The 72089-nt window shown below is 37.0% G+C and overlaps 1 protein-coding gene and 1 long non-coding RNA gene across 3 annotated transcripts; both read right to left on the reverse strand.

Annotated features, from left to right (window-relative positions):
* Positions 1–20360: 20360 nt before the first annotated feature.
* Positions 20361–27488, reverse strand: LOC107830796 (LRR receptor-like serine/threonine-protein kinase ERECTA). 2 transcript variants are annotated; one of them, XM_016658448.2, is made up of 27 exons: positions 26641–27488; positions 26296–26434; positions 26130–26201; positions 25957–26028; positions 25806–25877; positions 25646–25717; positions 25490–25561; positions 25336–25407; positions 25173–25244; positions 25017–25085; positions 24856–24927; positions 24698–24769; positions 24460–24531; positions 24283–24354; positions 24132–24203; positions 23974–24045; positions 23744–23815; positions 23564–23635; positions 23413–23484; positions 23258–23329; positions 22914–22982; positions 22763–22834; positions 22589–22662; positions 22122–22250; positions 21688–22035; positions 21222–21595; positions 20361–20988 (listed from the first exon to the last, which is right to left on the reverse strand). In XM_016658448.2, the coding sequence occupies exons 1-27, from the start codon at positions 26747–26749 to the stop codon at positions 20620–20622; spliced, it is 2976 nt and encodes a 991-aa protein (XP_016513934.2). In that variant the 5' UTR covers positions 26750–27488; the 3' UTR covers positions 20361–20619. The 2 variants fall into 2 exon arrangements, with proteins under 2 accessions (XP_016513934.2, XP_075102833.1); XM_075246732.1 differs by having other exon boundaries at positions 21222–21588; positions 21684–22035.
* A 7561-nt stretch (positions 27489–35049) lies between these two features.
* On the reverse strand, positions 35050–38809 carry LOC107830797 (uncharacterized). Its single transcript, XR_001658224.2, has 3 exons — positions 38590–38809; positions 37799–37861; positions 35050–35583 (listed from the first exon to the last, which is right to left on the reverse strand). It is a non-coding gene; the product is annotated as an uncharacterized LOC107830797 (long non-coding RNA).
* Positions 38810–72089: the final 33280 nt, after the last annotated feature.

Consider the following 72089-nt stretch of genomic DNA (forward strand, 5'->3'; position numbering starts at 1 on the left):
AATGACAATGGAAATGAATCAAGTAGTATGTCACATTTAATTACACCAAGTAATGGCAAATAAATATCTCGTGGAAGCAAAACAGAATTTCTTTTCAACTTTAAGAAAAATCACAATAAAAAAATCAGAGGCAACTACGACCATAAATCAATATCAACAAAGACACTACCGAGGTACCGCCTCGTAGTCCCAAATCATAAATAAATTCATAATATCTCATTTCCTTATCTCACCGCGTGAGCCTTCACAATTTATTTTAAAGAAAATATTTTTTCGAAATAGCATCCTGCGTTTTAGCCATCCTTATCACACTGCATGACTTCTAGTAGTTCCCCCTACTAGCCACACGTATCAAGCCACCCTTATCTCACCGCATGCGTTTCAATACCCGGACCTTATACCACCGCATGCGTATAAATATCATAATATATCACAATTTGCACCTCAGGTGCTCAAATAATTTAACTTGCCAAAATAATTCAACAACAATATTTTTCCATAATAAAGAACTCACGGCTCATGTCAAAATAATTCAACAATAATATTTTCCCAAAATAAAGAGCTCACGGCTCTTATCAAAATAATTCAACAATAATATTTTTCCACAATAAAGAGCTCACGGCTCATGTCAAAATAATTCAACAATAATATTTCAAAATCTTTAATACGTTGCTTCAATATCAAGTTTAAAAATGTCAAATACTTCATATTAATAATATTTAATTTAAAGAAAATCAACCTTCAAATAATGCACAGAATAAAAGAAACCAAGTTCCAACTAAACAGATAAACAATTAGCACGAAAAGGTCAAGCAAATTTAAAATATAAACATTAAATCAATAACAAAGAATATAACAAAATAAAATAATTTAATTAATGCGCAACAGTGATCTACACAATTTAAAATATAATTTTTCATATTTAGCCCGTGTACACACTCATCACCTCATATACACAACTTTTCACACATTACAATTATCAATCCTAGGGGAAATTTTTCCCACACAAGGTTAGACAAGTCACTTACCTCGACTTGCTCCAATTTAACCAAGTAGTATGCTTTTTCCTCGATTTTTTGATTCCGGTCGACTCGTATCTAGTCATAATTAATTCGATACAGTCAACAAAAATTATAGAATTAATTCTGTAAGAAAATACTACATTTTTCAATAAAAATCCGAAATTAACTCAAAAATGGCACGTGGGGCCCACGTCTCGGAATCCGATGAAAATTACGAAATATGAACACTCATTCAACCACGAGTCTATCCATACCAAAATGACTAAATTTCAATAAGAGTTCGGCCCTCAAATCCTCAAATCTATCCAAAAGGGTTTTCAAAACAATTTTCAACTTAAATCACCAATTAAATTTTAAAAACGGTGATAGATTCGGGTAATCTAACAAAGATAGAATTAAGAACACTTACCCCAATGTTTTCTCTGAAAATCTCTCAAAAATAGCCTCAATCCGAGCTCCAATTCGTTAAAAATGGAAAATGGAACAAAGTCCCATTTTCAGAACATAAACATTCTGCCTAGGCTTTTACTCACCGCGATAGCGAACATCCACACGCGATCGCGAAGCATAAATTACCACTGCCCAAATTAACTCTATGCGATCGCAGAGCACAGAATTCCCAGCTCTACGCGATCGCAGTCCTTTTCACGCGTTCGCGTGTCACAAGGTCTCAAAGCTACATGATTGCATCCCGCTTCACGCGATCGCGAATCACAAAACTTAGCAGCCCTTAATTAACCTTACGCGATCGCAAACAATGCCAAGCGATCACGATGCACAGCTTGCCAAACCTACGCGATCGCGGTTAACCTTACGCGATCGCTAAGAACAAAGTTAACACTGCCTCAACTAAGCCTACGCGATCGCGTCCCAATCTTTGTGATCGCGAAGAAGGTTTAAAATACCAGAAATCAGCAGCTACCAGCAGTGCCAAAATGAAGGAAAATACTCCGAATACCATCCGAAACACGCCCGAGCCCCTCGGGACCTCAATCAAATATACCAATAAGTCCTAAAACATCATACAGACTTAGTCGAGTCTTCAAATCACATCCAACAACACTAAAAACACGAATCACACATAGATTCAAGCCTAATGAACTTTGAAACATTCAATTTCTACAAACAACACCGGAACCTATCAAATCAAGTCCAATTGACCTCAAATTTTGTACGCAAGTCATAAATGACATAACGGAGCTATGAAAATTTTCAAAAATTTATTCTGACCCCGATATCAAAAAGTCAACTCTCCGGTCAAACTTTCAAACTTTAAATGCCTATTTTAGCCATTTCAAGCCTAATTTCACTACGGACTTCCAAATAAAATTTCGAACACGCTCCTAAGTACAAAATCATCATACGAAGCTGTTGGAATAATCAAAATTCTATTTCGGGGTCGTTTGCATATAATTCGACTTTCGATCACTATTTGAACTTAAACGTTTAAGAGGGGATACGTAGGCAGCCCTGTGGGTTCGGTCACAATTCAATAAAATTCTCATTTTCCCCACAATCAGAAACTGGGGTAGAATTTTGAGTAGGACCCTCAAAATACCGGGGCAAGGTCAGCCAACAGCACCGTATGCGGAACAGCCAGAGATTCGTCTAGGTAACTGGGGCAGAATTTTGAGGAGGACCCTCAAAATACTATGGCAAGAAGGTCGCAATGTCTCTAACAATGTCGCAGTTATTGGTTCATCTAATCAATTTTTAAATTGATGTTTTTAATAACTATGCATGCATATTTTTTGAAAACTTTATTTTTAGCCAGATGCTACCCATGGTAACTCGAACAGGATTCCAATGCAGAGCGGAGCAGACAAAGGCACAAACCAACCTCCCCCGCAAAACTCACGATTTTTCTTTGAATGCAGGAACAAGAGATAGTTGTCAGTACGTGCGCACTTTAGACTCACTGTATTCACAAAAACAAGGCTACCGAACTTATCCACAGCTAAGAAATACTCCGCTATCACTTATTATTTATTCGCTGCATGAGACTAAGCATTGTCTCAAATCTTGCATGAGGCTAAGCCCTGCCTCCTGAATTGCATAAAGCTAAGCACTTCCTTCCATTTGCATGAGACTAAGCATTGTCTCAAATCTTGCATGAGGCTAAGCCCTGCCTCCTCAACTGCCTAAGGCTTATTATTTATTCGCTGCATGAGACTAAGCATTGTCTCAAATCTTGCATGAGGCTAAGCCCTGCCTCCTCAACTGCATAAGGCTAAGCATTGCCTTCTATTTGCATGAGACTAAGCACTGTCTCCATCCTGCATGTGGCTAAGCCATGCCTCCTCAACTGCATAAGGCTAAGCATTGCCTTCCATTTGCACGAGACTAAGCATTGTCTCCATCTTGCATGAGGCTAAGCCCTGCCTCCTCAATTGCATAAGGCTAAGCTCTGCCTTCCCATTGTATGAGACTAAGCATTGTCTCAAATATTTGCATGAGTCTAAGCCCTGCATCCTTAATTGCATAAGGCTAAGCACTGCCTTCCCATTGCATAAGACTAAGCATTTTCTCAAATATTTGCATGAGGCTAAACCCTGCCTCCTTAATTGCATAAGGCTAAGCTCTGCCTTCCCATTGCATGAGACTAAACATTGTCTCAAATCTTTGCATAAGGCTAAGCCCTGCCTCCTTAATTGCATAAGGCTAAGCTCTACCTTCCCATTGCACGAGACTAAGCATTGTCTCAAATATTTGCATGAGGCTAAGCCTTGCATCCTCAATTGCATAAGGCTAAGCACTGCCTTCCCATTGTATGAGACTAAGAATTGTCTCAAATCTTTGCATGAGGCTAAGCCCTGCCTCCTTAATTGCATAAGGCTAAGCATTGCCTTCTCATTGCATGAGACTAAGCATTGTCTCAAATCTTGCATGAGGCTAAGCCCTGCCTCTCAACTACATAAGGCTAAGCTCTGCCTTCCCCTAGCTCTGCCTTCCCCCGTATGAGACTAAGCATTGTCTCCCCTTGCATAACCACAAATGTTGCTATTCCAAAACCTTGCATTATTCTCTTCTCTCGGGGCTCAACTCTGTCTTGTTTCATCTCAAGCATCATGTCTTTGCATCTCATGGGCTGATACATAGCCAAATTTTCCGAGGGCGTCATAGTCCGAAGGCATCATCTTCATAGCCGGAAGACACCATGCCATGACCTGAGGATCTCTTAATATTGCACATCATTATTCAAAGTCATCATGGTTCAGAGGCACCATCTTCATAGCCTGAGAACATCATTTCATCACCTGCGAATCCCCTATCTCACAACTCATGGCCCGGGACGTCATGGTCTAAGGACATCATCCTCACCGTCCAAAGACGATCTCTATGGTCCAGAAGGAATTTGCATCATGTTTAAATTTATGCGATAATTTATATGCAAGCATCGTATTTTGAATTTGCAGGTGATCCAGGAAGTAACTGTTCTCTTAACGGGAGAAATCTTTGCTCCAGTTTCCATTCAACGTTCATATCCTTCAATTATTTCAAACGCAACCGACCACCGTCCGTTACTTATTCTCACTTGATGCCCACTCAAATATCCTTAACCATTCTCAACCTGTCATATCCAGAATATTCAGTCCGTTCTTATAACAATTCCATCGGTTTATTCCACCATCGGATCTGGAACTACACATGATGTGATTCCTGTAAAACCAGGGATATGTAGGCAGCTCAGAGACCAGGGTCCGGCCTATATTTTTTCAAATCACCCCATTCGGTCAAAATCGGTCATTATTTCTTTACCTGACAACTCTTTCATCCTTCCCAGGTAAAGAGAGGCAGTTGTTGATACCCAAGTAAAGAGGGACAATTGTTGATACCCAATTTTTTTCTCATATTTTTCAAATATATATACACTTTCAAAATAGTTCATATGCATCATCATTCGATTTACAAGCATACACAAGTATTTTTCATAATCTTCCATGATTTTTAAAGACTTTAAATCAATTTATTTCTGTATTTTATTATATAAATATCCAATAATTACCCTCCTAACTATTTTTATAACGATTTAATAATCTAAACTTATCATTTATACCAATATGAGGTTTTAAATATTTTCAGTGCATTTCGTATAATTACATTTGCATTTTTCAGGGCTAAATTGCACATTTTGCAATAATAGCCCATATGTACATATAATTACATTATTTATATAAAAAAATAACTTTTTATATTTTTATAATGTTAAATAATTGTTTTTAATCATTTGCATGCCCAAATGATATTTTTGTTATTTATCTATTATTTTTATAAATTATTTATTTGTCAAAATTGGGTATTTAAAATCTGGCCCTAATTTCATAACTAATTTCGGACCTAACTACCCAAATATATCCCAATTACCCCAAGCCCAAACTCATTAGCCCAGTACCCATATCCATTTAATTAACCCGACCCAACCCCTGCTCAAATCCTAGCCGTTGATCAAAAATGATCAACGGCTCACAAACGCCTCCCCTTTTTCCTTATATCACCCGTCCTAAAACCCTAACCCCATTCTTCCAAACCCGCCGCCTCTCTACACCCTTCCCTATGAAGAACCCTAGCCTGCCGCCTCTCCAAAATCCTCCCCTAATCCCGTTCCTAATGGGATTTTCTTCCCAATTATTTACCATTTCGACATATTTTCTTTATTGGTTGATTCTTTATGGTATTACTTAGTACTTGCCTAAACATGGCAAGTACCCTAATCTGTTTCTGTCCTAATCGATCTTCATCTCTTGAATCTGGACGATATTAAGTCCAAACACGTTATTTTACACCGTGTGAGTCCGATTTGTTCGTATCTTGCTGATTCATACTTAACCCTAAGGTTAGGGTTTACAGATTCTCTTTGATTCAAACCGAAATTAGTTCAAGATTTAATATTAAGTACTATGTCGTCTATGTTCACCTTATTATGTATGAATCTTTATATTTCTGTCGATTATTTTTACTTGCCCTAAATTAGGGTTTCAGATCCTTTTTATTTGAACCAAATCTGGTTCGATTCTGTGTTTTGTAAATAATATTCATGTCTATGTTAATTTTATACAATACGTGATTCTTTGCCTTTATTTTCTGCCGATTTTGAGGAGTTTATCTAAAAACTAGGGTTTCAAAATTTTTCTTCTTTACTGATTGTTTGAATTAATTATATTTCCATATTTATGTGTTTAGTTCCTACACTATTTAAACCCCTCCCCACCCCCCTTTGGTTAAGTTGGAAAAATCATTAAAAAGTTATAAAACTAAAGCTGTATACTCCTTACTCTTGAATAATCTTATTCTGTACTCTGGTTCCCGACCGGCTGAAAGCCAAGGCCAGAAATTCTGAGTTCTTGCTCTTTGGGTGATATTCACAATACTGTGGGATTCCTTTCTTTCTTGTTTCATTTTAACTGGTGAGTTACCAAGCCTTTGCCCTTTCATTCTGATTTATCTGTCATTTCATTTAATGTGTTACTTCAATTAGACTCTGCTAACCTAAATGTCAATACGTCCGTAGTTTGAGATATGTTTAGACCTACTTTGAGTTGATTAATTTGATTCTGCCTAACCTATATGTCACTGATAGCCACCTCTTGAAGTTTAAGTTTGTTATTATCCCGCTCTTTGAACATGCTCTCATATCTCCTTCTATGGATTAGTTAACTAGGTATGGATGTATTCATTAATAGGATAACAAGTCTGTTTCTGAATTCACTATAATGTGGCCTGTTTGATCCTGTTTTCATCATATCTTGACATCTCTAGTAATTGCCCTAATTAGTTTTCAGCATGTTATGGTCTATTGCCAATTGATATGATTTCTTCTTATGAGACTAGTTTCTGCACTTAGCCTAATCTGAATTCTCTTTTACCACTATAAATCTGTCTTATAACTTGCCTTGTTAGCATGTGATTAAATTCATTTCCTGAAACTTGATTAAGTCCGCCTTAAGTTTAAGCATGTCTGTTATTTGTTTTTATATGCTCAATTTATTCTGTCCTTCAGTGGAATCCCTTAACTTCATTCTATTCCTCTACTATCTGGTCCTTCTGAATTCTTATCCTTAGCCGGCTGAAAGCCAAGGCTACTTAGATTCTGTCCTTTGACCTCCCTAGTGTGAGCACTGCTCAGGGTTCATTTGAGACCCTTGTGAACTCTGACATACTAAGACCTGGTCCCTAGTCTTTCCTCTAAATTATTTCTGATCAACCTCCCTAGTGTGAGCACTTCTCTGGGTTCTTGAAGCCCTTAGGAACTCTAACACACTAGGGTCTTGGGTTCTGTATACTCAGCCTTGACATATGCTCACTGGGTGAATCACCCAACAATTAGCTATTTTGTATCTATGAATATGAAATTTTGGAGCTGTTGTGAATTGTGAGAATGAAGGCATGGCCTGTCCAGGTGTATTTGGGCCTGCTGTAGGATCCCTATAGCTATATCTATTCTGTAATTTACTATATTCATTCTAGGTCTGTAATAATTATTGTAATAATATTTTGGGGTATTAGTAAAATTGGGAATGGGATTTTTATCTTACTTGCAACAAGTTGGGTAGATATCATGCCTATAGGTTCGATAATATGTTATTATATGTCGTGTGTTAGAAATCATGTCTATAGGTACTTTGTTATGATCAATCATCATATGCTAGCAACCCTACCTATAGGTTCAATATTTGGTTTAATTGTGTTCTATTTCTGCTTGTTAGAGACCATGCTTATAGGAAATGGTGTGATTCAATGTATGTGCAAAAATTCTGTTTACATGCTGCCTTATTCTAGAAACCATGTCTATAGGATCTAAAACTGGACCAAATTGTAGAAAGCATGCCTATAGGTTTAAATCAGTTTATTTATCATTTTGCCCGCTGGTTCAGGAGTTTTGTCAAACACTGTGCTACTATCCTCATTAGAAAACATGCCTATAGGATCAAAACAAGTGATTCTAGATATGCCTCCATGATTGCCACTATTTACTATTGCACAAAACATCTAGACATCATGCTAGTAGGTTTAATCTCATTATGCTAAAAATCAGTAGGCAAATTTATGTAGGTCTTGGTAATCGTATTAAGAAACTAGCTTTTGCGTATAACTGTCTGCTCATTCGTTCAGTATCACATAGAGATCCTGCCTATAGGATTCTGTGATTTTGCAATTAATAAAACCTGTTAGTGCTAATCAGTTTGGCGTGCATTTAATGTCTAAATGCGGAGGGTAACTTGAGCCCATAATTGTTTCTATTTGAAAGTCCTAACTGTTTTTGTATGTCGCCTAGTTTTCTCCTTTTGAGCAACCTAAGTTAAGGTCTAGAACTACCCTGAAATAGAGGTCCAAATGCCTCCTGGACCATAGGCATGTGACGGGTAGTGCATGCATAGGGTACGACTTAGAATCAAATAGAGCGCTTTAGGTAAACAACTTAAAGATAGTAATTGGGCAGCAAGAGATGATAGTCTGTACCTGCTGAATAATATGAGTAACACCTCGTCTTGAGGGAGTTGCGAAGTATTATTTATGTTGCACGGGGTGATCCTTTAGGCTAAAAAACTTAGGACCCACCTCATTCCTGTTAAAATAGTTCTTTCTTTGTCCAAATTGTTTCTTTTCTCTTAGACTAATTCACATGATTTAAGTTTGGCCGGGACCTACCTTTGTGGACCTCGAGGAGTGCCTAACACCTTCTCATCGAGGTAATTTGAGCCCTTACCCGATCTTTGGTGACGTAAACTAGTAAACCTGAGTCATTTGCAAATAGGTGCCCTAATGCACCTTAATCTGTTAGGAGACGACTCTCTCTTTTAATAACCCTTCCTTTTAAAAGAGTTGTCACGACGTCGAAATCCGATTTTGTGAGAAAGAGGGGCGCGACACTCCTTACGCCGGTAGGAAATATCCATTCCAAGCCATGATAGAAACCACCGAGAACTCTTCGAAACCCATTTGCCCATAACCAGACCATCAGAACTGAGTCTTTCTAACTCAACCAAGCCACGCAGGTTGCCAAACCCAAAAGTATTAACACCAAAACACCTGTAGAGCCTCACCACATCATAAGTACCCAAAGAACCGATCGTATCTATTACCGTACTGATCCAACCTACTGTCAAGCTGTCCCATTTCTCCGAGTCCCTTCCGAATTGCTCTCAAGCTGACACTTCTCCTTGTTAGAATACCACAATCCTCACTCAAATCTCACCACAAGATATCTTAGTATTAAATCAAACCGCCCTATGGCCCATAAGCCGCTGAATTCCCTCTTAAGCATCCCAAAGCACCACAACCGAGATGCCCACTCTGAAGAGACCTTATGTGAATCTAAAGTCGTTTCCTTCACCTTCCTAATATTGAAATGTAGAGTCTGTAATGATATAAAAATACCACGAGTCTCGACATCATCTAATGTATATCTCAGATTCTAGCCATATACAAATCCAGAAAACTCTCAATTGCTATATATAAATCTTGAACCCACTAGAACCTTCTCGAGAGTCATCTACACTGCTCACATCTCAATTATACCGCCCAAACAGGCCAAACAACCTGTGCCCTATTAGCACGATGACACCCAAAGAAGTAACCCCACGTTAACGCAACCAAGCAAATTCTTACTCCATGCACACTACATCCTTCATGAATAACCACTCAATCATTCCATGATTCCCATATACCCATAGAGTGTAATACAACCCGTATCCGGAAATTTTCTTACTCGAGTCATCCTCGATCTCAACCTCTACAAGTCATAACTGATTCACAAGTATACCTCAAATCGAAACCAATACAACACATAACCGTGCAACCAACTCGTCGATAGCAGACTCCCTCACTTGGCTCAAAACTATGGAATAAAATATCTGATAACTTACAATAACTATACCCCATACTGCCATAATACCGTAATGAGATTCAACTAAATCCTTCATAAGCTCATGTAACACAAACCGTCTAATACCTCAAATCATCTGCAAATATCGAATTCATCCTCGTGACGGTTATGTCAACTATTACAACCGATCCAAACTCGAATCGCACAATATAACCCATTGGTAGAAAAAAAGGCTCCACACAACATCATAAAATCACACATTCGTAGGTTATAACCCACCTGCTTAGACTCAAACTGACATCTCTTTATACTATTTAACAACCACAACTACTACGCGATCACTTAATCTTCCTGAGTCTGAACTCACCAATAAGGCATGAGAACCTAATTCGTTCCACAGTTAAACAACATGAAAGATCCTTCAACACACTCATAACTCGAGATTATACGTCTCATCAAGACAGAAATCAAGCACCCAATAGTCCTTTTTACATCTCAAGCAAACCATTCTCGTTACATTCAATCCATCTGAACGCATCCCGCAGTCACATCAAACTCATCATATAGCCATCAAACCACTCATCGAGCCACAAGTTCCACTAATAAGGACACTACCGAACTTATAAGTCCAACAACACGTGCTCACACAACTGAAATCACCATGCTCAAACTATAGTCAAAACCCGACCTCAAGTCCTCCAGACTGGACCATCATCAGCATACAGAAATCACATCTCGTACCTCATCAATGGAATCACAAGCTAGAGATGCACGTCTGATATCGAGCGCTCACATGCGCATACAAATGTGTGGAGGGAATTCAAAGAGTTATGTTTCAAGCTGAATCAATGCCGCACGATAAGGAAAGAAATATGGAAAGTTTATCCTAAATGCCTTATAGTCTCTCGAAGATAGGTATGGACGTCATCATACCGATCCGAAAGACTCTACTAGACACTTGCTCATAACTTGTAGAACCTATGAACCTAGAGCTCTGATACCAACTTGTCACGACCTAAAATACACCAAGTCGTGATGGCACCTGACCCAACCCATCAAGTAATCCCATTAACAAATATCCAATTTAAATGAGATTTATTAAGAACAGAAATGAAAATACAACTGATTTTATACAAGAATTTTCCAATGACTGGTAGTACAAATCATGAGCATCTAAGATTAGAATTTACAAAGCTGGTATGAAATAAATACATCATATGTTCGAAATGTACATAAACAGATTTTTATAAATCTAAGGCTACCATGAACAAGAGGCAGCTATAACCGGAACGCAGGTATATCTTCAAATCCATATCCCATCGACCACAGCAACATCAGCATCCAACATCTGCACGCAAGGTGCAGAAGTGTAGTATGAGTACAACCGACTTCATGTACTCAATAAGTAACAAACCTAACCTTAGGTTGAAAATAGTGACGAACTGGAACACAGGTTGGGGTCCAACACCAATAGCCAACAACAGTTCATAACAACATAATGGAAGTAATAAAAGAAGTAGCTCAAAGATAAAATGCTCAGCTCATTTAAAATTTTAAAAAAATAGGTATGCTTTTCAAACATATCAGTGAAAACCCAAATCCTTTACCGAAATCACCAAATAATAAGTTTGAAAACTGTATTTTTTCCCAAAAACTTTTCAACAACATATAAGATGTTTCATTATCAAATGGCATGAGGAAAAATACATATCTATGCCTACATGTCAATATGCAGGTGAAATCATGAATGACACTAAAACCGGAGTGGGAGAAAGAAATGCATCTCTATGCGTGTATCTCAAGTATGCATGCCAAATGCAATGTATCTCAGTGATGAGCTCAAGTACTCACACTCTCAGAGTACTCAATCTCAATGTCTCACACGTTCCACTCATCATGCTCAATCACTCGACACGCTCAGTCACTCAGTACTATATATGGCCAATTCAGCCCAGGGAAGATCCGTTCCCATATATATATATACTGACAGTCAGTCACTCGGTACTGTATAAGGTCAATCTAACTCGGGAAAGATCTATCCCAAAATATAAATAATTCGGGCAAGATCCATGCCCAGGGAAGATCCATCCCTCAATATAATCAACTGCGCTCCTTGGGGGTGTGTACAAACTCCGAAGGGGCTCATTCAACCCAAGCGCCATAAGCCAGTTCCATGCATAAATCAATATAACAAGCTGCGACATGCAGCCCGATCCCATAATATTACTCACAATCAGGCCTTCGACCTCACTCAGTCATCAATCTCTCCAGTCTCTCGGGCTCACAATACCATGGAACTAGCACCAAAAAATGATGATATGATGTGTCAATATATAGCAACAGAAACTGGGATATGACATGAAATAAATGAACATAACTGAGTATAAAATTGCAATGTAAGCAAATAACTCAACAACATAAATGACCTCAGTAGGTCCCAACAGAATAAACATGTAGCCTAGACATGGTTTCTAACATGGATCACCGCTCAATAGCTCTAGTACGTAGAGATTTCATGGTTACAGATAAGATCAGCTGACTACACAGTACCACAGAAATAACGTAGTCACAATTCACACGATGCATGCCCATACGACCGTTACCTAGCATGTGCGTCACCTCAACACCAAATACATAATACGTAATTCGGGGTTTCATACCCTCATCACCAAGTTTGAAAGTGTTACTTACTTCGAACAAGCTAAATCCAATACCGAGCAAGCCAAGCGATGCTCCAAGAATTCCATCTCGCGTGTACCGACCTCCGAACAGCTCGAAACTAGCCAAAAATAACTCAAATACGTCAAATGCAGCCTAAGAAAATAATTCCAATTGATAAAGATCGAATCTTTACTCAAAAGCCCAAAATCAACTAATAAATCCAAATCGGGCCCGCGCCTCGGAACTCGACGAAACTTATAAAATCCGACAACCCATTTAATTACGAGTCCAACCATACTAGTTTCACTCAAATCCGACTCCGAATCGATGTTCAAAACTCAAAAACTCACTCTATGAAACTTTATGCTAAAACCCCCAATTTTCACTTTAAAACTCATAATCCAATTGTTAAAAACGAAGATAGAATTACGAAATATAATTAAAATCGAGTATAAAATACTTACCCCAATCCTTGTAATGAAATTTGCCTCCAAAATCGCCTCAATCCGAGTCCCGCATCTCAAAATATGATAAAAGAACCCAAAACCCCGATATATAGCTTCTACCCAGCATTTCCGCATATGCGGTCACATGAGGAAAAAAATTATTTTCCTACTGTTTTTCAACCTTTTTCATCCTATTCCCCATCCACACCCTCGAGGCGTCCACATCCCACCACCCCCACCATCCTTACCCTCGCCACTGCCACCCGAGTCCTAGACCCCGACCTACCATCCTTCCCCGCCTTTACTAATTTCATCTTCCATAGTGTTTGCCTAAATCATATATATTTTCATAAATATTTTTTATTACCTAACCAAGCACCAAAAAATAATTTTAAAAACCACTTATATTCCACGAAAATAATTTTCAGGAAAACATTTTCCTTCATACCAAATACACCCTAAGTTATATTACAGTCTTAAGTGGATAAGCATTTCCCCCCACCTGATATCTAGAACTTGTGCGAAATCCCGGACTAATCGCATAAGGTTAATTAAATGAATTCACCATCAGTGGCGGAGCCAGAATTTTTTTTAAGGGGAGTCAAAATACAAAGACACACCAAAAAGTCAAGTTATCTATGTGTGTGTGTGTGTGTGTATATATATATATATATATATATATATATATATATATATATATATATATATATATATATATATACATATTTTTAAAAATATTATCGAGCTATACAATATATATACCCCTTGGATGCATGTGGCTCCGCTGGTGGTCACCATACCAAAAATAAATATTCATTTCTTAAAGTTTTAGGCTCGAAAACAGGCCCATCGACGTAGTCAACATATGTGCCTATTTTATTTTCTTTCGAGTATAAACGAATTAGACTAACTTGCACTTACATAATCGATTTTTGTCAAGACTTATAGAATTTATTTACTCAACCAAAATACCATTATACTTTTTACCTTTTTATACTTAAAAAAACTATTCTCGCTTCCTTTAAATTGCATTTCACCTTTTTCAACGGGACAAAATTAATCTCAGATTATGATGATTATATGATATCCTATTGGTAGTTAGTACTGTTTTTTATTTGACAAAAAGTATACAAATTACAAAAGTTGTATATTTCATTGGAGAGATTAAAATTGCAAAATAGTAAATTATACATAGAAAATGAAACTGAGTAAAAAACTATTTAAAGCATCCCAAAATGAAAAGAGTATCATACGAATTGAAACACATGATATATTTATTACTACAAGTAAAATGTATCCAAATTAATTATTTTTTATTTATTGCATATGTATATAAGTAATATGACTCACTTGATTTGCCGTTAGAAAAGTAACATAAATAACTGACAAACAATAACATTAAAGTTTAGGTAAAGTGTACTTGATCCTAAATAATACTTATTTAACTTGCATGTGTTGATAATACGAAGCTTTAAACACAAGGTGCCATGAGGCAAGGTAGGGGTAGGCATAATACCGGTCGAACCGAAAAAATTGATCGAACCGTAAATTTCGATTGTTCGATTTTCAGTTTAATCGGTTATTCGATCGGTGTGCGGTTTACGAATTTTTAAATTTCGATGTTCAGTGCGGTTTACGGTTTTGGTTCCTTGATTGTTGGGTTAACCGAAAAATCGAACTATTCTATATGTTTGAATTTTTGGTTTTTGGCTTTTTGCTTCCTTTGTAGTCAGACGCCATTTCTGGAAAATATATTATTGATCTTTTACACAGAATTTTGAGAGGATGTAGTTTAATTGGAAGTTTGGAACATATTAGTGTTGTCTGCAATTCCACTGAAGGTGCACACATATGCTATTGTAGCGTTAGTGAAATTGCTACTGTCTACGTCAGTGCATTACAGTTTGATGTATATAGATTACAGTTGTCCACAAAATTGTATACCATGCTTTCTTTGGAAACTACAGAGAATGATGCCAAGTTTTTAAGGTTGTATGTATAGGAAGATTACAGACTTATTTTTATTGTTTGCTTGTGGTTTTGTCTTGGATTTTACCATAATTGTTTTGAAACTTGATATTTTTAAGTTCAATGTTCAAATATATTGTTAGAATCAGTTAAAAAAACAGCCAAATATGATAGCTTATAACCGATCGAACAAAAACCAAACACCAACCGAACCGTAGTTTCAAATACCGAACCAACCGAAGTTATATTGGTTCGGTTGTCGGTGCACCAAACACCGAACAAGTCGAACCGAAATTCTTGCAAACCGCACCGCACTGACCGACGCCCACCCCTAAGGCAAGGAGCGCAAAAGTTCTTAAAAAATCCTACTCATCTAAAGGTATGGACAAGGTAATAAGTGTGATGACCCAAAATGTCATCTTTAAATTTAATAATTAATTATGTCTTCTAAGACCTCGAAAAGTACTAATTATTATTCATCGACTTGCGTGCGCAGTCCGTAAAAATTTTATGTGAAAAATAAATTAAAATGTGAATTAGAGCTTTAAAACTCATCTATGTTGACTTTGGTCAACATTTTGAGAAAACTGACTCGGGTCAGTATTTTAACTGTTCCGGTAGGTCTGTATCGTGATTTGGGACTTGGGCATATTCCCGGAATTTAATTATGAGGTCCCTAGCCCGAGATATGGAATTTTGATGAAAAATTAAAAGTTTAAGTTCAAATAGTGACCGGATGTCGAATTATATGCAAACGACCCCGAAATAGAATTTTGATGAATTCCAACAGCTCCGTATGGTGATTTTGGACTTAGGAGCATGATCGTAATTTTATTTGGAAGTTCGTAGTGAAATTAGGCTTGAAATGACTAAAATGGGAATTTAAGTTTGGAAGTTTGACCGGGGAGTTGACTTTTTGATATCGGGGTCGGAATCCAGTTCTGAAAATTTTTCAGCTCTGTTATGTCATTTATGACTTGTGTGCAAAATTTGAGGTCAATCGGACTTGATTTGATAGGTTTCGACATCGAATGTAGAAGTTGGAAATTCTAAGTTTCATTAAGCTTGAATTGGAGCATGATTCGTGATTTTAGCGTTGTTTGATGTGATTTGAGGTTTCAAATAAGTTCGTATGATGTTTTAGGACTTGTTGGTGTATTTGGTTGAGGTCCCGAGGGCCTCGGGTGAGTTTCGGATGGTTAACGGATCAAAAGTGGGACTTAGCTACTTCAAAAGCTGCTGTAATTTTTCTGCTGGAAATGCTGTCAAAATCGGGCTGCCTATCAAAATCGGGCTGCCTGTCAAAAATTGGGCTCCTTGACAAAATCGGACTCCCTGTCAAAATTGGACTCCCTGACAAAATCGGACTCCCTGTCAAAATCGAGCTCCCTTACAAAATCGAGCTCCCTGACAAATCGAGCTCCCTGACAAAATCGAGCACCCTGACAAATCGAGCACCCTGACAAATCGAACTCCGTGACAAATCGAGCTCCCAGACAAATCGAGCTCCCTGACAAAATCGAGTTCCTGACAAATCGGGCTCCCTGACAGATCTGTAAGTTATAAAAACAGGGGACTTCATCTCATTTGTCATTTTTGACGAATTGGAGCTTGAGGAGAGGAGATTTTGATATATTTTCAAGGAAAAATATTGGGGTAAGTGATTCTAACTCGGATTTGGTCAATATACACGAATATATCATTATTTTCACCATTTAATTAGTATTTTGAGATAGAAATTTGGGAAAATTTTAGAAATCAGATATAAACGAATTTTTGAGATTTCGGTGTCGATCCGGAGTCGAATTTGAGTGAAACTGGTATGGCTGAATTTTTGAGTTAATTCCGGATTTTATTGAAAAATATAGTATTTTCTTATGAAATTGATTTCTATAATTTTTGTTGACTGTATCGAATTAATTATGATTAGATACGAGTCGATCAGAGTCGAAAAATCGAGGAAGAAGCATAATACTTGGTTAAATTGGAGCAAGTCGAGGTAAGTGACTTGTCTAACCTTGTGTGGGGAAAATTTCCCCTAAGATTGGTATTGGTGTGATTATTGGAATGTGTTGAAAGTCGTGTACACGAGGTGACGAGTGTGTATACGGGCTAAATGTGAAATATTAAATTTTTAAATTGTGTAGATCATTGTTGCGTATTTATTAAATTATTTTATCTTGTTATATTCTTCATCATTGATCTGAAATATATGCCTTAAATTTGTTTGACCTTTTCCTGCTAATTGTTTTATCTGTTTAGTTGGAACTTGGTTTCTTTTATTCTGTGCATTATTTGAAGGTTGATTTTCTTTAAATTAAATATTATTAATATGAAGTATTTGACATTTTTAAACTTGATATTGAAGCAACGTATTAAAGATTTTTAAATATTATTTTCCTGAATTATTTACTCCTGAATATTTTTGTAAGATTTTTGTACTCATTGTGATGGAGCAGTGAGCACTTTATTGTGAAAAAATATTATTGTTGAATTATTTTGACATGAGCTGTGAGCTCTTTATTGTGGAAAAATATTTTTGTTGAATTATTTTGGCAAGTTAAATTATTTGAGCACCTGAGTGCAAATTGTGATATATTGTGATATTGATACGCATGCGGCGGTATAAGGTCTGGGTATTGAAACGCATGCGGTGAGATAATGGTGGCTTGATACGCGTGGCTAGTAGGGGGAACTATTAGAAGTCATGCGATGTGATAAGGATGGCTAAAACGCGGGATGTTATTTCAGGAAAAATATTTTCTTTCAAATAAATTGTGAAGGCTCCCGCGGTGAGAATGAGATATTGTGAATTTGTTTATGATTTGGGACTACGAGGCGGTACCTCGGGAGTGCCCTTGTTGATATTGATTTATGGCCGCAATTGCCTTTGATTATTGTTGTGATTTTCTTAAAGTTGAAAAGAATTCTGTTTTGTTTTCACGAGGTATTTATTTACCATTATTTGGTGTAATTAAATGTGACATATTACTTGAGTCATTTACATTATCATTTTATCTTATAATATTGTTTACACATTTTACCATGCCATTATTTATTCTCCAGTAGGGCCTGACCTGACCTCGTCACTACTCTACCGAGGTTAGGCTTGGCGCTTACTGGGGTGCCGTTGTGGTGTACTCATACTACACTTTTGCATATCTTTTTGTGCAGATCCAGGTACATCTTATCAGACCAAGCATCAGTAAACTAGCTGTACGAGGAGACTTCGAGGTATATCTGTCAGCAACCGCAGATTCCGGAGTCCCCTTCTATCTTACTATGTTGTCTTCCTTATTTGCTTTAGACTCTGATGTATAGAGACATAGAGAATAAATTCTTAGAAGCTTGTGACTTATTTCTACCGGGTTTTGGGAGTTGAAATTATTTGAATTGTAGTTTATTTATTTCATATTTATTATTATTCCGCATTGATAGGCTTACCTAGTTTTAGAGATTAGGTGCCATCACGACATCCTACGGAGGGAATTTGGGGTCGTGATAATAAGAAATTCAGACAGGATGGAACTAACAGCAAACTCTGACCAAAATGTATGGGATAACTGAGTGCATCCTTATAATGCCCATTCAGGAAATCCTTAGCCACTGCATTCTCAAAGCATGCCTCCTCAAACAGCAGCAGGTCAAGATCAGAATACTAGGGAACCAAATATTTTATGAGTATAAATTCTAAGTAAAAACACTTGCACAATTAAATTATTAATAAATTTCGGAAAAGGCCAGCAATACCCTAACTTATTTAAAATGGTTCAAAAATACCTTTCGTTAATCTTTTGATCCGTAAATGTCCTTAACGTTTGTTTTTGGGCTCAAACTTATCCTTATATCTAACAAAAGGGGCAACAATACCCCTAACGTATTGAAAATGGCTCAAAAATACCCTCCGTTAACATTTTGGTACACAAATACCCCTAACGTTTATTTTTGGGCTCAAACTTACTCCTATATCTAACAAAACTATGCTGGTCAATTTTTTGACTTTAACTTCGCCATGTGGTATTTTCTTAACCCGCCACGTATATTATTTGTATTAAATAAACTCACATATATCTTTTAAAATACCCAACGACCCTGACCCGCTCCTATATATTTGGACGGTCGGCTAAAAATGATTATATTCGCTAGCTAAAAATGATTATAACTCGAATTTATTAAGCAAATTTGACAATGAAACGATAATTTTTGCTAATATTTTAGCTATATCGTTATATATTAAAACACTATTAGTTCCCATTGAAAAGATCATGCGAAGCCATTAATGTGCTAAGCAGTTGGATATGTATATAATTAAAGGTTTTAAATAGTTTCCTTTCTATCTGTTTCTTTACTCTCCTTTAGAATCATATACATACGACATTATCATTTTTATGTTTGCAAATTAAAATTTGTATTTGTTAAACTTGTTAAGATCTGCAAAATTTGAAGGAAAACTACACCGTATAATTTCTCCTAAAAATAATATCATGTAAAATATATATTAAAATATTAATGCATAATATACATATTTTTATATATAATCAATGTATATTTTTTATATATTTAACTAGCGAATGTAATTATTTTTAGCCGACCGTCCAAATATATAAGAGCGGGTCAGGGTCGTTGGGTATTTTAAAAGAAATAGGTGAGTTTATTTAATACAAATAATATACGTGACGGGTTAAGAAAATGCCACATGGCGAAGTTAAAGTCAAAAAATTGACAAGGTTAGTTTTGTTAGATATAGGGGTAAGTTTGAACCCAAAAACAAACGTTAGGGGCATTTGCGGACCAAAAAGTTAACGGAAGATATTTTTAAACCATTTTTAATACATTAGAGGTATTGTTGGCCTTTCTGTTAGATATAGGGGTAAGTTTAAGCCCAAAAATAAACGTTAGGGGCATTTGCGGACCAATAGGTTAACGTATGGTATTTTTGAATCATTTTCAATATATTAGGTGTATTTTTTATAAATAAATATCTATATGATTTGATTAACTTGATAGAAATAATAATGAACATGTTAAAAAAGATTTCACTATCCATGTATATAGTAACTTAGCCATATGTGACAGCCCAACACACTAGTGATATTGTCCATTTTGATTCTAAGTCCGTACTATTTTAAAAGGCGTCACTAAAATTTAAGGCATATTAAGTTTAAGGAATGTTTACTTATATACACAATGCCTATTTTATCGATATGGAATTATCACACCACCAAAGGTTTCAATGTTTCTGAGGAAGCTACAGTCCACCAAATAAATGCACAAATAGCAGTCAAGAAACAGCAGCAGAGATGCTGTCAAACTTAGGTCCACAATTCAATCCATTATTGCTATACAACAGATGCAGTGCTAAGGCCACCTCAAAGTGTGAGCCAAAAATCTTGCAGACAGTACAGTCCATACTCATAGCACCAGTGGCCCCAAAACCAATAATTTAAAACTACCTCTTCCATTTTGACAAGGGTAAAAAGTGAAATATTTATACATGAATTTTGAGATACACAAACACAAGACCTATAGGAGTGGAAAAGCCTGGTCCACTATGCATCTTACTACAACTATCTAACAATAATATTATACTTGCCACTACATCTTTATACAAAATCTCACCAAATCTTGATTCTTCAAGATAGATATTTTTTTCTTCCAAACAAAATACTGAATTGTAACACAACACTCAATATGTTTTTCAGACACTATTCTGGGATATCACCTCTCCAAATTTAAGAAAAAGTTGGGCATCTGAAGTGCTCATAGATGAACAATTCACTAGGTGTGGTGTCTTGAGGTTGACATATTCATCCATATAGCAAGGAACCTTGGCAGATGGGAGCAATGCAGGTGGAGTTGGATTCGGCTGTTTCGTTTCAGCTACGGGTACTAAACTTTCGAGTACTCTGGCCACTTCATGCATTGTAGGTCTTTCAGCTGGCTGTCTTTTGGTACATAGAAGGGCAAGCTGAAAAACCTTCTTTACATCTCCAAGATCTTTGCATGTGGCTGTGATCTCAGGATCCACTGTTTCCATAACAGCATTATTTGCTGCCTTTGTTAGAATCTGAAAAATATGTAAAACTGTTCAAGATCATCCGAATCTTTATATAAAGTGACTATCATAGCACAAGTCCACATTTACTACATTTCTTGCGTCCCATTAAGCAACTAAAGAGTTACTTTGATGAGCTAATGTAAGGAGAAAACATCATGATCCGCCAGTTTAATTAAAAGCAAAACAACAAAAGGTTTTCTAAGATTGGAAAAGGGATATGTCAAATAACTTGAAGAGCTTACCACATGGTGTAGATTTGATTCATTATCCACAGCTTTCCTTCCGGTGAGCAACTCCAATAAAACAATTCCATAGCTGTAGACATCAGACTTCTCCGTGAGGCGAGAAGTACGAGCATACTCTGGATCAATATAACCAATGGTTCCCATAATGTATGTGGATGTGTAGGACTTGGATGTGCATAAGCTTTTAGCAATGCCAAAATCAGTCAGGTGAGCTTCAAAGTCTCTGTCCAACAAAATATTTGATGATTTAACATCACGGTGGATTATTCGAGGGCTACAATCATGGTGAAGATATGCGAGGCCTTGAGCTGATCCCAATGCAATTCGAATGCGAGTATCCCAATCAAGCTTTTTCTTCTTACTACTAGGACCTGGAATAAAGTATAAAGCCAAAGATGACTGATTACTGACCTTTAACATAAATTCAACGCGCCAATAATCTCAACTGCTTTAGAGTACTAACCATGAAGCAAATCCCAAAGGCTACCATTTTCCATGTAGTCATAAAAAAGAAGATGGCCGCACGGAGAAAGTGAATATCCTTGGAGGCTGACAAGATTACGATGCTTAATGCTCCCGACTGTCTCAAGTTCAGTCTCAAATTCCTTCAAGTATTGGGGGTTGTGAGAGTACAATTTCTTGATAGCTACTGGCTTGCAATTTTTCAGAACGCATTTATATACAGTGCTAGATGCCCCAGAACCAATTATAAACTTCTCACTCAAGTTCTCAGTCATCCTCATAACGTCTTCATAAACATGAAGTGCCATATTCATATGAAGGATAACAAGCTTCGGAGATGAGTAATTGACTGTTGATAAAATCATCAAACGATCAGTGAATGGTACTACAATAATATATTGAGGATGGTTCATCTGTTACGGGAAAAAATAATACCTGGTTTGTCAATAGATCCTTCCAAGAAGGGTGCAGGATTCTGTGGTCGGCATGCTGCTACCAGTATCATCAGAAGAATCACCAGCGCACCCAAAGCAATACCAAGTATAGCTGCTTTAGAAATTGAAACTGCAATTGTCCAATGAGTCAGATTTTTAATTAGACAACTGCTAAAAAAATTGTCAACTTAATATACTGATGCGGGATATGACCAATGCACTTTCATTTCATAGCTGAAGCATCTTTAAGCCAACTTTACTACAACCAATTGAATATGATTTCAGTTCAATCCATATCCATTAGTAGTTCCCTAATACAGCCTAAAGGATTGCTCAACCAAGAAATTCCACATTAATCAATGTATCTGGCTGCCGCGGTTAATAAAATTTGCAGGTGTCTAAGGTAAAAAAAACTTCAGGAATGCAACAGAACAAGTTTTAGAAAGTTCGGTTTGAGTTTGTTCCCACCTCGCTCTGTTGGATGAGATGCATGACAAGGAGAACTGAGCCAATATCCACACAGATCTGGATTTCCTATGAAACTTTTAAGGCAACAAAAAACAAAAGAAAAGGATTAGAAGCTATGAACCAATACCCAATGAATTTTTGACTGGTGAGTGGAAATATTTATAGCTCCCCTACCTGTCTGGTGAAAATCTAGAGAAATTATTTCCTGTTGGAATATTCCCACCCAGATTATTGTACGAGACATTCCTGCCAAGATAAAGTTGCATTAGCTATACCGAACAACACTTAATCGTGCACGTGTAGTACTGCCAGTGCGCATACTCACAGGACATTTAGACTGAGGCAACTGGCTAATGACATGACATCGCCTGATAAATTGTTGTTCTCTACCTTCCTGTTAATTATTTTGTAGAATAATCAAGCATCAACAAAATAAAGATAGAGAAATGCTATGTATGAGTCCCACGCTTATCAATAAGAAAAATTGAGACAGGATCATATGATCAGTAGCTTATGAGCTCTTAAAGTTCCCAAATTAAGTGCTTCTCAAGTTTCCAAGTTTAGAAGTTCATCCTAGTTCCTTGTACAGTATCATCAACTGCCACTCCATCATAGTGCTGATTAAAAATTGTCGCCACTAGCAAAAATGAATAATTCTAAAATACTTACAGCAAGTAGAGATTTTGAAGTTGACCAAGTTCCTGAGGTATGGGACCAGAGAGGAGATTACTTGACAAGTCACTGCAATTAAGTGGACAAAGAAGCTGAAACTCAAGCGAACCATAAAATCTAGCTCCCTGAATTTAGCAAATAGGTGTCCTTACATCTCCATGATGCTTCTTAAATTGCCAAATTCTGCTGGCAAGTATCCATTTATATCATTCTTGCTCAAGTTCCTACAGAAAATTCACAAAATGAATGTGAGTACAAGAGTTATACAATAGTTAACAGACAATCAAACAGATATGCACTCACAGTTTAAGAAGATGTTCCAAATCACCAAGGGAAGAAGGTATAGAACCACTGATCCTGTTGTTTGATAAGTCCCTAAGCCACCAAATGTAGAAGAGTACTAAAACTGAGAAAAAGGTTTTTTTGCTGCAACCATAATTGGAGGGAAGAAATTAAAGTGGATGAAAAAAAAATTGTACTTACAATGTGTCTAAATTCCCAATACGAGAAAGCTCAATTGGAATTGGACCTTTGAGATTGTTGGAGGAAAGATTCCTGAAGAAAGTAACAAAGAAGAGACACAATAAATGCTCGTGGTACGCAAAATTGGATTTTGAAGTTCACATAACTGGGATGATGCTGAGAATAGTTCTTTTATGAAAAAAATACAGAGTTTAAAACTGTTGACGTTAAACCAGAGAGTAAGAACTTACAGATAGGTCATGCTTTCGAGCTTCTGAAAGGCGGGTGGAATCGTTCCATTCAATTTGTTTCCGTGAACGTTGCTGCAACCAAACTAGTGGATGAATAAATTCTCCTACAAGATTGGCTAGTCATAATTAAGACACAACAGACATGAAAAAACACTTACAGACTGTTCAGATTAGTACAGCAGCTAAGATTGGACGGTATGGGCCCATCAAGGTGATTGTTTGCAACATTTCTGAAACATAACACATAAGCAACTCAAAAAACAGATGATAACAAGTCCAAAGTAGAAGCTAAAGAGATAGAGGATGTACAAGTCAAACAACTCATTTAGCTTCCCCAATTCTGGTGGAATGCATCCAGTAAGTTGGTTATCATTCAATTCCCTGCAAAATACCGTTTTCAGGGTTGACGAGAGTCTCAAATGCAAACTAAACAAAGCCGGAGAAATATTAAGTGCACTGATCATATTTGATAGAAAGCATCCATACAGGTAGTGTAGCTTTGACATATTCCCAAGCTCTGGTGGAATGGGGCCAGTTAGCTTGTTCCCGTGCAAATACCTGCAATTAAAAAAATTACAGTACATCAATCAAGTACAGTATTTTGGTAGAACAAAATAATCAAATTGCTTCTAAAGATAAAGTTAGATCCCTAGGGAAAGTAAAATAACAGATACAGCGTGAATAGTTCCCAAGATATTGAAATAACAAAAATTTTAGTACATACAACTTTTCGGTGTAGGTCAAATTCCCAAGAATTGAAGGAATTATTCCGCTCAAATTATTGCAGCTCAAGTCCCTGGATATAAAACAGTCGAAAAAGCTTAGACAAAAGATGCATTATTTGATCTCCAGAAATCTCATGCATGGTCAGAAAGCACTCACAAAACTGCAAGAGCCTGCATCAATCCAATGACGGAAGGGATCTGCCCTGAAAGACGATTACCTTGCAAAGACCTGGCACAACAAAGTTTCACATTCGATATATATAACCATAAACCATGCAATTGCTTTGTGAAAAAAGAGAAGCAGCAGCATAAACTTACAAGGTAGCTACTTGCAGGAAACCAATGTTGAAAGGAATCTCTCCGGTCAAATCATTATAAGACAAATCTCTGACAGCATAAAACAAGGCATTATATGTCGAACAAAACATAAATAGAAAAATAGCTGACTTCATTCATTTGGGTGAAGATACTTACAGAACTTGGAAGGCAGTACAATTGCCAATGTTTTGAGGAATGGAACCAGTCAAACTATTGTTCCGAACATCACTGAACAAAACAAATGATGGATAATCGATTCAGATTATCTCTAAAAGGAGTTAAACGCATGATCTTAAGAACGAAAAGATTAGGAACTTACAAATACCACAGGCCGGTAAGCTGACACATATCAGGAGAAAGTGATCCACCCAAGTTGTTTCCGCGTAGTCCCCTATTATGTGAATAAAAATTATACAACATGATGTTCATTCATAAATACTGACCTGATGGTATAATATACCAAAGACACTTACAAGTACTGCAGGACTTCATTCCAATATATAAGCCTAGGAATTTCTCCACTCAACTTGTTTTGAGCCAGGTCCCTGGAACAATTTTTTTGGCATTATTATGTTGAAATCATTCATAATCTAACAATGTCATAAAGTAGTAGAAGAGATGATACTTACAAAACTTTCAAATTTGGGATCTGTGACAATGTTGATGGAATTGGGCCAATCAACTGATTATTTTTCAAAATCCTAAGTTCAATTAAGACAAGCTTGAGTAATTAACAATCTTGGAAACCAAATAATAGAACATCTAGTTAAGCAAAGTAACAAAACTTACAGATATTCCAGCTGCTTAAGTTTTGATATGGAAAAGGGAATATCACCATAAAGCTCATTAAAGGATAAGTCCCTAACAATAAGGAAAAATTGATTATTTTTCAAAACAACTTATGGATTAGTCATCACCTTTTTTTAAAGAAAAGACTTACAAGTTTTTCAAGGCTGAACAGTCACCAATCTCATCCGGTATCTGGCCCGTAAGGCGATTTCCCCTTAAATCACTATTAATATAACAAAAAATAAATTAACATTTACTATAAAATGTACCATGTCCAAACCTAAAAAAAAGAGCAAGCAAGACCAAAAGGGAAAGAGATTTTACATAGATATCAGGCCTTTGAGCTGTCCTATTGCAGGAGATAACTCCCCATCAAGATTCAAACTAGAAAAATTACTACAAGATACATAAAAAGCAACCAATTAACAAAAAAGATTACCACTTTAAACTCAACAATGTAATGCATCAAAAAGTTACTAGTATAACTTACAGTGAAACAATATTGAAGGTGACATTGTCACAGGTAACACCTCTCCAAGCACAGTAATCAGAAGAGGGAGAGTCTGTCCAGTCATACAAAACATTCTCCACGTCTCTAAATGACTTCTTAATCTCCAACAATGTTGAACCTTTTTTCCAATAAAAAAGACAAAAGAATAAACCTTAAAAACAAGGACAAACATAGTATTAATCAAATCATAATAACGTCAAAAAGACCAATTAAAAAAATGATTAAAATAAAGAAAGGTAACTTCTTTTTTAAACATGTTTAACATTAAAATAATAAAGACCTACCAAGATTAAAGAAACACATAAAGAATAATGCCCTACTCACCATCATCAGAAACCACAGGACCAAAGCTCAAAAACAGCAAGAACCCCACAAGAAGAAACTCAGAGAAAAGATTGCACCTTTGAAACATAACAAACGAAAATGCTGCCATTGGTTTTTTTTGCCCTCTCTATCTCACAAAGTTCTTGAGAGCTTTTGTAACAAGAAGAGAGTTTAGAACCAGCAAACATAAAAGAAGCTAATACTAACAAGTCACTGTCAAAGACTTAAACTTTTTATTATGGTGACTACTACTGGAGAAATGAAGCTTTGACTAACTCAAGACTGACTCTGCAAAAATGGTTGCTTTGAAATGGAAAGTATGAAAGCCACTTCTTCTTGGGCTTACCGACATTGATATTTGAGATAGAGAATGGAGGAATAATTACTTAGAATTATGTAAAATTTTGAAGAGAGAAAGAAAAGAAGTATTTTTGGCCTTGTGGGGGTGGTGGGGTTACGGGGGTGGGGAGTGTGAGCTGAGAGAGCAGAAGAAGGGGTAGTGTAGTGTTCAATCACATCGTTATCTGGCAGACAGAGAGAGAGAGGATGAAAATGTAATGTACATAAATAAATAAATGTAAAATGTAAAATGTAAAAGAAAGAAAGAAGGGAAGAGAGAATTATTTGGAGAAGATAAAGTTAAAAGAGGTTGTGCCCAAGAAGGACCTCTGTCTGCAAAAATCAGACCTGCAACATTACAGCTATGGATACTAGTATTAGTACTATTCTCTCTCTCCCTATACACTTGCTTTTCATTTACTAGTGCCTTTTTATTGCTACTACTCATACACATTTATTTATAAAAAGTACTGTTCTTTTATCTTTATTATTTCATTATGTGTGTGTGTAATGGTAGAAGCAGAGTTTTCTCAGGCTTCACTTCATCATAAGTCGCTGTCTATGCAAAGAAGGAAAGCCCAAATGGGTAATCCTTTCTCAAGTTTGATAACGACCACTCTTCTCTCTTTAACCCTCTTACCCCCCCCCCTAAACCCACCTACCACATCACCACCCTCAACATATGCAGTTATGTACTCACGAGAAATGGGATTTGGATTTTTGTGTGGGGTAAGGGTGTGTGTTGTTTTATGAAGCTATGGGATTTTATGAGAAGTAATGATGAAGTTCGATTCGTAAAAATAATCTTTTATAAAAATACAAGGTAAAATTACGTACAATAGACAATTTGTGATCCAGTCATTTGTCAAATCCTATGCATAACAAGAGTTTAATACATTGTACGGCCCTAATAATAATATGGTGAGTGAGAAGAGGGTATTAGCTGTGGGGGAAAAGAGAAAGACATTTGTTTGTTTTCTTGTTAAGGTAATAACTGTCATATCAGTTGATAAGGTAAAAAAGTAGTTACTCATCATACTTTACACCCTTATGTAATTATTTGATTCTTTACCAAGAAACCATTATGGCAAAGATGAATAAAAATGGACTTACATGTAAAGTGCCAAAGGCAATATTGCAGGTGTAATGTCACTATGATTTTTAACCAAAATTGCTTTGTTCAAATGGAAGTGACCATATAATAATTGATTTAAGTTGAATTTAACTTTTATACATTGATGCTTCTTAAAGATACAAACAAACATCTATGAAAAAGTAAGATTAATAACTGAAAAATAAAATAAATACCTTCGACTATTATAAGTTGTAGTAATATATTGATAGTGTAAAATTTATATATATTATCATTATCAGTATATATAACTTAAATTGTAGGAAAAGAGTGAAATCAAAGGTATGTTAATGTAATAAAACACTGTTCTATATGAAGGAAGAAAAATGTATGCTATAAAAGTTTTAGTTACATGAACTTAGCTGTGTGTCTATCTAGGATTTCAAAGCAACTTGTAACTGTTTCTTTTGCACGAAACAATGTTCGAGAGGCTTAGATTTTTTTTTATAAAAAAAACTAAGGTTTTGACTTTGAAATCTTTATTTATAATGAAATGATTAGCTCCGGGAAAGGAACAGAAATAGAAGAAAAGAAGTGGAGAAATGATGAATATGTTATTTTCCACTTATGGAATGATCAAAACACGACCAGTGGGTATTTGGACATTTTTTAATTCCAAGTATGTGGATGTTATTATTTTTAAAAGATCTTAATTCTACTTCGAAAAGTGTTCTGAGAAAACATGTTTAAGAGTGGAGTCTGTTTTTCCCAATTATTGCACTAATTTGTATAAAATGAACTTAAGAATGATAGTAAGACAATAAAATTGAAGCCATAAGTTCCAAATTTAGTGTTGGGTGTGTGACAAAGTATATATTACATTGATAATTGAAAAGAAAAGGAAGATATGGTTTATGAATATTTCTAAAGGTATAAAAGGGGTTTTAAGGAAAATTGTGTGGATTTGGACCAAAATGGATGATATAACACCATGTCAAAAGTATATTTGTATTGGCTGAGCACAATAAACTCGTGTCAAATGCGATGGCTGGGATGAACATGCAAATGAAAGAGTGATAATTTAGGGTACAATTTACTACCATGCCAAAGATAGTTTGGAGACACTCATGCACAAGAAGAAGCTAACTCATAGGTTCGGTGGTCATAAATACTAGGTCATATGGGTGAGATATAGCGGACGTCAAAAATTTACCTATATATCGTGATAATGATTCATGTAAAACTTAATTTGAGGGGCTTATTGATGAAAAATTGTTGCGGAGGCTAGTGATAAGCCACGCATAACTTAATTTCGAAAATTGCCTCATAGACTCGAGGGACTTGTTGATGGGGCAATTATAGCAGGGACTTGTTGAACTTAGTTCGAGAGGGAGATTGCTGGACGTGTGAACTATGACAACCCGATAGGTCATTTTGAATACTAGCTCTTATTTTTGTGTTCTGAGACCTCCATTAGCTCCGTTTGATGTTTCTTGCTTTACGCGCGTGGTCCGTGTCGCTTTTTGAAAAGGTATTTCCTAAAAATTTGAAGAAAATATGATTTCTGGATTTAAAAATAACTTGAGTTGATCACAGTCAATATTTTGTGTAAATGACCCCGAATCGGTGTTTCGACAATATAGATCCGTATTGTTATTTCGGATAAGGACGTATGCCCGGAATTGAAATCGGAGGTCCCTAAGTTGATTTGACTCATTTGGCCGAAAGCTAGTAATTTGAAAGTTTGAAAATTTTCTAGGTTTGACCATAAGTTGACTTTATGGCTATCGGGTTTAGATTTTGATATTGGGACTTGGTATAGGCATGTTACTATTTGAAACTTGCCTATAAATTTTGGTGCAATTCAGAGTTGATTTAATGTAAATGAGACGCTTAGTTGTGATTTTAGTTATTCTTGAGTTTTCCTTTGAAATTTCATTCATTTTTACGTTCGATTTGTAGTATTAGAAGTTATTTTGGTGATTTGAACGTGCGAGCGAGTTCGTATGATGTTATTACACTTGTGTGCATGTTTGGTTTGGAGCTCGAGGGATCGAGTGAGTTTCAGACGCGTTTTGAATGCGTTTCCATGGTTTGAAGTATGATGGTGCCTTTACGAGTTCTGGTTTTCAGTTGCAGATCTCGCATTTGCGAGGTCTGGCTCGTAATTGCGAGCCTCGCTTTTGCCGACAAAAGTTTGCATTTGCGAGAAGGGCCTGGGATTGGGCAACCTCGCATTTGCGAGGAAAGAGTTCGCATTTGCGAACAGTCCAGGATCGCTTTTGCGAGAATTTCATCGCATTTGTGACGCCTGGCAAAAATAGAACATCTTCGCAATTGCGAAGAATCTTGCCGCATTTGCGAAGGTAGGATATTCGCTTTTGCAATCATTTTTGTCGAATTTGCGACATCTGGATTTCTCATGCAGAGTTCGCATTTGTGGCTTGTGCTTCGCATTTACGATGGTCGCAATTACGAACAAGACATCACAATTGCGACATCTGCAGTTAGGTAAAAGAAAGAAAAATCGAGACTTAGCTCATTTTACACCATTTCTCAACCCTAAACACTCGAGAGGTGATTTTTCAAGAGAATTTTCTTCCCAAAATCATTGGAAGTAACTCTAATCCACTTTCTTTTAATTTCCCATTACTTTTGCTGAGATTTGAACATCAAATCTAGGATTTTCATGGTGAAAATTAGGGATTTGGGTAAAATTTGGGGATTTTGTAAATTTGATATCTAAACCTCATATTGAGGTCGGATTTCGAAACAAATCACATAACCGGGCTCGGGGATGAATGAGTAATTGGGATTTGGTCTGAATTTCGGATTTTGACCAAGCGGACCCGGGGTTGACTTTTGTTGGCTTTTTCAAAAACAATCAAAATTGAACCTTTTTCATTAATTGGTAGTTTCTAAAGCTAATTTTGAATCGTTGGGTCGATAATCTGCTATATTTGGTTGGTTTGGAGGCTTGTTCAAAAGGCAAAGACGTGGTTAAATGATTGTTTGATTCGCAGAGTGAGGTAAGTGTTGTGTCTAACCTTGACTTGAGGGGATTAAAATTTGTTGAATTAATTGTTATGTGAATTATGTGGGAAACAACATATGTGCGAGGTGACGAGTATATATACGCCGTCATGAGACTTAGCATGCGGAATTCAGATATTTATTTCCATGTTTTCATTTATTCCATGGCATCTCTTGTTATATGCTTTAATTGTTACATGCTTTTGTTTGACTTCCATGCTATATTTGTTACTTGTCACTTAACTGTTACTTTACCTTACTTTTTTCATTCCTCACATGATTTCTGCTTATTTGATACATGTTTCTACTTGCTTTAATTGTATATATAAATTGTCACATGTTTTACTTGTTCTTATTTATTTGATGCACCCTAAAGTGTTGTTTCTCCAATTATTATGTGGTTCTCTACTGTCTTGTATATTCACTTCTTTGATATTGATATTTTGTAAATATTGTTGTTGAATTGTTATGTTGATGATTTAAAAATTATTTGTGGAGCGGGTTGCACGCCCTAACGAAATTGAATGGTATTGAGATGAAAGAAGGAATAAGGACAGATTATGATATGATTAGATGATGATATGGTGGGATCGAGTTACGCACCGCACCAGATTGGATATGTTGTAATTATTTGTAATTGTTAAGTTATCCTCATTATTGTGATATGAGACTTGAGCCTTTGTTATTCTGGGCTCTCTAGTAGTTGACTTTCGGGTCCGCTTATTCGAGTTATTGCTTTATCTCTATCCCCATTTTTTGTTGTTATTACCTCGTACAAGTTATTTGTGAGTGGCTTGCCATAGCCTCGTTACTACTTCGTTGAGGTTAGGCTCGATACTTACAGGGTACATGTGGTCGGTTGTACTCATATTACAGTTATGTACTTCTTGTGCAATACCGGAGTTGATCCTAGCGGCCCGTAGCGAGACTGCTCGGATTCAGCTATTTGTGGAGACTTTAGGTATAACTGCATGGTGTCCGCAGCCCTGAAGCCCCCTTTCGTTCCATAATTACTGTTTATTTAGCTTCAAAACAGTTCTATTTTATTCAGACTTTATCTGTAACACTCTAGATGCTCATGTGTTCGTGACTCCAAATTCTAAGATATATTTTGATTACGGTGTTCCGTATTATATCACTCTATTTTAGACTTTTACGGTTATTGTTGTTGACATTTTGATTTTAATTATTAAAAATGGTTGAGTAATTTAGTTAATGTTGGCTTGCCTTGCAATTAAAATGTTAGGTGCCCTCACGGTCTCGAGTGTGGGATTTCGGGTCGTGACAAGTTGGTATCAGAGCACTAGATTGCCTAGGTCTCACGAGTCATGAGCAAGCTTAGTAGAGTCTGAAGGATAAGTATGGAGACGTATGTACTTATCTTATAGAGGCTATAGGGCTTTAGGAAACTTTCACTTATTCTTTCTCTATCGTGCGACTTATTCTATTAGTGAAGTTTTAACTGTTCTATTCTTGTTCTCTCGTAGATGGCGAGAAGAAGCATAGCATCTACAATCGGGCAGGAGCCAGAGCCCCCATCCACTACCAAGGGTAGGGGCCGAGGCAGAGCTTAGCCTAGGGCATGTGCAACAGCACCCGTTGTAGAGCCTCAGACCGAGCACGAGGAAGGGATCCCAGTTCAGACCGCACCAGTCGTACCCGCTCAGGTCCCGGAGGGATTCATTGCTACTCTCGTACTTCAGGATGCTCTAGTCCGCTTAGTTGGACTCATGGAGAGTATGGCTCAGGCTGGAGTATTTCATATGGCACCAGCTGTCTCTCAGGATGGGGGAGAAGCATAGACTCCTGCCACTCACACCTCGGAGCAGATAGCTCCCATATATCACACTCCAGCAGTTGGGTAGTTTAGCCTGTTATTGTTACACATCTTGAGGAGAGGCCCGCGATGTCTTCTGAGGGATTGATGAGGTTGAATAAGTTCACCGAGCTCTTTCCTGTTCACTTTGGTGGTGCAATTTCTGAGGACCCCCAAGACTATTTGGACCGTTGCCACGAGGTGTTTCGCAACATGGGTATTGTGGAGTCCATTAGAGTCGAATTTGAAGTGTTCCAGATTACCGGTTCTGCCAAGTGGTGGTGACAGGATTATGTGCGAAGGTGACCAGCTGGTTTATCTCCACTTACTTGGGATCAGTTTTCACAACTATTTCTGCATAAGTTCATTCCTTTTACTATGAGAGAGGAGTATCGCAGGCAGTTCGAGCGCCTCCAATAGGGTGGTATGACTGTCACCCAGTAAGAGACCAGATTTGTGGATCTAGCCCGTCATGCAACTATTTTGATTCCTACGGATAGTTAAGGAGGGATAATTTGGAAAATGTAAATTTATTGTAAGGTTATTTTTGTCCTGAATAAATTATTTTTTTGCTTCTGCTTCTGTTTCTTGGAAGAAGCTAGATTGCAGATTCTCCCCAAAAGCGAAAAAACTGCTTCTACTGCTCAAAAGTCCTTTTTTTATTTTGGCCAAATACCTTAAAGTTTTCAAAAAGTACTTTTTTGACCCAAACAAAAAAATACTTTTGGCCTCCGAGAAGCTTGGACAAATAGGCTCTTAATGATGTGAGGCTTTAGAAGAATCTGTATTATATTAAAAGCGCGAAAGCCATTAGCGAAATATCGTTTGCCTTTTTTGCCCTCTAAAAATAGATTTAATATTGGATAAAATTGTAATTTAATTATTTTTCTAATATTTAGAACTTTAATTTAAAACCAACTAAAATGTTACTAATTAAATCTTTCCTTATTTCAATTATATAAAAAATCTTAATATTTAAAACTTTAAAACCATATAGAATTTTTTTCTTCCATGTTAGGTAAAATAAATCTTTTCCTTCCTAGACTTTGTTTTTGATGCTTTCTTTAACGAGAGAGAAGTGACAGGATGCCTGATCACGCCCATCTATGCCTTATAAAAGCATTAAGCGGCCGCTGTAAATATAATCCGGTCTAAAAGTCCGGAGTCGAATCTCACAGAGAACTAAGATTTTACTACAACTGTTTACTATCACCAAGAAGACAAGCTCGAACAATTCCTACGTTATAAATATTAAGATTTTTATATCTAATTAACTAACAAATTAAAGGAGTAGATTAACAACTAAAGATACTAAGGGTTGGAGAAAAGATTAAGGAGAGGTATAGAGTTATAATTTTTTCAATTGTCGGAGTCCTTCCCCCTACGTTTTCTATAATGTCGCCTAAGTTTTCTCTACCGATCGTGAGTACTTTGGCTGTCGTAGCTCTCTTTCGAGCAACTACCATAATTTACTAGACGTATACTCTCGAACTACGCTACCTGACACTAATTCACCGCTCATTACGATCACACCAAGGTTTCGTTATCTCTAATCCCGTCTTTAAACCCTCTGTATTGATCTCTCACATACGTTAGGACACTACAAAAAAAACAGCGTTTAGCGACGGATGTATTCCGTCGCTATACATGTTATTTTCGTTGCTAAAAGAGTTTAGCGTCGAATTCGCGATGGATTCAAGTTGGTCGCTAAAATGCTCGTAGCTAAGCTCATAGCGACGAAGAATGCAAAACCGTCGCAAACCTAGCGATGGATTAGCGATGCAATATATCCGTAGCCAAGTTTAGCGACCGAAATATTTGTCGTTATTTTGCTTTGTGTCGTCGCTATTTTGACTAATTTTGTCGCTACACTTCATAACAAAATTCGTCATTTGTTCTTATTAGCAATGAAATAATCCGTCGCTAGTTCTTACTGGTTTCAGCGATAAAAATCTTTTCTCGCCAATCCGTCGCAATATTTATTTAATGAGTTAATTTTAGCTTCGAAAAATATGTCGCTGATTTTTTAAATTTTTTATTTATTTATTTATTATTTTAAGTGTATCATGTTCGAGCACATTACATAAATGCTATTAAATACACTTAATTAAAAGTGACTGATATTAATATAAATAAATATTCAACAAGGTCCAAAATATATAGCATAATGCATATAATTGTATCGTTAAGTACAAAACATCCACAAGCACCAACAATAAAGTTTAAACAAAATAGGCTAACTATGTGAGGCCGGAGAGTCATGGTCATCGTCAGAACCCAATGCATGAACCTCATCAATGCTAGCAACAATAGAAGAGGTAGGAACTGTAGGTACCACATCTGATGGGTGGTTGGTAAGATCAATATTTGGCTGATGCGAGGGTAAAGAAACTAATTCGCGTACCCGCTCAATGATTACAGGAACTATATGATCTGTCAGTACAAGAATCAATTGTGTCACTAACTTATCCATATTCCCTATCGGTGTTGATTGAGCATTTGAAGGTGTTGCTGAGGATATTGCATCAGATCCAAAAGAGTCATGAAGATTCGGCCCGTAGTAGCATTTTGCTTGAGATCCAAGACCATATACTCTTCTTTTCTTTTCTCCTCCCGTAACTTCGTAATATGCTTTACACTGATCAATATCAGATTGGCTATGTGTTTGCTGATGTAATATTTCCTGATAGTTTTCCCGTAGAAGAGTTAATAATTAGTGAAATTGAAACATTAAAGAATATTGAGTATTCAATTTACAAAATAAAAAAAAAGATATGAAAGTAAAGTCAATAAAATTATTTAAAAAGTTGACTTACATGTACAATTCGGGATTTCTCACCAACAAATTTTTTTTCATCATTACCATGTGTATGAATGTGCAAATGTATTTCATTTGGTGTTGGATCTCGACGCTTTTTAATAGCGTATATAAAATATATTCAATTCAAAAGATTGGCAAAAAGACGTTTGTATAAAAATAAAATTAAAAAATAACATAGAGAAAAGGAAGCAACTTAAGTAGAACAGAGAAACTAAAAACTAAACAAGTTCCCACCTTCAAAATCTTGTTAGTTTAAGGAAGCACCTAGAAAGAATATTTTAATTTGTTTTTTGAACTTCCATGTAAATTAAAGACTTTTCAAAGCTCATTAGTGACATGGCTAGCTTTTGATTGCAGAGAAGTCTCCAAACTGGTTTTGAAGCTCCCAATCTTAATTTCCACCTCCGAAATCAACTCCAATGTGGGCAAAGTATTTAGAGCAAGACAACTTAAAAGACATATAACTTTTTTCTTTCTACTAGGCGATGATAATAACATTAAATTGACAAAGATAGTAAGGAGAGAAGCTTAAGGTTCTTATTGGCTCAGTTGGATCCAAGAGCAATAAGGTGCCTTATGTTAAAGCACTTCTCAACTTTCTAAATCAGCATTCTAACTTGTCAAATACGATACCATGGACTTCAGCAACCACTCGTGTTGCTGCACTTTATGTTGCTGCTGATACTTATGTCATGAATTTTCAGGTGAGCCTTCACTACTCTAACTTAATTACGGCTCAGTTTCAGGAAATGTAGAATGACGAAGCTTTTTTTAGATATTAATACTAAAGAGTTTAACATGGAAGTTTATGTAACAGTGAAAAGGTGACAAAGTAAGAAATATAGTTTCTTCTTTTGGAAAAAAGTGCAAGTGAACTGGATAGATGAAAAAAAAAATAGAATATAGGTCAAGTAAGTAGACATGGATGGCGCAAAAAAGAATATCATATGATATTATCATCCAAGAAAATAGATCAGCCTAGGTACACTCTTGTAAACAGAAAGCTCAACTTGAGTAAAAACTTGAGTCAAAACATATAATATTAAAGCAGAGTAAAAACTTGAGTCCTAACGTTTCCTCCTATTTAATTTTAAAAGGAATGGACATAGCTTTCTTATTCCTGTTTTCGTAACTTTTTTCTTAAATCCTAACCTAATCATAAAAATGTTGATTGATACCAAAATCCAATGAGGTTACTTGCTACAAATCCTTGCCATAAATGGTCGAAACCAAATATGGTCTCAAGTAGCTTATCTAATCACATCAGACATGAACATCACTATAACAGAACATGAAACAATCCGAATAAGAGCAAAGAGAAATAAACTATAAGGAACTCGCCTTTCTTCACAAAACAATCAGTTATGAAGTTTTTGTTCTTTAGCTGAGTGTTTACATCAGCTAAAAGGAACTCGCCTTTCTTCACACTAGATGAGGTAATAGCCTAAATAGTGAGATAGAACAACAATACATTTATATATGTACCCACTGGAGCAGTATCAAGAAACAATAATCCATGGATAAACAAAGCAATGCAACCAATATATGCATCAGGAAACAGTAAAGCAATTGGGATCTCTAATGTGTTCATAATACATTTAACATGTAAATGACTTGCACTGAAACATTTTAAAATGAGTGTTGTAGCAGGATGTTGAAGACTTGTAGCATAATAGGAAACAAATGAGAGGTTATTAATGCATTCCAAAAATTTCTTTTTTGCGGGACAAATAAATATCAATTTATATAATTTTATGGCCCACGAAAGCAAACTGTAATGATGAAAGAGAATTAATTAATGTCTCTATTTAAATATATGTTGTCACAAGCTTCTCTAATATAACTGGCAGCTAAACTAGCAGTACATGTTGATCCTTCCTTTTGGGAAAGAATTAGAACCTTAGATCATTTTCAAGATTGCATAACTGGAAAATAACAAGAAATCATAAAATAATTGGTCAAACTACAAATAGAAAATGACAATCAAGTAGATCAACTTTTTTACTTTTGAGATTAATAATAGTCAACTAGATGAACTTTAACCATCATTTAATAATAGTACTTATTGTAGAAATACCGTCGAGATAGCTAACGAAGAACTTCAAAGGGCGAATCCGTCTTTCACTTTCACTGAAAAATCCTGAAGGAAATTTCAAAAAAGTTGCATTCAATCTCATCATGTTTATGAGATAAAGCATAATAATTTCATATACAATATCTAACTTGAAAGAGACTAGAGTAAATGTGTATCAACCAGCCATTGAAGCATGAAAATCATATCAATTTAATCTACAATAATCAGAACAATAAAAAATTATAACAAAAAATAAGTAAACACAAGCCATGAATAGAAGCTCAAATAATAACCCGACAATATAAAGCACCTTTTAACACCCCATTCAATGAAAGACATAAAATTGAAGCAAACTTACAGCACAGGTAGAACCAAATCAAGAAAATAGGAGGAAGTATAAATTCACCTGCTATATATCACATAGCCTAAATCTAACTTAGAATTGAACTAAGATCTAAATTAACAAACAGAATACCAGATCCAGAAGATTAAAGCAGCATTATTACCTTATCCAAAAAAAAAACATCATCGTTAAAAGTAAATAAGTTGCTGTCAAATTCAACAAAATTGCTAGAACCAAAAAGTATTTCAACACAGCCATACAACAACTACAACTCAATTCTAAATAGCTAGGGTCCACTATGTAATCCTCCAAATCAAAAGATTAATAAAGAGAATACTAGATCTAGAGGGTTAAAGCAGTATTCAAAGCAGCCATCAAATTATGTACAAGTGGTAGAACTAAAGTGTATATAAAACCAAAATACAGTGAAAAAAAGTAATCTTGAACTCACCAAAAGACTCATTTGAAGAAACCACTCAAACCCATTTGATGGCATGTTCAAAGAAATCAGGAAAAACTATGAACCAGCAAAATTAGAAAACAAAATATGGATATCTATGTTCCCATTGTATATGAGCCTTAGATTCATGCCCAATTTGTTGTATTGGAAGCAAGAATCTCACACTATTGAAGATAAGAGAAAGTGGGCGAGTTTGATAGATAGAGAGAATATGAGTTCGTAAGCAAATTTGTGCCCTAGATAAACTTTAACTTTAAAAAGACACAGCGACGGAACTAGCTACGGAAATAATCTTTTCGCTAATAATAACTTGGGCAAAATTATTTTTACGAATCTAGCGACGGAATTTTCGTCGCAATTAAATTTGGAATGTTTTGATAAGTAAAATAAACGCAGCGACGAAGTTTTTTGTCGTTAAATCCGTCGCTATTTTTTAATAATTTTTGTCGCCCCACTTTCGTCGCTAATTTTGTAGGTAAATAAAGGCGCTAATTTTTAGCGACGGATGTAAATTTTTGTCGCTAATCCATCGCTATATTTGATACTAAATCTTTTGTAGCTTATTTGGCGACAAACAAAAAAATTCATCGCGAATCCGTCGTTATTTAGCTACGGAATATGGCTTGTCGCTAAAATCCGTCCCTAAACGCTGTTTTTTTTGTAGTGGGAGTGATGTTATTCAACAACTACCTAAATATGTACCCTCTCTCAAGCAATACACACTAAATAAGTATGTCAATTGATGGTCATTCAATCAATAATAATAAACATGTAGTTGAACAAGTAGAGAAATCCAAAGGCTAAATTATATTAAATGTAATTAAAAGTCATCCTCCAAGAGGTTCCATCAAACCCTAGATGAGAAACTTTAGCTACTCATAACCATACTAACAATCATGATAATAATTGAAAGTATTAGGATACAGAGTAAGGAAGAACGGAAGAGAAAACTCTTGTGATTCGTTGCTTCCGAGTGTTCTCATAGCCTTTTGTCTCTCCAATAATGTCTCTCCTGTAAGAAATAGGTTTAGAGCCCCTTTTATACATATTGGGGGCATGTAGGGACTAAACTACTAAGTCCTAACCGAATTAGGACGAAATCCGCCCTTAGCCGTCTCACTTGGCGCCTGGCGCTAACCTGGATACCGAAATTTTTTCCACTGCTATGCTATTCTGCCATTGGCATTTTGGTTGGTGCCTGGCGCCAACCTGGGCACCAAAATCATACTCCTTCTAAATTCTTCTATTTTTTACTTTACTTTGCATGCAAGCTTTTCAAATTGACTCCTACACATATAAACACCATTATTAAGCTCGAGTCACAAATATTTATACCAAAGTTTACAAGGTTGAGGTATAATGCAAGACAAATTACATGCAAAAATATAGATTTTTATCCTAATATCACTATCCCACACTTAAGCTCTTGCTCGTCCTTGAGCAACCTAAAACCTCGTTAACCTAATAATGCATGCAAGATATCATACAATGGAGGAACCTTTGAAAATTCAACACACTACACTTATAACCATGGTTGATATCAACAATTAAGCCCTTGCACACGCATTTATACCTTTTCAAACTTTCACATGCCGGAATATTAGTGACCAATTAAAAACACTCAAACAACCTGCCCATAAACACCCAACCTCAAAGACCGACTTGTCTCCAATAAGCACTCTCAACTCGTGCACTCATCCAACAAGAGATATTTAATAACGTCACTTATCTGTCATGGAATCATGTGCCTCACCAAAGAATAAGAGGGTATTTTGTCCACACATTCAAATATGCATTCGAATATAATTTAAGGACATCACATATATGAATAAAGATTCACTCACTCTTACAAAGAAATTCATATGCACTCCGTGGTTGTACCGTAGAGTTGTCATAGTGTATATCTCCATTAATCTAAGCTCGCACAATCTAAGATCAATTAGGTCTTTACTGATTGTAATGTAGGCTAAGGGATGGGTAGAATATATTTTGGGTATAGTGACTAACCCTCCTAAGAACTTTAATACACTACACTTAACTTTCAAATACACACTCTTTATGACCAATTCAAGCAATGCCATGAAACCATATACAACTTGGACCTTATTCTTTAAGCACAACTATGCATTCACTAGCCCGGATCACAATGAATATGAGGTGTATTTTCTATATATATAATTTTCTCTTTTTTCCTTTTGTATTTTCTTTGCTTTTCTTTTTCTTCTCTTTTTTTCTTCAACACTCTCCATAAATTTGGGTTGCCCGGCTAATGATCTTTCAAACATACGTGCACCTTTATGGTTTTTCTATGATTTCACTCAAAAGCTACCCCAACTCTTACCTTACTCTTCTAGCGACTTAAGTGCTTTCAGAGGTAAAGGTTCAAAAAGATTTAATTAAGAGCAAAATGGGAATCGGCTTGTAATGTGGGTGCCAAAGAAAAGGCTTATAGGCTCAAATGGTCTATCTATGGATAATCTTATATATTGTGGCATAATAGCTCAATGGACAATCAAAGAAATGCCTACATCATCTCCTTGACTCACAAATCTTACTTATTTCACTTCGACTAACACACAAGGCAAGTTCTAGACAAACACAAGATAGTATAAAATGTAATCAAAACCTCACATCACACAATGCACATGACCCCAGTCGGGACAATTCCATTCCAACTCTCAAGTTTAGGCTAGTAAGTAACACAAAGTCAAAAAGTATTAAGCAATAAAGCACTACATGAACAATGAGTCAAGTAACTGAGAGAAAGCGTCACAAACAAGCTATTCAATCTTTCATGGCATCAATTTTTATTAAAACATGTTAGGAAGGTAATTTTCATGCTAAGGTCTAACTATGCTAGTATCAAACAAGTCAAAAAGCATATAGAATACTCAAGCTTTCTTCCCTCGGTTTCCTAAAAAATAAAAAAAAAATACCCAATTTAAGTTATATTCCTTGGAAAATAACCGATGCCAAAAGAAAAAGCAAGAGGGATTATTATCTACCTACAACTAACTAAAAATAAAGAAAATATTTTTAATTTTTTTATTAGACCTTAATTCCTCAAGAAAGTTGTTCAAGAGATCCATCGTCAGGAACAATTCAATTTTTTTTTTAAAGTTAAACTAACGTTACTAAAGTATCATAGAAAATCACCCAAACAATCTCCTCACCCCACACTTAAAATTGTGCATTCTCCCCAATGCACACCATAAATAACAAGAGGGTGAAAGAAACTCCCTGGTAGGCCAAAGGCCGAAGTATTAGCAACGCATGGGATACTCATGCTTCTCCCAAGCCTGGTCCTTCGTACGGATACCTCACACTTAGTTCCAACCATCTGGATTGCTTTTTCTTCCTTCTAATGACTTTCCTTTCTATGCTCCCACAAAATAAAAAACCTATACTACAAAAATAACACAATTAAAAAAAAAGTAAACAAAATAAATAAATAAATAAAAAGTAGTAAATTTGGGTTGCCTCCCAACAAGAGCCTGTTGCGCCCCGTTTTCTCGCGAAAGCGGGTTTCGACGTGTGACAACTCTTTTAAGGAGGTATCAAAAGAGAAGAGTCGTCACCTAACGAATTTAAGGTGCGTTAGGGCACCTATTTGCAAGTAATTCTGTTTTAACTAGTCCGTGTTCACCAAAAATCGGGTAAGGGCTCAAATTATCTCAAAGAGAAAGTATTGGGTACTCTTCGAGGTCCACAACTGTGGGTCCCGGCCGAACCTTAAACTATGTGGATTATGTAATTAAGATAGGTGATCAAATAAACAAAGGGAAACATAAAAGTCGAAGAGTCTTATCATAACATATAAGAATTGGTACAAATCCTTAATGATTATAAAAATACAACTACATTGATCTGTGTTAAATGACTAAGTGTAAATAACAAGTGCATAAAAGAAAAGGGTGGGGTAGGGTGGGGTGGGGTGGGGGGCTATGTTTTTTTACCTTAGAGAATCACCTCGTGCGACATAAATAATACTTCGCAACTCCCTTTAAGGTAGGAATTGATCATATTATTCAGCGGACACAAACTATCATATCCTGTTATCCAATTACTATGTCGAAGTTGTTACTTAAAGGCGTTCTAATTCAATTCTAAATCGTATCCTGTGCGTGCACTACCTGTCCTATACATATGGTACATGAGGCTTTGGACCTACTACTTTGGTAGTTCTAGACTCTCCTTAGGCTGCTCAAAAAAAATGAGAAAACTAGGCGTGCATTCAAAACAAATAAGACTACATATAATAAACACCAAAGGCTAAAATTCACCTCCTCATATAAACTGGAATGCACGCTGTCAATTAGGCAGACAACACTAGCGATGCTCAGATTATTTAAACGGACAACTATAGATAAGCAGGTTTGGTATGTTAAATTGTTCCAGACCTATAGGCATAGTTTCTATGTGATTTGAACTACTCAACAATCAGTGTAAATTCCTATAGACAGGATGACTGATTTCAGGTGTCGCATAGGCAGTGCATCTGTTCCAAGTTAACTAGTTTGCAGGTTACATGAATTACAAACCTATAGACATGATTTCAAAGTTGTTTACGTAATGGAAAGTGAAGGCTATTAGAAACTGGGAATTACCAGCGTTTGATTCTATGGGTATGCCTTCTAGGCGAATAACAGTAATCGAGATTTCTAATAATTGGTATTTGAACTCACTTTTATCATACTTATTCCTATATGCATGCTATCTAGGTAGAAGTGTAATAAAACGGGGGGAGCAGTTGATTGAGAAATTAATGTGCTATAATCATGATACCTAGATGGACAGTACACCAAAAATAAAAGCAATTTGATCAATTAACTATATGAAGTCCTATAGGCATGATAGCTAGGTTAGCAAAAGCATATACATCATATAGGCATGATGTCTAAACATACAGTAATAACAAGTATGGCAATTAATAGCATGTTTAAGATAATGTATAGTATTAGACAAAATCAGGTGAGATGTGTGCAATTCCTAGAAACTTGATTTCTATTAGTGTACGAAATAACAAATAAGATATGTTGAACAAAATAGCAAATAGAACACATATACCCTATAGGCATGTTTTCTACCCTTTATGCAAGAAAAAAGCACATCCATTCCCCAAGTTCACTATACCCACAATTATTCATTATTACAAGTTACAGGACCAGAATAGAATAATACAGACTCAAAGATGACATAAATACAGACTGAAACAAGTACGGGCCTCCATCAAACAGTACATGCCCGCTATAAAATAACCCAGTGAATATTTTGGCCTTCAGCGGCCTCACCAACCAGCAAACCCAAATCTCAGGCTCATAAGGACAATAGAATCTTCCTGAATCCAGTGTCCGAGTCCAATAACACATATGGCCCAACACCAAGCCTAATGAATAACTTATTTAGCCAAATGAATGCCAAACTTAACCATGCGCATGACAGACCACTCACATGATTAATTTAAATAACCTTTTCACACTTAACTCCTAAAGTTGTAACTAACAACAATTCTAGCCAAAGCACATAGACAAGATCACATGAAATACTGACAAGTCTACAAGGCAAGTTCATGTTTGTATTCTCAGAAATAGAGCTAGAGGATCATAGGATAATGAACTATTCAAAGAGTTTCAAAATTAAAATGATTCAGAATTAGCCTAAAGAACTTTAAACAATTGAAAATCTAATCGAGTTAAATAGGGCATAGCCTTCACACAAAAGTTTTAACATGAAGGTTTAGTGAAAATAACATAACAGAACAAGTTCATGATCGAGCAATTACTTAGTTGAGGATGAGAAAACTTGAACATGCTGAGTATCAGCAAGACTTATAGTAAACATAAGACATGCCAATTTTCAAATCAATAAGTCAGACAAGCATCAAACCTTATACTAGTTGGCTACCTATAGGTGAAAATGGTGGTTATGAGATTTACTCTAGAGGTCTTAACTAATACTGGAGAACACAGGGCCGAGCAAGTCAAGAAAATCACACAATAGAGTTACAAATAGCATGGGAACGGGTCAAGCTAATAGTAGAACTTCAGAAGGATAAAGAGTTGGGCATGAATATCTCAATATAAATTAGAACACATTATGGGCATGAGTTTATTATCTAAATAGTACAGAACAAGGCAAGAATCCAAACTCAGAATAAGTATCAGGTATAAGTAATCAACTATTCATAAACATAATGATCAGAAATCATCCAGGTTGGACACACATAATGAGCATGCATTAAGGCTAGCATATTAGGCCAAGTATTTAGATAGACTTGCAGAGAAATGGCAAATTATGCATAAATGATTCAACATGAAGAAAGCAATTCTAAGCAAGAACATAGTTTCATAAGAGGGTTTAGTACAAGAAATCAAAACAAGGTTCAACAACCATCAATTAGGTTTCAATTACGAATCAGGCAGGCATCATGAATCAACTTGGCTATCCACGTACGAGTTAAAATCAGGGCTTGCAGAGAATTGAGGCTAGTGGAACTACAATGTTGTATTAAATAGGCAGAATTGCATACGAAGTAGCATAAAAGCGAAATTAACTCAGGAAACTCCAAGTAGCACTAATGCACATAACCCCAATAGAAAGAAGTAGAATTGCGAGAGTATAAGGCACTAACCAGTTGCAAACGAAGCGAATAAAGAATAAGAAACTCAGAATCTTAGGAATAGCAACAATTGCAGGAGAGTAATGGAAACTCCGAAATCCCCAATGCTTCAGAGTTCACAAGAGCCTCGAAGTGGGCTCCGAGCAGTGCTTGCACTGGGGGAGGCTAATGAACGGATTTCGGTGGCCTTGGCTTTCAGCCGGCCAAAAATCAATCTCAGAATAGTATAGAACGAGTAAGAGTGAGAGTATAGTAGTGGTCATAAAGTCCGTCCCAAGGGGAAATTGGGGAGGGGTTTATATAATAGCAAAATTAAACACACAAATAAGGGAAAATAGTCAATTAAACATAAAAATAGAAAGAATAGCATGCAAAATCAATTAGAATCAATTTAAGAGGAATCATGCAAACCCTAGTTTGAAACGAAGAACAAAAATAGTAAAAGATCTCACTGAATAGGACCCAACGGGGCCTAGTAGTGAGTGTATCAAGTCAGAAACATGATGATAATATAGAATCGGAGTTGAAGGAACACCAATGACTCAGTTTTCATAAATAATCGAGTACCAAATACTTGTAACTTTTAAGAGATGGTAAGCGTCTCCGTGTGTGCAAGAAAGGAAAGATGTAATGGCCCGGCCGATCCTTTCGAGAGTTACAGCCTTGTTTCTCCCATTTATGCTTCCTTTTATGCTTTTCAGCTATGTTATGATTTATAGGGTTAGTTGGTTCGGGTCCAGAGTGGTTTCGGAGTAGATTGAGACACTTAGTATCTAAAGTAGAAGCTTAAGTTGGAAAAGTCAACCAGATGTTGATCTATGTGTAAACGATCTCAGATTTGAATTTTTATGGTTTTGTTAGCTCCGTTAGGTAATTTTAGACTTAGGAGTGCATCCGGAATATGATTTAGAGGTCCGTAGTAGAATTAGGCTTGAATTGGCGAAAGTTAAAAATTTGGTGATTTTGGTCGGCAGTGAAAAATTTGATATTGGGGTCGGAATGAATTTTTGAAAGTTGGAGTAGGTCCGTGGTGTCATTTGTGATGTGTGTATAAAATTTGAGGTCATTCGGATGTAGTTTGATTGATTTCGGCATCGGTTGTCGAATTTAGAAGTTTAGAAGTCCTTAGGCTTGAATCCGAGGGCAATTTGGTGTTTTGATGTCGTTTTGAGTGTTCCGAAGGTTCGACTAAGTTGATATGATGTCTTGGGTTATATCAGTATATTGGTTGAGGTCCCGAGGGCCTCGGGGTGATTTCGGGTGACTAACGAAACAAGTTTGAAAATTGGAGGAATTGCTGAAGTTGAACTCATCTGTCATAATCGCACCTGCGGATGTCTCATCGCAGGTGCGAGCCCGCAGAAGCGAGCGGGAGATCGCAGATGCTAGATTGGAGGAGTTGGGCAGAAGGCGCAGGTGCGATGAAGTTCCCGCATCTGCGAGGTCGTAGACGCGCGCGGGAGTTCGCAGGTGCGGACAGAGTTGAAGTAGGCTGGGTCCGCAGGTGCATAGGGGAGGTCGCATCTGTGGGTCCGCATATGAGGATAGGTGCCCGCAGAAGCGGAAGTGAGGAGGTTAGACAGCGTCCGCAGGTGCGCGGTCTTTTCCGCACTTGCGTGGTCGCAAATGTGGATATGGAGTGCAGGTGCGAAGTTAGGGGAATTAATGATTTTCCGCAGGTGCGCATATTTGGCCGCAGGTGCGAATGCCCTGGGCAGAAAGTATAAAAAGAACACTTCGCGAATTTTGGTTCATTTCCACCATTTTCAAGTCGGTTTTTGGAGCTTTTGGAATGATTTTGAAGAGAGATTCATGGGGTTTTCATTAATGTAAGTTGCTTGAGCTCTAATACTCATATATATGGTGATTTTCCGTCATTTAATCATATAATTAGTGGAAATTAGGGGTGAAAATGAGGGGTTAGGGCTTGGAATTTTGAAGAGTTTAATTTAAGGATTTGAGGGACCAAATGATGTCGGATTATGATAAATTTCGTATGTATGGACTCGTGAGTGAATGGGCTTTCAAGTTTTGTAAATTTTGTCAGATTTTGAGATGTGGGCCTGGGGGGCGGGTTTGATTCAATTTCGGATTTTTGGTCTACATTGGTAATTTTTCTTGTAGAATTTATTCTTTTAGCATAAATTGATTGTATTGTACCGACTGTGAATAGATTCAGAGCATTTGGAGGCCAAATCAAGGGGCAAGAGCATCGCGGAGTAGGGATTTGATCGGTTTGAGGTAAGTAACGATTGTAAATCTGGTTCTGAGTGTATGAAACCCCAGAATTTTGTATTATTTTACTATTTGAAGGTGGCGCACATGCTAGGTGACGGGCGTGTGGGCATGTGGGCGTGCACCGTTGGGGATTGGGACTTCGTTCGTCCCGTATCAACTGTAAAGTTGAATATTTTGTTGAAACTATACGATTCTTATATGTTTTAGAAAGAATTTCTATAAGTCGGGCTGGATGCCATGTTTAGGCCTTATGCAAGTATTGTTTGGACCCTTAGAGGTCTTTTCTTGCTATCCTCTCATTGTTTTTGATTAAAAATCTATACTCAGTCATGTTTATACATATTTACAGCATAACTCAGTCTCTATTACTCTATTTTGATGCATCATATAAATGTTGTTTGGGCTGAATACTTTGTTTTCTGAGAGCCCGAGAGGCTGGAGAAGTTTATGACTGAGTGAGACCGAGGGCCTGATTTGTGAGGATATTATGGGATCGGGCTGCACGCCGCAACATGTTTGATATAAGCCGAGGGCCTCATTGATTTACGCCATGATTGGATTGATATAGCGCTTGGGCTGAAGAAGCCCCTCCGGAGTCTGTACACATCCCTAGTGAGCGCAGGTACCTACTGAGTGCGAGTGCCGAGTGCTGAGTGACTGGGAGACATGAGTGATGGTGAGGTCTGCCCGAGGGGCTGTATACGAGTGACTGTGAGGTTTTTCCGAGGGGCTGTATATGAGTGATGTTGCCCTAGGGGCTGATTATGATTTTATTATTTTTGCTCACCTTTGCATTGAGCCTTTGTTTGAAAACTGTTGAAAGATGTCTTTAAATGATTTTACTGGAACTGGATTTAAAAGAGCTGATTTGATTCAAACCCTGGTTTTAAAAACATGCTGTATTTTACAAAAATTTTGTGATATGAACTTTACTTGCATTATTGCTCGTCACTACTTCTCAGTCTTTATTTACTGTTGTTATCTACTGAGTTGGCGTACTCACGTTACTCCCTGCGCCTTGTGTGCATATCCAGGTGTATCTGGACACGGTAGAGGCTATTGACTATTCCGGTTACAGATTTTCTCGGGGATAGCAAGGTAGCTGTCTGGTGATCACAGCCTTGCTCTTTTCCCTCTTATCTTCCTTTAGTTGTATTTAGCTATTTTTCAGACTATGTTAGTCTCGATATTGTCAGATAAATTATAGTAGATGTTCATGACTAGTGACACCCCGATGTCGAATTTTTCTTTTCCGCACTTTTATTTTAATTTGAACTCTTTTACGAAGGTTTTTATGTTAAATAGACTTGAAATTATCTTTGAAATGAAAATATCAGTTTGTTTTGGAAAATGAGTCGGCTTGCCTAGTTCCATGATAAGTGCCATCAAGACAGGATTAGTTTGGGTCATGACAAAAGGAATCACGAAAGATTTCTATGTGATTATCGGATTGGGACTGGGATTTGAGTGGGGCGGCTAGGGTTTGTAGAAGAGAGGAGATGGTTCGAGAGGGTATAAAAGTGGCGGTTTTGGGAGGAGTGGTCTTTAGGGTTTCAAGGGTTTGGTTAATTAAAAGGGTGTGGTGATCTTGGGTCGTTGATCTTGAGAGATCAACGGCCAGGATTAAGGAATAGACAGGGTGGATTGTTAAATGGGTCATGACCAGGTCAGTTGCAGGGGTCGTTTGGATTGAGTTTTGGGGATTATTGGGCTAAGGTGTGGGTGTTTGGGCCATTAAATTGGTCCGAAATTGACTCCAAATTTAGGCTGTGAACTAAATACACAAAATTATTTAAATAAAAATAACTAACAAATAATAAAATATTACTTATGCAATAAAATAATTGAAAATAATAACTTAATATTATAAAAATATAATAATTCTATTTTAGCATGAGTAATGTAATAATTGTAATTATGCATTGCATATAGGATATTATTGCAAAATTATGTAAATAGCTTAAAATACCAACATGATTATATAAAAATGAAGTAAAGGTATTATGAAATATATATGTCTATGAAAATAATGAAATTGGATGATTAAGTCGTCATGAAATAATTTAGAGGGTTAATTAATACATGTTCGAGTAATTTAAATGCGAGAAAATTCAATTTTAAAGCTTTGAAAATTATGAAAAAATTACAGGAAGCACTTATATAATCACAATAAATTATATAATAGTGAAAAATAATATTTTGACAGTATATATAATATTTAAAAAATATGAGGGCAAAATTGAGCTAAGTTTTGCTTCAAGCTTATGATTATTCTCTTGGGGCGGTACAAATTCTCGCGAGCCAAAAATTAAATAATTCCTTATGCATTTTTTGGCTTTAAGCTGAGAAGTATCACCTTGCCTAGACGACCTCAAAAATTTTAAAATATATGGCGCGTCTACCTCTTCTCTTGTCTCCTTTCGACGCTCATAAGGATGCATTCTTATTTTACCATACGAACACAATGTAGAGAAGTGTCTGGAATGAGGTCCAACACGCTCAAATACATGAACTTCGAGATGTCCAACATCCTCTAAACTAATGATACTATAGTCAACTAAATATTTTTTCTCAATGTCCTCGGTTGGCTCTAGTATCACACCTTCAATATAGGCATCCTCAAATTCTAGTTCGCTAGGTTATTGGTGTTCTACTCTGACCTCCTTCATTAGCACCTCAAATTCACGCTCTTCTTGGCTACTATCCCCAATATTGGCTTGTTGAGCATTAAAAGCTTCAACCACTTGACTCACTTGAGCCTCCAAGTTGCGAATAGTTGCCTCTTGCCTTTCTATCTGCAATCATTTTTCATTATTTTGTTTCAGAAGGCACTTTAACATATCCTTGATCTCCTTCAGGTCCGCATCCCTAGGTTCTTTGTTCATATTAACTTCACAAGTAGCACCATCATAATAAGGGGTGGGGAGGATATGAAATATAAGTACAACCGTAAAAGTGACCATCCTGACCACAACACATATCACACACATTACACACATGAGATTGAGTTGGTGCACATAACTCGCTCCAAGAGATTTTATCAAACCCTAGATGAGAAAGTTTAGCTATTCATAACCATACTAACAATCATGATAATAATTGAAAGTACTAAGATACAAAGTAAGGAAGAACGAAAGAGAAAACTCTTGTGATTCGTTGCTTTCAAGTGTTCTCGTAGCCTTTTGTCTTTCCAATAATGTCTCTCCTGTAAGAAATAGGTTTAGAGCCCCTTTTATATATGTTGGGGGCGTGTAGGGTCAAAACTACCAAGTCCTAGCCGAATTAGGACGAAATCCGCCCTTATCCGTCTCGCTTGACGCCTGGCACCAACCTGGACACCGAAACCTTTTCCACTCATGTGCTATTCTTCCATTGACGTTTTGGTTGGTGCCTTGCGCCAACCTGGGCACCAAAATTATACTCTCTTCAAATTCTTCTATTTTTTACTTCACTTTGCATGTAAGCTTGCCAAATCATTTCAAATTGACTCTTACACATATAAACACCATTATTAAACTCGAGTCACAAATATTTACACCAAAATTAACAAGATTGAGGTATAATGCAAGACAAATTACATGCAAAAACATAGATTTTTGGCCTAACATCAATGCTAAACTATTACAAGATGATTGAATTATGAAGATTTGTTTTTTTAAAGATGATAAGATTTTTAATTATGAAGTTTTCCTTACTAGAATGTTGTAAAGGGTATATGATTTTTGAATTCTATTTTTCCACACGTACTATTTTTTTTTCTTTTCTTTTACGGTTAGTATTTTTATTATATGTTTGCACAAAAAACAAGTTCAAGTAAATATAGCTCGATAAATTATAATTCAACCATTGAATTCGTATATAACACATGCAAACTTGATATGATTACCGAAATTATTTTCCTTTTTAAAAAAAAAAAGAAATCTTATAGAAATGCCTACGAAAGGACACATAACAATTTCATGTCAAGTTTAAAATGTAATTTTAGAGACTATGAATAAAATATTATAATAATTTTATCATTAAATTTTTTATATCAAGTATATTCTGCTAATTAATCCCATAGAAAAGAAGAGAATTGAACAACTTTAGTAATTGGAGGCAAGGCATGAAATCACAATAAGGCATCCAATATCTGTATTATTAAGCTAGCTAAATTAGATTAACATTCTTAATTTTTACGAATTTATGTTTTTTTTAATTATTTATAACTCAAATATATTATTTAATAATATTTACATAATTCTTTTAAGTTGTGTAAATATGGGATACACGTGCTATTACCCCTTTAAATTAGAGTTTATATTTAATAAAATAATTATTTTATTATGAACCCTAAAAATTGAAGTACTACTACTATTATTTTTTGAACGAAACGTACTACTATTTATTCTTCTTTTTTTTATTTTTGGATCCAGTACTATTGATTATTCTGGAAGTGAAGCTGGATGAGGAATAAGAGTTAAAGTAAGTCAGTATATGATAAATATATGAGGATTAATTTCTATTTATTAATAATCAAGAGCCTTCTAATTGGTAGTAAGACTGTGAATTCATTAGTGATATGAAATATTTACTTTAACAATAAAATCTCCAACCAAATAAATAATTGCTGAATATCAGAAATTACATCATTGGTAAATAATGATGGATGACTGCAACTACGAATTTATTAGTATTGAAACGGTACTAATCAATAAACTTACGGTGTTTACTAGCAAACTAATCTGGTTTCAGCTGTCTAAATTTGGTTGGTGAAATTATATTTTCTAATACTTGAAGACACTAAATTTTATTTGACATAAAAGAGAGAAGCATTTAAAAGAATTATCTCCTTTTTTACTTCGTGATTTAGACAATTAAGCATGTCATTATTATAAAGGATAATTGCTTAACTCACAAATTTAAAACCCTATATCAAAATTATTCAAAGTCCAAGTTGAAAAATAAATTGGTATGGATGAAATATATTTATATAATTTTTTAAGATTTATTAATTTTAATAGAATAATATAAATCTTTGTAGACATCCAATATGAATCATAAATAATTAAATATTACAGAGTACTAATAATTTTATGTTTAGTATTTGTCTTAAATATATCAAGGATTTTAAATTTTACACTCTAATACAGTGGCTAAAAATAATTAAATTTTAGAATTTATTACAATGACATGTTGGTCAATCTTTTATCCGTTAAATTAAATTTGATATTCAAAAAAAATTGTAATTTAATTATCTTTTTAATATTTAAGACTTAAAAATTAACTATTTTTTTAAAGTGAAATGTCAGATCAATTTTTTGTTATCCTTTGAACATATAAGTTTTATTTTATAGGAACATAGTTATAGTTAAACGTTAAAAACTTGGAATGAGCTAAATATTAAGAATTTTAATCAAGAAAAATTACTTCCTCTAATTTTGAGAAAAAGTAATTAATGTTTTAACTGATTTAACAAAATAACTCTTTGAATCAACTAATTTGTTAAATAATCAAATTCAATTCTTTTACAAATTTATCATATAAATAATTGTAAAACTTTTAGTGTACATAAATTTATTTCCATAAGAAGAGCGTTGAATATGAAAGAAATAAAAAATTAGAGCAACATTAATTACAATATAATATTGAGAGTTGGTTACACGCACAAATTAAAGCGCGTACTTTAATACTAGTATATAAAATAGACACGGAACACAATAATAGAATACTTAGTAGTAGTATATAAGTTATCAAAAACTATGCAATCACTGTTGTCTATCTTTTACCAACATTGCACAAAATGATCAAGTGATGGGGAATCTCATTCCATGTAGAAAATAAATCACGTAAAAAGTTAATTTATTCCTGAGTTTATGTATTATATATCATGGAATGATCGCTTAAGGAAAAAAAAACATTTGAGAGGAACCTTCCAAGTTCCTAGTGTGGAAATTGGTACTCATTGTATGAGATCATGAATAAGGATAATTCAGGTCTTGGAACTTGGTTTAAATTGCTTTATTTGATTATAGGCATTCTCATTTTCTTTCACATGTCAAACCAAATAGTATAAGAAACAAAGAAGAATCAAAAAACAATTCACATGCACCAAACCACATGTTAACCCCTGCAAATTATGGCAATGGAGAGGGGAAATGATAATGTTAGAGAAATCTTCATTATGGTGTAGTTAACTACAATTATTCATGCACATGTGGTTGCATTTCTTATAGTGGAAAAGTTGTTCTAGGTGAAACTTATCATATGAAATATTACTATCCTTTTAACAGATAATTATCATGTTTTTTGTTGGTGAAGATGCCAGTGCAACAATAACATTATGTACTGTTACTTGGGGGTCCCAATATTTTGTAATATTTCTAAATAAGGTCACTTTGATAGCAAAAATTACTTTGTACATATATGTTTATGTATTTTAGGGTAATATCTTATCCTTCCATTTAATTATTTTTACCTGTAGGTATTGTGGATTATACACAAAAAAACGTTACATGAGGAGGGAGGGTTATTATTATTGGAGACAAAGGTAACAAGTTGCTCAATCTTAAAAGGATATTCCTGGACATAATTAATTGAACATTAAATTATCAAAGAGTGAGTAGGAATCATAATGTAGTTAATTGATGGAATTGGTATATGTATTTGCAGAATATTTATATTTATGCATACACGTATATATGTAAAATAACATAGGTGGTTGAAAAACTTTTGATAATGTTATAGATGTTTTTTTTGGAGCTAAAACTAACCAAACTTGACATTGTAGTTGTTTAAGTGAAATGTTTGATTTATATGGAGATTAAATCTCTTTGTTATACAAACCAAACGACCCCCTAGGAATTAGGATTATTCCACAAAATAGTACAAAAAATGAAAAAGAAGGTATCGTCACGACGTTATACGGAGAGAGTTTGGGTCGTGACAAGTTGGTATCAGAGCTCTAGGTTCATAGGTGTCGTGAGTCACAAGCCGGTTTATTAGAGTCTCGCGGATCGGTACGGAGACGTCTGTACTTATCTTCGGGAGTTCTCCCTGCACATTTATTTTTTAGACTACGAGGCAGTTCCTCGGGAGTTCTCCCTATATATTTACTTTTGAGACTACGAGGCAGTTCCTCGGGAGTTCTCCCCGCATATTTACTTTTGAGACTACGGGGCGGTTCCTCGGGAGTTCTCCCTGCACATTTACTTTTGAGACTATGAGGCGGTACCTCGGGAGTTCTCCCTGTATATTTACTTTTGAGAGTACGAGGTGGTATCTCGGGAGTTCTCCCTGCATATTTATTTTAGGACTACGAGACGGTATCTCGGAAGATCCTCTGCTGTTTACCCCTGTGTGTTGTACTGTTGCCTTGCTGTGTTTCCTTTTGTTAAATTCTAGTCTCTCATTATATTGTATATTCTCCTGCCTTATTTATTATTTTTCACCTCGTCACTACTCGACCGAGGTTAGGCTTGGCACTTACTGGGTACCATTGTGGTGTACTCATGCTACTCTTCTGCACATATTTTGTGTGCAGATCAAGGTGCTTCTTATCAGCCCCGCTATTAGCTGAGAGTGCTTGGTGTTGTATGGAGATTTCAAGATACCTTTGTCGCGTCCGCAGACCTCGAAGTCCCCCTCTATTCTCTCCTATATCATGTACCTTCCGCATTTCTTTTATTAGACTTTGATGTATAGATATACTAGTTTCCTTTTGTAGCTTGTAACTTACGATGTTCCGAGTTTTGGGAAGACTGTGTATTTATAGATTATTGGTTATTGTACATGCCGAGCGACATTGTTACTAGTTATTCAACTGTCCATTGTTGTTAGTTGCCAAGTTTTACTCTCGTTTTATTATTTTCTGCAATGTTCGCAAGGGCCAACTTGATCCTCTTCCCCAGAAATCTCATATGAGGGATTTGTTAGGCTTATCTAGTCGTAGAGACTAGGTGTTGTCACGTCGTTATACGGAGGGAGCTTGGGTCGTGACACATATACACTATTTTTATTATTTGTAGTTATAATTTCAGAAAATTATCATTCGTAGGTACATTTGTATTTTATAGCAAATTCACATATAATACTAAAACAAGAGATTAATAGTTTTGAACTGAAACAAGAGAGCAACACGCTATTGTAGCTCAGTTGGTTAGAGTGCCCACTTGGTAAGCGGAGGTCTTGAGTTTGACTCTTAATGAGAGTATTCTATTTTTTAGTATTTTAGTGTTTTACCTTGGTTATATTCGTTGCACGAACGAATACAATCGATACAGGTTATATCCTTGTATAAACCCTTGTATTTTGCCTTGATTGTATTTTTTTGTGCGAACGAATATAATTGATACAGGTTGTATTTATTGCGTATTTGAATACAAGTGATATAAATTGGTAACAATTGAATAGTAGCTACGAATGGTTATTAAAAAAAACTATAGTTACGTAAGATAATTAGGCTGTTTTATGAAAATTCCTAAATTTGAATAGAAAATAGAGTAATTAAAATGGAAAGTAGGCGTTAATGGGCAAAGAAAGATAAAAAAAAGTGAGGCCCATAAAAGGCCCACTAGCTGTACTTCTCCCTCTCGTTGTAAAAAGTAAAAAACCCACACTTTTAACCTGCCGTCAGAAAAATTTACCGGGCACTTTTCTCACCTCGGGAAGGTCATCTGTATCGTCTTTCTGACAATAAAAAAAGTAAAGAAAGGTAATTATACAGTTAGGCCCCACTATTTAAAAAAGCCTGTCATATAGCACCTCTATTTGACGGATACTAACGCCGTTAACGTCCATGTCTTATCAACAAGTCCTTTTCGAAGTCCCTCTCACTGGTGAACACTCTTTTTCCTGGCTGTTTTTCATGAGTAAATAGAAATTTAGAATAAAGTAAGGATAAGATTAAAGAATGTCTTTTCTTTTTTATAATAATAAAATCTGAATAAAGATTAGTCTCGTTTTTTAAAACTGTCAAATTCGTATCAATTCCATCATTTCAATTGTGCTTTTTGTTTTTAGTATTTTGATACTACTATATAATTTAGGAGTAGGGGGCTGATTTATAAGCATATTTTAATCCTATAAAGTGTCCCCCTTTGTTAAGAGAATGCTCCTTACAGTGAAACATAGCTGCTGTCAAACAGTGCTTTTGCCACTTGGCCTTAAAAAGGAGACATGGACGTCAAATGCTATTTTCCGTTCTATAATAAACACGAAATTTTTATATTTAAAAAATCTATGATCTAAAACAAGCATGAATGTTAGTGTAAGAAAATTATTTTAGTAAAAAAAAAAAGAAGTTTAAATTAAATTATTAAAATTAAAACTTATCTTTTTCCTGAAAGGGACAAAAAAAATATTGTATAATTACATCGACTTATTGTTTAATTATAATAAAATAATATAACACGGCTAAATTTAATTGATTGCTTAAAGGTCCCTTTATATATTCAGTTATTTACCATCGGAGGCCTAAAAAAAATATTGTATAATTACATCGACTTATTCTTAAGCAGGGGCGGCCCAAACCTCATCATTTGCTATTTGTGTTTTGGTAATGCAATTCATTACATGGAATAAAGGACAAATGTGACAAAACTATGTATTATTTAATGAACATCGTTTTTAATAATATTAGACAAGTGAGAATGTGGAATTAAAAAAATGAGAACTTAGTTTTATAAAATACAGAAAATTAAATGAATTTAACGTTGATTGCATCACAACTGAAATGGGAGAACCCAGAAAACATAAGTGACTCCTTTTTTTTAGTAAGTCTCTTTCTATATTTGGTAACAATTCAACTTTAGATTTTTCTTTTTATCATTAATGGGATGATTTCTCGCCCAAAAACTTCTATGATTTATTTAAGATTATAAGTTTCAAAAGCCTTCCTTTATTTCATAAAATCCATGTGATACTTTCATATAAATTGGGACAGAGAGAGTATAATTTATGTAAGAAAAATAAATAATAAGTTAGATTATTAGATATAGTTACGTGACCAACTAATGAATAAAAAAATATAATTAAGTAAAATAAGATTGACAGAAAACTATTTTAGTTATATTAATTAGAGGAAGAAATCGAGTTATTAAAAATTAATATGACAATAAAAAAATAAATTTATCAATAATAAAAAATAATTATATAAATAATATAAATACTAATAATTTTGGGACCCTTAAATATTTGGGGCCTAAAGCAAGTGTTTCACTTGCTTTAGGGTTGGGCCGTCCATGTTCTTGAGTCCTTATGCAAATGGTCTTCAATTAGGACAAAAACTGTTGTTTGTTCTTTGATAATTTTGACAGAAAAAGAATTTCACATTTTTGTTTCATTTCTTAAAATAAACTTTCGCAGATATTTTTGTTTGTTCGCAAATCTTCAAACAAAACTACAACTCAAACAAGTCTTCTTTTTCGCAAACTTTTTTTTCAGAATTTATTTTCAGAAGTTGTCCAAGCCCTACAACTAGACGAAAATATAGATATGTTTCTTCTTTTTCATACAGAGGAATATATATCAGCGCTAAAATTTCGTGTCATTAATAGAACTACATATAGAACTAATATAGTAATGGGCTGTTATATCTTTTTAATTTCTCTAACGCTACTATTTTACCATATAAAAGATTTTTTTGCAGATGCTCATTCTCTTCTTGTTCTATTCTGCTTTCCTTCTGATTCTTCATGGAGACTACGGAATTGAAAGGGAAAGTGGCTTTATATTTGATTCAGTCACGCATCAGGTTTCCTTTAGGCTAGTTAGTGAATTTTTTTTGGGGGGTTCTCTCGCTAATAAAATGAAATAAGGTTGTTTGAGATCGTTTGATCGTATCATTGTATGGGTTAAAATTTGCCCTTAGAATATTTATGATAAGATAATACTAAAGAAAGAATTCTCGAGTCGTCGTTAGTCGAAATGTGCCAAGAAGCAGCAAAATTCATAGTCGAAGAGACGACGAGAGCCGTGATTGAGATGTCAATAAAGATCGAGATCGAACACCGTTGATAGAGCTGTAAGTAAGGGTGGCAAGTGGGCCGATCCAGGCCCGGGACCATGGGCCAAACGGGCCAGGACCGTTTGGCCCGGTTTTAGTGGGCCTTGGCCGGTCTTGTGGGTCGGTCCTATGATTTGGGCCTGCCAGGCCCGAGACCATTTAGCCCACCAGGGCCCGGGACCGGACCGGTCCCTTAGCGGGCCAAACGGTCCCAACGGCTATTTTTAAAAAAGAAATATTGTCGTTCGGCTATCAAAAATAGCCGTTGGCTATTTATAAAATAGCCATTTAACCCCCCAACTTTGTTTTAATCCCAAACTTTTTATAATTACACTTTTTTCCTATTTTCAACCATAAATACCCCATTATTCTTTCATTTTTTCTTACAAAATCATCAATCTATCACAATCTCTCTCTAATTTTCTTCTATAATTGCTACTATTGCTTACTTTATTGTTACAATTTATGGAACAATTGTGAAGTAGGTGAATTGAAGTCTTCAACGATAATCAATTTTTAACAAGTTGTTCGTCAATTCGGTAAACTCGTTCCAACTCTTAAGTTTTAATATTATAATTTTGTTTGTTTTATTTATTTTCTATTACTTTATTAATTAAGATGGCTTCCTTAAAAAAAAATTTGGTAAAAATAAGGAAAAATCCAAGATTGACGAATCTAGTGCTCAATCTGTTCCTCCTCCACTGCCCTGGGTTCCCCGAACCAAACTCCATATACGTCCTACACTTGCTATTCTTGATAGCGATAATAGTTTATTACAATTTACTGAAAGTCAATTTTGCCATAATATTAGAGCTGGTGAACAATTAGACCATGAATTAATGAATGCTCTTTATTCTAATCTAACTATTGATGAAAATGATGACGATGAAATAGATTTTGATGAAACTCAATCGGATGATGATACACCAACTAGTCCTGCTCCTGATGTTAACCCAACTAGTGATAACCCTGCTAATACAAATGATTTCCCATTTGATACTCCTGTTACTGCCCCTACTTTTTCTAGACAACCTAGTAAACGGACGGAAACATCTCCCGTTTGGTCATTTTTTACGCAACTAATTCCAGAAAATAAGGCTAAGTGTAAAACTTGTGGCGCGGAGTTAGTTTTTAAATATTTTAGATCGCGGAGGGTGAAACTTTGGCTAGACACATAATGAAACACCCTCAAGATAGAGTGAGATATCTTCGTCTGAAAGCTTTGGCCGAGGGAAAAAATTTACCTACTCCTAGTCAGGTTGACCCTAGTACCGGTTCAAATCAATTTCAACCGAAAATTAACACTGTTACCGGTAGTATTTTATATTATGATCCAAAAAAAGATCGGGAAGAATTGGCAAAAATGGTAATTGTTATGTGTTTACCCTATAGTTTTCCTTCTGACCCTAACTTTGTGCATTATATTTGAATTTTTTTTAATCCTACTTATAAAAGTTTTCCTCGCACAACCGTAAAGAGCGATATTTATAAATATAAACATGAATATGAACAATATTTGCGCTATTTATTTTAGATAATATTTTAAAAGATGCGATGAATTTGGCCTAAGAGAAAGAAAGGTTCCTAAACCTTGTCCAACTAGATGGAATTGCATGTATGAAAGTTTGGTTGTTGCATATGAATATAGAAACCCCATAAACTCAACATTTAATGCACATGTAAGTTATGATGATGAGCACCTTACAAATGGGGATTGGGCTAATGTTAAAATACTTGTAGATTTTTTAGAAAAATTTCATATTGCTACAAATAAATTTTCTGGACAATATTATCCTATTATTTCAAAATGTTTAGTTTATATTGCAAAACTTACAAATTTGTTTGCTCATTTTTCAGAGGGTGGGGAAATTTATAAACTTGCTATTGATTCTATGAGAAAAAAGTTTAAAAAATATTTTTCCCTATTCCCCCTATTTATGGTATTTCTGCTTTGTTAAATCCTTGTATGAAATTAGAAGGTCCTCATTTTTGGTATGAAACTGTTTATAATGGTTTAGCACTTAAAGATGAAGAATTGTCTCAACTTCCGGAAACAATAGCCTCAATTAGAATAAATGCTCAAACTATTTTTAATACTTATCAAGTTGCATTAAATCATGCTAGACCAAATGTTCCAACTCATTCTTCTTCTGATTCTCAATCATCTAAAAGAACTGCGAGAGTAAGAGCACTTAGTTCTTGGGCGGGGTTTATGGGTTCTCAAGGTTCTAGTAGTAGTGATTTTTCACAATTAAATGAGCTTGAAGTTTATTTGTCGCATGGAATTGAGGAAGTGAATCCCGATGGCTCCTTTAATCTTTTGGAATGGTGGAAGGACAAAGAAAAATACTTTCCGGTTCTTTCAAGGATGGCCCGAGACATTTTAACTATTCAAGCTTCAACAGTGGCATCAGAGAGCTCTTTCAGTCAAGCAAGACTTCAACTCGGTGATTATAGAGCGTCTATGAGGGAGAGTTTGAAAAAATCAGTACTTTTCAGAGATTGGATCCGGTCGGAAAGAAGAAATTTTGGACTTGCTGAATCACAACCAGATGAAGACGAAGCTTACGAAAAAATGCTAGCTGAACTTGCGGAGGATGTTGCTTCATCCGAAAGTGGCAATGACCAAGCTACTTTTCCGCCACCACCAATAAAAATTCCTCCGGACCTTGATAGATTTATGAAGTTTGTAAGTGATACCATATAACTTGTATCAACAAAAATTAGTATGTATTATGTAACTTATATTTTGGCACATCTTGATTAGTTTCTTTTTCTTCTCAATGGTGGTATTAGCACTTTGTTGTGCTCATTCCATAGGGGGATGAAGACTAAGAAAGATATTGCCATATTTTTTAATGCTATAATAAAATTACAAGGCATATCTCTTTACAATATTTTTGTCTTTAGACTTAGATATTATTTTTAACATCCTTTTGTCTCTAATTTCTATTTAATTTTTTTAAAAATCCGTTGGGCCCACTTAGCTCATTTAGCTCGCGGGCCGGGACAGTTTAGCCCGGGACCAAACGGTCCCGGTCTCGGACCGGTCCCTACAAAAAGATCGTTTAACCCGGGACCGTTTAGCCCGTTTAATTTGGGACCGGTCTGGAACCGGGACCGTTTAGACTGGACCACTTAGCCCGTTTAGGCCCGGGACCGGCCCACTTGCCACCCTTAGCTGTAACGGTTAGTTTTCAGATAGGATGTTGAAAGGGAATATTTTATTGGATATTCCTTGCACTTGTACTATTAAGGTTCCATAGGAATATGTTCCATATAAATAGAAAAGAGAGATAATGATAAGGCTATGTGATATTCATTTGTAAGGACACACTTTGACAAAAAGATTCTCTCTTGCTAAGATACAAATACCACATTTTTACTAAGATTCTTGTCTATATTATTCCATACTTTTCCATCAGATCCGTGAATAACTCGAATATTCAAGGATTTGCCAATCACTCATTATTGTCGAGAGGGACATCCATCTATTTCATCATTTATTGGGTGAATCATTCCTCATATTTACTTAAATGACATTTATTGTTATTCATTGTTGTTGGATGTTACATTATTGCTCGTGCTTTTTAGAACAGTTATTGCATGTTGTTATCACTATCTGACCGAACCCATATACTGTTTTTTGCACCCTTGAAAGTTTCATCTAGAGATTATATTGTTAGCTAAGTTTAACTCCTAATTACATAAATTTTATTATTTGAACCAAGATCCGTATTTTTTGGTCAAATAATTTGGCGTCGTCTGTGGGGATTTCTTAGCTAAACTTTTAGTTCCTTCTAGATCTACAACTAGCACACGCCACTAACGAAAAAAAACAAGATCTCCTTCCTTTGTGTACACAAATCCCAACATGGCAGGTAACCGAGAAGAAATGACAAGAATAATAAGTGACCTCCCAACCAACCTTATGAACGTCATTAATGAAACCTGTGAAACAACAGACGAGGGCGTGACGCCCAGTGCTTCCCCTAGACGAGATGGGTCACCGCCCCCTCGCTGCAGTATAACAAAATCTCGTGGTAAGGGAGCCTCCACGTCCGTGGAAGAAGAGACGCCCACAGTTGTAAAAAAGCTCCTCGAAACGTGGCTAACTGACACGCTAACCAACATCCTCAACAAGCGCGCTCGGGGCAGGACTACAGAAAATGCAAGGACTAGCATAATACAACAAGTAGTCGAGCAATGCAACCAACTCTTCCTCTAACGAGAGGTATTACTCACAATGTCATTGATAGTGTAGGTGACAATGCCCTTGCAACCATTCTAAAAAGGATGGAAGAATGGAGAATGAAAACAAGGCGCTCCGAGATCAAATGAAAGAACACCAAGAAAGGGTAGATAAAATACCAGGCGCTCATAAGCTGTTGCCGAAGAGAGACGCCAGTCGGTTCATCGAACAACCATACAGTGATGACGCAGCCCCACATGCTATGCCAGAAACCTTTAAAATGCAGCCCTACCTCAGGATATATGACGGCACAACCGACCTTGAAGATCACGTGACTCATTACGTCACCACTGTAAAAGGCAATTATCTCGCCAAAGAACAAGTATCTTCCATTTGCTGAAGAGGTTTGGCAAAACCCTTACAAGAGGGGCATTGACATGGTATTCGCATCTACCAGCACGCTCCATAGAGACTTTCGAGAAAATGGCCGACAAGTTCGTAATGGCCCATGCTAGAGCCAAGAAGGCCGAGGCACGAGTGAACGACATATTTACTATTAAAAAGTCCCTGGGAAAGGAACTAAGGGACTTCATCGCTCAGTTCATCCGAGTGAGAATGACTCTGCCAAACATATCTGAAGGGATGACAGTCGCAGCCTTTCAGAATGGGCTGAGTAGAGATGGTTCAAGAGCAATTAGAAAACTGTTGAGTCGGTTGATGAAGTATTCCCCAACCACTTGGGACAAAATCCACAATGCTTACTGTGCCAAGGTCCGTGCAGATGAGGACGACCTCAACGGACCAACTCACCGTCTAACCTCGGTACAAGTCAAAACAAGAAAAGACTGAGGAGACACCGCCAGAAGAGATAATCCAATTCCACGACCTAACAGGGAACGACATCAACCATATATCAGGACGACCGTTGCGCCCTCCTCCCACTACGAAGAAGGTCTATCCAGACCAAGGACGGGAACTCATCAGAACGACCGAGGTATGCCTTCCTTGTTATGGGCTCACAATTTTTGTGTGTCACCTACAAAGATAGTCTACGCTCTGGAAAAACTCGGACAAAAAATGAAGTGGCTGCCGAAGATAAGATCAGACCTGAACACCAGAAAGTCTGACGCCCTCTATGAGTTCCATCAGGAACGAGGACACAAAACTGAAGATTGCATCGCCCTAAGGCAAGAAGCCGTAAACATGTTGCAACAAGGGCACCTCAAAGAGTTACTAAGCAACAGGGGAAGAACCAACTTCGCTAGAGAACGTGACCAAGGACCGCCAAAACCACCCTCGCCAGCTCGTACAATTAACATGATCATCGGCGGCAGTGATGACGCGTCTATCAACAACGTGAAATTCACCACTACCCATAAACTCAAGCGATCTATCACCCGCGAACGGTACGACGAACTCGAAGAAAGTATCATCTTCGACAAGTCGGATGCCGACGGTTTGACCTTTCCTCAAAATGACGCCCTCATTATTACTTTACGTATTTTAGATACCAATGTTAAATGCATTATGATGGATGACAGGAGCGTCGCATGCATTGTCCATCCCCGAGTGCTTACCCAAATGAGACTCGAAGATAATATAGTGTTGCGTTGCATCATGCTAACTGGTTTTAACAATGCAGTTGAACGGACATCCAGGGAAATTACACTAACTGTTCTGGCCGGCGGCGTAACTCAGGAGAAATCGTTCCAAATCATAGACCAGGCCACCGCATACAACGCCATAGTAGGAAGACCATGGATACATCCCATGAAAGTCGTCCCCTCCAGCCTATACCAAGAAATTAAATACCCAACTCCATGGGGGATTTTCAGTATACAAGGAGAACAACGCACATCACGAGAATGCTACATCATTTACTTAGACGGCACGACCACCCACCAGAGAAAAGATAAAGAAAAGAGGGCATAATAATCAACAGAGTCGAGGTCGGAGCAAGAGGAAACAAAGAAAGTCATCAAGGAACTAGATACGGCTAAAGCCGCTAGTTCGACCATAGAAGATCTCGACCCCATGCAGTTGGATCTCAAAGACCACATCAAGAAGGCATATGTCAGCTGCAAGCTTCGGGAATCAGGTAAATTCAGTCAATTCTTAACAACTAACACAGATTTGTTTGCTTTCCATGCAGATATGTCTGGCATCCAAAAAGAAATCGCCACACAAATTAAACGTCTACCCGCTCCACCCCAGTGAGGCAAGTCAGGCGTAAATTCAACTCCACAATTAAACCAGTGCGCGAGGAGGTGGAAAACTGCTGCAAAATGGTTCCATCAGGGAATCGAAATACCCCAAATGGGTCGCTAACGTAGTGATGGTCTGTCACGACCTAATTTCCCCTCCGTGTGACGTCATGACGGCACCTAGTCTTTACAACTAGGTAAGCCTAATATTTTGTGAAATAATGAAATAAAAATATAAATTTAATCGACTATTCAAAAATACACAACAAATCCCAAAACCCGAAATATCATGAATCACAAACTACAGAAGGAAAGATCTAGTGTCTCTATATATCAAAGTCTAACAAGGAAAATACAGAAGATAATGGACATGAGAAAGAGTAGAAGGGGATTCCGAGGTCTGCGGACGCGACATATATACCTTGAAGTCTCCAAAGTTATCCCGGCTCACTGATAGTGCGGCTGATAAGGTGCACCTGGACCTGCACATGCAAAACATGTGCAGAGAGTAGCATGAGTACACCACAATGGTACCCAGTAAGTGCCAAGCCTAACCTCGGTCGAGTAGTGACGAGGTCAGGTCAAGAACCTACCGGAGTAAATATAATAAATTAAATAGTAAAAGATATAAGTAAAGTTTACGATAACACAGTTAAAGAAATTCTCGAAAATTTAATAGTTAAGGGAGCCCTCAGCTCAAAACAAGGTAAACACAATGTGGAAACTCCCGGGATACCGTCCCGTAGTTCCGAATGAATATGCAGTACATGGGGATCTCCCGGAATACGTCTGTAGTCCCAAAGTAAATATGCAACGCTGGGGGATCTCCCGGAATACGTCCGTAGTCCTAATTTAAATATGCAAGACAGAATGATCTCCCGGAATGCGTTCGTAGTCCCAGTTTAAATATGCAGCGCAAGATGAAATGATAGATATGATATTGAGTTATACAGTTTACACTGAACACATATAAGGAAAGTAGGGACTTAACTAAGCATGACACATAGAATGTCAAATAGGCAGTTAAAACACGTAAGCATGCTTCTCTAATCTAAGCTAAATAATTACACGTATTAGTGCAATTTAATAAGGGAAGACAGTTTATGATTTAGAAAGGAAAAACTGAATTTTTGCAATAATAGCCCATGTACGTACTCATCACTTCACGTACACGGCGCTCACACATCAATTAATATCAAACATCCTATGGGGAAAAGTCCCCAACACAAGGTTAGGCAAGCCACTTACCTCGAACCGCTCAAATCATCTCGATATCACGTTCTTGCCATGAATATCCGACTCCAAATGGCCCGAATCTATTCAAATTAATTGCATAATGTAAATATAACTACAAGTAACTAATTTAACTAACTAATTCGAAGCTAAAACGTAAAATTAGGGAAAACGCCCAAAACATCTCTCCGGGCCCACGTTTCGGAATCGAGTAAGAATTACAAATTATGAACACCCATTCACTCACGACTTTACTCGAACAAAAATCATCTAAATCCGACGTCAAATTCCCATTCAAATCTCAAGTTTTCAATTGGGGAACCTTTCCCCCCATTTCCAAACTTCTACCCTCAAATTCCTTAATTAGACGAGAAAAAAAACAATAGATTAATGAAATATACACAAATTAGAGTTAAGAATTGTTACCCACTGATTTCATCTTCAAAACCCTTGCAAAATCACCTTCTCCCGAGCTAAAATTCGAATTGGTGAAAAATGAGGAATGAACCCCTGAATCTGCCTCTTAAACCCAGTGATTTCCGCACCTGCGAACCTAGGACCACACCTGCGGTCACGCACCTGCGTACAAACCCATCGCAGGTGCAAATTCCACTTACTTGGGCTGGTTCCGCACCTGCAACCCCTGGGCCGCATTTGCGGTTCTGCTTCTGCGGACAACCAGCCGCACCTGCGAGCCCAGCTTGACAAGCCCATTTCCGCATCTGTGAGCTTCCCATGCGCACCTGCGAGCTCGCAGATGCGGTCAAAATTGCGCACCTGCGCTCCATCACCAGCCCCACTAGTTCTACATTTGCACACTCCCTCCGCACCTGCGGCTCTCGCACCTGCGGCCTCCCTTCTACAGGTGCAAAACACCATAACCAGCAAAGACACTAGATTTTTCTAAGTTCAATTTCATTCTGTTAAGCATCCGAAAAACACCCGAGGCCCCCGGGACCTCCACCAAACCTACCAACCAATCCTATAACACCATACAAACTTAGTCGATCCTTCAAACCACATCGAACAACACCAAAATCATGAATTAAGCACGAATTCAAACCTAAGAATTTAGAATTTTCCAAATTCTACAAACGACATCGAACCACATCAAATCTAGTCCTAATGACCTCAAACTTTTACACACAAGTCACAAATGACACTACGAACTTACAGCCACTTACAGAATTCCATTCCGAGCTCGATATCAAAATTTTCACTATTGGCCGAAATCGCCGAAAAACTAACTTTCGTCAATTCAACCCTAAATCTACTACAGACCTCCAAAACACATTCAGGACGCGCTCCTAATCCCAAAATCACTCAACAGAGCTAACATAGTCAACGGAATTCCATTCCGGATCTGTTTTCACACAGTTCTGACTACGGTCCAATTTCTAAGGCTTAAACTCACAACTAGGGACTAAGTGTCCCAAAACTCCCCGAATTCTATAACCAATCACTCCGGCAAATCCCAAAAGCAGAAACAAATATTAGGAAAGCAGATATTAGGGGATCACTCTAATTCTCAAAATGACTGGTCGGGTCGTTACATCCTCCCCTCTTAAAATAATCATTAGTCCTCGAACGAGTATAAAGACATACCTGAAACTGTGAAAAGATGAGGGTACTGGCTACGCATATCCTGCTCGATCTCCTAAGTTGCCTCCTCGACCGGCTGACCCCTCCACTAGACCTTTACTGAAGCAATATTCTTTGAACTGAGCTTTCTGACCTACCTGTCCAAAATGGCTACTGGCTCCTTAACATAAGATAGATCCTTGTCCAACTGGACTGAGCTGAAATCCAATACATGAGTCGGATCACCGTGATACTTCCGGAGCATAGACATATGGAATACCGGGTGAACTCTTGCTAGGCTGGGAAGCAAGGCAAGCTCATAAGCAACCTCCCCAACTCACCACAATATCTCAAAAGGACCAATAAACCTTGGGCTCAGCTTGCCCTTCTTCCCAAATCTCATGATGCCCTTCATAGGCGATACTCGAAGCAAGACCCGCTCACCAACCATAAATGCCAAATCACGAACCTTCTGGTCTGCATAACTCTTTTTCCAGGACTGAGTTGTGTGAAGTCTCTCTTGAATTACCTTCACCTTATCCAGGGCATCCTGGACCAAATCTGTACCCAACAATCGGGCCTCGCCCGGCTCAAACTATCCCACTAGGGACCGGCACCGCCTACCATACAAAGCTTCATACGGTGCCATCTGAATGTTGTACTGGTAACTATTGTTGTAAGCAAACTCTGCAAGTGGCAAGTATTGGTCCCATGACCCTTCGAACTCCATCACACAGGCACAGAGCATATCCTCAAGAATCTGAATCGTGCGCTCGGACTGCCCGTCCGTCTGAGGGTGAAAGGTTGTGCTCAGCTCCACCCTAGTACCCAACTCCTGCTTTACGGCTCTCCAAAACCGTAATGAGAACTATGTACCTCTGTCTGAAATGATGGATACTGGATACCATGAAGGCGGACAATCTCTCTGATATAAATCTCAGCCAACCTCTCAGAAGAATAAGTGGTCAACACTAGAATAAAATGAGTTGACTTGGTCACCCGATCCACGATCACCCAAATAGCATCAACTTTCTCAAAGTCCGTGGAAGTCCAACTACAAAGTCCATGGTGATCCGCTCCCACATCCTCTCTGGGATATCTAACCTCTGAAGTAATCCACCCGGCCTCTGGTACTCATATTTGACCTACTGACAGTTGAGACACTTGGCCACAAACCCAACTATATCCTTCTTCATCATTCTCCACCAGTAGTGATGTCTCAAATCCTGGAACATCTTTGCGGCACCGGGATAAATGGAGTACCGCAAGCTGTGGGCTTCCTCGAGAATCAACTCTTGAAGCCCATCTACATTGGGCACACAGATCCGGCCCTGCATCTTCATCAAACCGTCATCACCGATAGTCACACCTATGGCATCACCTCGCCGAACCCTGTCCTGAAGAACTAGAAGATGAGGATCATCATACTGGCGCTCCCTGATACAGTTATAAAGAGAAGATCGAGCAACCATACAAGCTAATACCCAGCTAGACTCTGAAATATCCAATCTCACAAACTGGTAGGCTAAGGCCTGAGCATCTAAGGCTAAGGTCCTCTCAGCTGCCGGAAGATATGCCAAACTCCTCAAACTCTCTGCCCGGCAACTCAAGGCGTCGGCCACTATATTGGCCTTCCCCAGGTGGTACAATATAGTGATATCATAATCTTTAAGTAGCTCCAACCACCTCCGCTGACGCAAATTAAGGTCCTTCTGCCTGAGCAAGTGCTGCAAACTCCGGTGATCAGTGTAAATCTCACAAGGAACACCGTACAAATAATGATGCCAGATCTTTAGGGCGTGAACAATAGCTTCTAACTTGAGATCATGGACCGAATAATTCTTCTCATACACCTTCAATTGTCTAGACATGTAGGCAATCACACTACCATCATGCATTAATACCGCTCCAAGGCCAATTCTCGAGGCATCACAATAGACAGTGTAGGACCCCGAACATGTAGGTAATACTAATACTGGGGTTGTAGTCAAGGTTGTCTTGAGCTTCTGAAAGCTCTCCTGACACTCCTCGGTCCACCTGAACGGAGCACCCTTCTAGGTTAGTCTGGTCATAGGTGCTGCAATGGATGAAAATCCCTCCATAAAGCGACGGTAATACCCGGCCAAACCAAGGAAATTGCGGATCTTCGTAGCTGATGATGGTCTAGGCCAATTCTGCACAGCCTCCACCTTCTTCGGATCTACCTTGATCCCATCACAAGACACTATGTGGCCCAAGAATTCCACTGAATCAAGCAAGAATTCACGCTTAGAAAATTTTGCATACAACTTCTTCTCCCTCAAAGTCTGAAGCACGGTCTTCAGGTGTTGCTCATAATCTTCCCGAGATCGAGAATATACCAGGATGTCATCAATAAACACAATGACGAAGGAACCAAGATAAGGCCAAAACACACTGTGCATCAAATGCATAAAGGCTGCTGGGGCATTGGTCAGCCCAAATGACATGACAAGAAACTCATACTGACCATATCTAGTCCTGAAAGTAGTCTTTGGGATATCTGACTCCCGAATCTTCAACTGATGATAGCCAGAACGCAAGTCAATCTTGGAAAACACCCTGACACCCTGTAACTGATCAAATAAATCATCGATGCGAGGCAAAGGATACATGTTCTTCACTGTAACCTTGTTCAACTGCCGATAATCAATACACATACGCATAGAACCATGCTTCTTCTTCAGAAATAAGACCGGAGCACCCCAAGAAGATACATTGGGCCTAATGAAACCCTTATCAAATAACTCCTGCAACTGTTCCTTCAACTCCTTCAACTCAGGTTGAGCCATACGGTAAGGAGGAATAGATATGTGCTGAGTGCCCGACAACAAATCAATGCCGAAATCAATATCTCTATCGGGCGGCATACCCGGAAGATCAGCTGGAAACACATCAGGGAAGTCCCACACTACTGGGACTGACTCAATTGTAGGGGTATTAACACTGACATCTCTCACATAGGCCAAATACGCATCACACCACTTCTCAACCATTCCATGAGCCTTAAGAAATGAAATAACCTTGCGGGGAGTATACTCCAAGGTACCTCTCCACTCTAACCTAGGCGAGCCTAGCATAGCCAGCATCATGGTCTTAGCGTGACAATCAAGAATAGCATAATGGGGCGACAACTAGTCCATGCCCAAGATAATATCAAAATCTACCATACTGAGTAATAACAAATCGACTCTGGTCTCAAAACCACTAAGAGCAATCAAACACGACTGATATAGGCAGTCCACAATAAGAGAATCTCCCGCGGGAGTAGATACACAAACATGGGAACTCAAAGAATCCAGAGATATCCCCAAATATGGAGCAAAATAAGAAGACGCATATGAATACGTAGAGCCTGGGTCAAATAATACTGATGCATCCCTATGACAGACATGGACGATACCTGTGATGACTGAATCTGAAGCAACGCCCTCTGAACGGGCTGGAAGGGCAAAGTACTAGCCTGGCATCCCCCTCTAGGGTGACCTCGACCTCCCCGACCTCCACCTCGAGCTGGCTGAGGAGGTGGGGTGGCAGCTGGGGATGGAAGAATGGCCGGAGGACCCGGTGGAGCACGTGGAGGCTGATAAGTCTGTGGAGGTGCACCCCTCCTGGCTCTTGGGTAATCTCTAACCATATGACGAGTGTCACCTCACTCAAAATAACCCCTCAGAGGACACGGCTGCTGAGACTGACTCAGACTTGGCCTGCTGGACTGGCCGGTAATAGCACCTCGAGTAGGAGGCATACTGGATACTAGCGGTACATAATAGGGCTCTTGAGGTCTAGGAGGAGCTGGAATATCACTGGTTGCTGGAAGAGCTGAATGAACAGGTCGATTCACAAAACCCCTACCATAGTGTGCTGTTGATGCACAAGCTCCTGAATAATGACCAGTCTCTCGAGACCTCTTGGCCTCTCTCTACTCTTTGTCCCGGGCGAACATGCCCTCCATTCTCTTGGCAATGCTCACTGCCTACTGATAAGTGATGTCCATCTCCAACACCCTGGCCATACTGGTCCGAATACTGGGGTGGAGTCCCTCAATGAAACGATGAACCCTCTCTCTGACTGTAGCAACCAGAGCCAGTGCATGGAGAACTAACTCACTGAAATAGATTGCATACTCTGACACAGTCATAGCACCCTGACGAAACTGCTCAAACTCTGCGCGCCAAGCATCCCTGAGGATCTAAGGAACATACTCACGCAAGAACATCTCTAAAAACTGAGTCCAAGTGAGTGAGGCTGCCTCGTCTGGACTACTCAGCTCATAGGCACGCCACCACTGATATGCCGCTCCCCTCAGCTGGAAAGCGGTGAAATAAATCCCACTCGTCTCCACAATGCCTATAGTGCGGAGAATACGATGACACTCCTCAAGAAAACCCATAACATCATTTGAAGCTAGTCCGCTGAAAG

This window comes from Nicotiana tabacum, chromosome 23 (assembly GCF_000715075.1).
Source record: "Nicotiana tabacum cultivar K326 chromosome 23, ASM71507v2, whole genome shotgun sequence".
Lineage (NCBI taxonomy): Eukaryota > Viridiplantae > Streptophyta > Magnoliopsida > Solanales > Solanaceae > Nicotiana > Nicotiana tabacum.

Bases quoted from the DNA above. Each gene is read 5' to 3' on its own strand.
- LOC107830796 (XM_016658448.2), bottom strand. From the start codon at position 26,749: ATGGCAGCATTTTCGTTTGTTATGTTTCAAAGGTGCAATCTTTTCTCT. The intron at 24,046-24,131 runs GTAAGTGTTTTT...GTTTGGTTGCAG, and splicing joins TGTACTAATCTGAACAGTCT to CAACGTTCACGGAAACAAAT. The intron at 22,251-22,588 runs GTGGGAACAAAC...GGACAATTGCAG, and splicing joins ATCTCATCCAACAGAGCGAG to TTTCAATTTCTAAAGCAGCT.